The sequence below is a fragment of the Bacillus rossius genome, chromosome 10 (assembly GCF_032445375.1).
Source record: "Bacillus rossius redtenbacheri isolate Brsri chromosome 10, Brsri_v3, whole genome shotgun sequence".
Classification (NCBI taxonomy): Eukaryota; Metazoa; Arthropoda; class Insecta; order Phasmatodea; family Bacillidae; genus Bacillus; species Bacillus rossius.
In genome coordinates, this window is record NC_086337.1 from 24,693,430 (window position 1) to 24,765,518 (window position 72,089).

Consider the following 72,089-nt stretch of genomic DNA (forward strand, 5'->3'; position numbering starts at 1 on the left):
TTCCGAGCTACGCCCCGCAAGCATCGCAGTCCCACGGGAACACTCGCGGGGGTAAAAAAAAAAAATATGTTCCAGGGCACGTCGCAGAGCGCGCGGCACACACACACACACACACACACGTCGCTTCATCTCGGGCGCCCCACTCTGCACACGGCGCGTAACACGTTCCGCAACTTCCCGGGCGCTTAATTAGCGCCGCGCCGTTTCGCCCCAGGGGCCGTCGACGGCAAACCCCCCGGGGAGCTCGTGCGGCTGATGCATGGCGGCTGACTCGTGCGCACCGTGCGCGCAGGTGTGGCGTTCCGTTACGGACTTTCACGACTCACAACTGCTTCGATTCGGTTTCATTATTTAATATAAATTGATTGAATTCAAAACAAATTTTTGACGTGACAACGTCTAACAAATCGATGAACGTCGGCTGCACGCACGAAAAAGTATCCCGTTACGCACATTGTCCCGTTAAGCTGTGTCCCGTCACGCTCATTGTACGCTTGCGTCGCATCTATCTCTCTTCCACTCGATTGGAACAACCATCGTTTTTGACTTTTTCGAGGCACATTAAACTTGAAACACTTCCATTCGTTTCCTACTTTTCCTATCATCGTCCTTTCCTGAACAGAATAACACAGATTGGAAGAAGTTAAATAGCAAACATGTATAAAAGTTATAGTTAAAATAATCTCTTCGTTAAGGTAATAAACATGTTTGAATAAATGAGTGCAAATAAAATTAAATTTATTAATTAAATTGTAGATTTCATTTCACACCTTTGTATCCATACAAAATAGTGATAATTCAATAAAAATTATTCAATTTTATTCATAAAGTATGCAATAATTTCATCAATGTTTTGTTATGACGTTGTCACGTTAAACTATCGTCCGTAAACCGACTTTACAGACAACCAATTTTTTTTATTAACATCATTGCAGTTTTGCACTGTTTGCCATTTAAAAACACCCATCAAGAATGATAAATAAAAATGAAAAATAAATTCACAGAGAAAACGTCTAAATCAGCTGATGGAACGCAACCATGAAACTAAACAGGTATTGTGGAAAACAAAATGACGACAGTACAATCAATCAATAAAATATCAGACATTACTAGAATGACGTGAAAGGAATATAGTCTTTTAAAATTAACAGCACAAGTGAATTATTTCTTATTTTGCATTATTCATTCGTTTTTTTATTATAAACTGTGCAAAACTACAATGGCGTTCGTTATGTTGGGACTGTAATCCGCTATAAGCAATTATGAGGAACCATCCAAAGTTTTACCTAGTAAAATTTCGGGAGCCATTGAAAATCGAGGTCATATTATCCGGATTAAGTTTCAAAATCGTGTCCTATGGAATGAGTACAAGATGTTTTACCACAGCTCCAATATTATCTAAAACTCCTTCAAATTTTTTTTTTGGAATAACTTTTGAAAGTTATGACCACACCGAAATCGTCTGTTCGCAACGATGATTGCTTGGAAAATTGCATTGTCCTAGGTAGGTAACAAAATTATTTTTGTTTAGAACCAATCATAAGCGTTCGTGTTGTCTGACGGGAAATTTAAATTTAAATCGTTCCCATTAGCAGATAAATGAATAAACATGGCAATCGCGGAGATTTCTATCATAAAAAAATTGGTTGTCTGTAAAGTCGGTTTACGGACGATAGTTTAACGTGACAACGTCAAAACAAAACATTGATGAAATGATTGATCCAGAAGAAAAGGAAATATCATATTCGGCCTGAGACTGAGCCGTAATAGGTTTTTGCAACCAAACCATTTAGGCATTAAAAATATTATATTCTTTGAGAAATAATTTTTTTTATTTTTCTATCTTTTGTATGATAAAATCTACCTCTGCATACTTTTATCAATAAAATTGAATCATTTTTATTGAATTATCACTATTTTGTATGGGTACAAAGGAGTGAAATGAAATGTACAATTTAATTAATAAATTTACTTTTATTTGAATTCATTATTCAAATATATTTATTACTTTTGAAATGTTCCGTGCGCCGTATTTATTTTTACAAGTTCAAAAAAAAATTCGCACCTGCCGGAATTCGAACCGACAACCTTACGATTAGAAATAGCGCCGCTGACCGCTCAGCCACCAGGCCATAGGTAATAGTTCATAGTTTCATATGTTTATATACACTTTTATAAAAATTTTGTTCACGGCAGGGGAATAATATTATTTCGTTTTAATAACTCGATTTTATAACAAATACGCATCCCAAATACACCAAACTTATTTATAAGTTGTTACAATATTTTTTAAAACATTGTGCAAAAGATCCCGGTTGTAATTTGAATTATTATGTGTAACTGTAAAACACCATTGTTGGTTCAAAACGTATTTGAATATTCAACATTACTTTTAAATAACCGTACCGATTGTGCTGAAAATCGGTGGACGATCGTTAAATTACATAATATTAATAATTCAAACGACGAAAATATGATTGAAAAGTCAAATCGATGGTCGTTCCAATCGAGTGGAAGAGAGATGCCACGCATGCGTACAATGAGCAAACAGGAACATCCGTAGTGGGACATCCGTAGTGGGACACTTTTTCGTGCGTGCAGTCGGCGTTCATCGATTTATTAGACGTTGTCACGTCAAAAAACATCAAAATTACAAAGGCCAAATAAAAAATTCAAATAATTAAAATGTCATCATAAAGGTGACATACGATTGTAAATGAACTTCGTTTAGAAAAAGTTAATAATTTTACAGGCACGTCTTTGTGAGATTGCCGAATGCTGTAACCCCATGTGGTATCGAGGGCAGCTGAGCTTCCTGCTCGTGACGGCTGTTGAGAAAGGGAAGCCTAAGATGTCCATCAAGTTCTGTCCCTGCCCGATTACACCCGAACAATTCACCTTCGGCCAACCTCGGTTTTATTTAAATATATATATTTATATTTCTCTGTTTATTTTAATGTAGCTATACTAGCCTAACTATACGTCCATAGTGTTTTAAAGCGTTTTTAATGTAGCTAACATAACCGACCACTTTTAATATTTTAATTCATTTTTCCTGCGCAAAAATAAAAAAAAAATCCCGAAGTTGGCCGAAGGTGAATTGTTCGGGTGTGATCGAGGATGGCAGAACTTTGTGTGCATCTCAGGTCTCCCGTTGAGAGAGCCGCTGGTTAAGCAGGCAGACAGTTGCAGTTGCGTTGTTGCAGGCCGCGCCGGGCGACGCACGAGGGGTTGGCCGGCTCGTCGCGCGGGCGGACAGGGGGTCGCGCGGGCCCCTCGCGGGTTCGGCAATCGATACGCGGTCCCCGGGGTGTCGTGGCCGTCGCAGGCCCGGGTCCAGGGACCGGCGAACCTGCCGCGGCGCTGATGAGGAATACTCTCCGCGCGAGCCATCGCGGGCCTGCTCCGGGAGTTGGCCTCGCGGGCTCACGACCAGACTGGTTAAGGGGGGGGGGGGGGAGAGGTACTCGCCGAGCGTGTTCCGAAGTGCGACGGCCTCCGGGGACCCCCGTCGCCTGCCTGTCCACCTCTCTTCACCTCTCTTCACCTCTCTTCACCTCTCTTCGCCTCTTCTCACCTCTTCTTCACCTCTTCTCACCTCTTCTTCACCTCTCTTCACATCGCTTCCCGCAAATAAACTACAGCCACAGTCATGACACGGCGCCTGACAAATGCGGCACTTGAATTAACTTTCATTATTATAACATTTATTAAGTCAAAGTACTGGTCTGATTCATAACTCACAGTCCTAGGCACCATTGTGTTTCAAACTGGAAGGAACGACCCTTTTTCTTAAGAGCCATATATATATATATATATATATATATATATATATCATTCGTCAACATTGTAACCTACGTTTTATTTATCATGTAAATTGGCTTCGCGGAATTTAACATAGTTCCTAGTGACTCTTACAACTATAATTTGTTTATTTGTAGCTGGTCTCTTTACTGTTGTAAGAACTTGTAAATATGCTTGTAGCCTGCCAGGTTCCAAATATAACGGAACACACCAACCTGTCATCATCATTTTTTGCACATCTGTCTTCTGCACCTATAAACTGCATTAAATTTACGGGCTTTATATAACTGAATGTTATAAGAAGTTATAACTGAATCTTCGCAGGAATTACGCTATATTTAAAACTTGCCAGTTCTCGTTCTGGCGACGTCAGCTCTGCAGCAGTCTTCCGCCGAACATAGCCAGCTCTCCTGTGCTGCGCTCGCTGTCAGATCTGACAGTTACAACACGGCCGGATTCCTAACCCTTCTCTAGAACCCAGCGAACACCAAAATTCAGATTACATACGTCCCTGGACATTAGAATGTTTGACGCGTGGGATGAACGTTGCGTTATGTCCTGGTACCAACTTTTATGAAAAAAAAATTGGTTGTCTGTAAAGTCGGTTTACGGACGATAGTTTAACGTGACAACGTCATAACAAAACATTGATGAAATGATTTCATACTTTTATGAATAAAATGCAATAATTTTTATTGAATCATCGCTGTTTTGTATGGATACAAAGTAGGAGTGAAATGAAATCTACAATTTTATTGATAAATTTACTTTTATTTCCACTTAATTCAAATATGTTTATTTCTTTAACGAACAGATTATTTTAACTATAACTTTTATACATGTTTGCTATTTAACTTCTTCCAATCTGTGTTATTCTGTTAAGGATAGGACGATGATAGGAAAAGTAGGAAACGAATGGGAGTTTTTCAAGTTTAATGTGCCTCGAAAAAAGTCAAATCGATGGTTGTTCCAATCGAGTGGAGGAGAGATAGATGCGGCGCAAGCGTACAATGAGCGTAACGGGACACGGCGTAACGGGAAAATGTGCGTAACGGGACACTTTTTTCGTGCGTGCAGCCGGTTTTCATCGATTTATTAGACGTTGTCACGTCAATAGACTGTCTAGACTCTGATGAGTTGGTGGTAGTATTTGCGAACAATTGGCAGAAAACACGCCGCGCCATGTCCGTCTCGCCTGGTCTCGCTCGTGTGAAACACGTCGACTGGGCTGGCGAGCTAGTAGAGCGAGTACCACTTCTCGGGACGACGTTTAACTAGAGTCCCGTCTCGTGCGAAGAATAGTTCCGATCCCTGGGGCTGATGCGGCTCTCCATGCTTCAAGGAAGCGTTCTCGGTTGAAAACATCGACAGCCTGGGCAGCGTGACGTCACGTGTGATGGCGGGCGGCAGTGTCACGTCGTGACGTGGGAAGCCTTCTTTTCACAGACGAGAGAGCCAAACGCCGGATCGTGCATCTTCGGTTTTTTTTTTGTTCATTGTAATCAAGTAAGGTGGTGTTGATAAAAGGATACTAATGGTCAATTAGGTTAGGTTAGCTACATTATAAATACTTTAAAATATTGCGGACTGTTGATTTGGTTAGGATAGCTACATTAAATATACGGAAAAAACCATGAACTACGGGGAACTTCGGGTTTTGGCTACCTCGTCTGTGAAAAGAAGGCTTCCCTCATGACGTAGTCAGGGGGAGGTCCGTGGGACCAGAATCCTCCCTTCCAGCATTTAAAAAAGAAACAAGTGATGACATAATAAGAAAATTACAGCAACGTAGCTAAATAATGTTACAGAGAGAATATTTCAGAAGGATTATTGTAATTCATAGTGAACTACTAACCTGTTTATAGCAGGACATGCGGCTGTAGTTGTTTTTTTAAGTAGCCTGAATTTAATGCCGATTTGCACACTTGTTACTGTGGGAATAACATTCGTACCAACTAGACATGCGTTTAATATGTAACATTTATGTATGTGATTTGTTTTAACGAAATAATCAAGCATCAAATCATTATCATTTAACCAAAATATATGTTCAGTTGTCTTTTCTCGAGCTTAATCATTACTTAAATTTCTATGCGTAAGCGTTGGAGATATTAAATTATACTGTTCCCTAAGATTTTAAGTGTGATGAAAATTTATAACATTCAGTTATAAAGAAAGGGTACTGATTAAACGTGATATCATGGTTAGGGTGGACCCGCTGATTCACACAATCCAGGCTGCAACCCATGCGTAGTCTTGGTTTGGTGGTTGCCGGGCTGCATCTCCTCGAAGGGAGGGTTTGGTCACCCCTCTCCTCAAACTGGCTTCGGAGCCTGGGATGTTATTGACAAACCTCATCACAGGGCGCGGTTACACGGGAGTCTGAACTACTTCAGGTGAACATGTTCAGCTGTTGAGTGCGGTTACACACAGTCTGAACATGTTTCGTTCGAGGCCATTTCCCATTTAACTTAAACAGGTTGGCAAAGTAGTTCAGATCGACATATCTTCTACATTAGCCTCTGATTGGCTGTTTAGAATATAAACAGTCTTTTGCAGAAATTCAAGATGTAAAGTGTTTCTGGCACAAGTTCGAGTAATATTTTACCGAATGCAACAAAAAAATCAACAGATAATTATATATATATATTTTAATTGATCCTGACCTTAATTTTCTTAAAACTTAGATAGGTACTTTCGCTCAAAAAATAATAAAAAATAAGTTTAAAAATTTTACTGTGCATGTTGTTTGCATTCCCGATTTGTAAAAAAATATTGAGCAATATGTAAACACATTCCATTTCTGCTGATAATGCTGTATAAACAAGTGAGAAAATCCCGCGTTTTCTGGATACAATTACAAAATAGAGATCAACAACACAGTCATTCGTTGACAGTAGACAATCGGTTTTAGAGCTAAACACACTTTTCAGCAACTACTGTGTAACCGTACACTTTCGCGTTTGTAAACGTGTTTACTTAAACATGTTCACCTGAAGTAGTTCAGGGTCCCGTGTACCGCGCCCACAAGCTGCACTCTTCCGACCTACACGCGGCGGTCTAAATTCACTGGACTTTCCCTGCAGAAGTGCTGGTCAGAGCTTGGCAGGCGAGTATAACTCTCAGGCGTCGGTGTATTGCGGGCTAGCGTGGCGACAGGGATAAGACAAGAAAAAAGCAGGCACAGGTAACTAACTGAAAAAGAAATTTACGGGTGTGCGGAAACCATCAGTAATTTTTTTTTTCTTATTTAATTTTTGTTGTAGTCAAAGTAGGTATCCGATTTTATAACTCCAGTCTTACAGTCTTTCAAGATTCATTTTACATTGATGAAATCACAACTTTTTATTTTAATTTTATGAGGTAGCCACTTTTAAAAAAAGTAAAGCACGCGCTTTTTTAATTTTAATATAACTTATGCCGTCGTCTTCCTGCTATCAGAATTTTTTTTCAGAGCAGGAAAAAGTTTTTTTTTTTAATTTTAATATTAACGCAATTTATAGAAATCACGATATAAATTTTATTTTTGAAAAAGTCTACCCCTTAGATAAGTTAACTCTTTATTTTTATTTAATTCATTTTAAATTATTTAAAAGGTTATTCTTAGCAGTATTTATAAAAAGTCAAACTGAATAAACTTTTGTGAATTGTTAAGTATGATTTTTTGTGCCTTTTAGAGTTTTGCAATTAAAAATTGATTCACAGCTGATTCTCTGACCAAAAAATAGAACAAAATTGTTAAAAACGCCGCATAAATACATATTGCTTTGAATGTGTTCTTACTATAGAAAAAATAGTATTAAATGTCTAGTTTTACAATAAAATATTGTATAATTTTCTTACGAGCTATTTCAGTAAAATATTTTAAACAGTTTAACATATTGATAATATTTATTTCATGAACTAAAAATCTTTTTCTCTGATTATAACATAAAGTTTAAGAAATATGGATGTATCATATCTTTTACAGTGCCGAAAAACCTAATTTAAAAATCTTACATAGGTTTTATATTAAAAATTAAAAATTGTGCGTCTTGAATTCTGTTGAAAAACGCGCCTTTGAAAGTTATTTATATATGACTATAAATAAAAGTGGTCTGCAATTTAATCTTGTATTAAAGATAAAAATATTAATTCTTCAAGGTATTTTTATAAAATACAAACAAGCATACGCATTTAACTTATTAAATCTTTCAGATACGTTTCAGACAGCTACCGTTTTCCATTTTAATTGTAAACTTTTTCGATTAAAACTGTTACAATATGCATTTCTCTAGGTAGAACAATTATTTTTAGAGTATCCAGCATATAATTATTTACTGAATATAGACGAACGTAAAACGTTTAAATTAATACTCTAAAATATTTAAATAAATTGTGCGGACTGTTTATCCTACATGAATTTCATACAGTATTTATGACAGCGACTGCATAAAGGTATACTTTATCAACTACTCAGTTTTATTTTTAAAAATAAAAATGAAATTTTTTATTAATTTTATTTCTGACTCGGCAAATTTGTCAATAATTATACATTTGAATTTTTATTTACTAACAAAATTATAAATTATTCCGCAGTATATTAAATATACGTTGTTCTGGATGCATAATTATTGTCGGATTGTAGGCAACATTATGTACAAAGAAGATAGTAAGGAATGTAGTAAAAACAAGGCAATTTACACAATTTATCATCCTCTGTTTCATTTCAGCCTTTCGTGAAATAGTTCCTTTGAAATTCATTTCCGCTTTTTACGAGGGGAGTTTCACTACAGCACTCTTCTTCTTTCCTACATTGCAGTGTGTTGTCTGCATTTCTTCTCATTTCCTCGTATTTCCTAGTTTGTGTTCTTTATGATACTACTTTTGTTTTTTCTTCCCTGCAACTTTGCAACGTTTTATGAACTTGATGTAAACTTAAGGTAATTTTATTCTCGTGTGCTGGAAGGAAGAGAGGCAACCATCACGCTTCGTTGCCACGAAATATTTGATTCTTCATGCGAGATGACTGTAGTAAAAAAGACCTAAATATGAGAAAAAACACACATTAAAAATAAAAAAAGTGGAAATTTATTTCATAAAACATCAATGTAATAATATTATCCTTTTAGGCGTTACTTGAACGCAAATAAATAATATATACAGCTGCTCTATTCAGCTTACAAAAAATCTAACAAGCTGTTTGGAAAAACAATGTGTGTGTCTCGTGTGTAAGCCATACATAAAGAAATAAATTAATGGAAGAAAAAAATTTGAAGTAATTTCAGGAAATTCACTTCAAAATAAACCATGTTTCGGAGCAGAAAATATTATACTCTTAAAATCTTGTCTGAGTGTAGCGCGTAGTATTCTATTCCCCACGGCGTAAAGCCCTGAAACTTTGCAAGTGGAACACGATGTGTACTTAACCGTTTCGTAAGGGTCTTCGCGGATATAATACTAGTTATAGCATAAGTACCAAATCAGACAGAACACTAATTTCCCGTTCATAAAATTCATACATGTAGAAATTATTAGTCATACCGAGAAAATATTTGTAATCTTCTAAAAACGACGAATCACGTTTTGTTCACCAAGCTCTTTCTTGAGAATTTTCAACCGAAAACAAAGATCTCGTAACTTTTTCATCCCAAAAAAACACGCCATAGTTTACTTGATATTGGTTCATTTAACTGTGTTTTTTACATATGTTTATCAAAGTCTGTTTTTAATATCAGAACTTATTTTAAGAAACAACTTATAAAGGAAAATATTAATATATATTTATTATTTACAACATGTTCACATTTTTATGGCTTATACTGTAACCAGCCACATAAGTTGGTTTTCCAAAGAGTACTGGATGATTTCGGCTTGTTGGATTTTTTGTAAAAACAACAGAGAATTTGCCCTACTTCTGAAAGCTTGAAACAATATAAATGTGAATCGTGATTTTAATACTGGGTAGGGGAGGACGGGGCAAGTTGACGAGCGGGGCAAGACGACGAATGACTTAGTTCCACGTCATGTTACTAGATAGCACCACCTAACAGACACTACTAGAGATCCACACTGGTGGGCACTAAAGAATCGCACAGTGAAGCCGCTGCCACCATTTAGTTGTTTGTTAGATGATGTTCGTACATTTGGTCTGACGTATTGTAATTTTCAAGAACTTCGAAGTAATATCTCATGGACAAACAGGTAAGATATTTGGTTATTCAATGCCACACATTATTACCTTAGACAATATACTTTTCTTAACCACTATATATTGTTAACCTTTTATATTTTTTCCTAGCGAAAAAATCCAATACTAATAACATTGCTGATCGGGGCAAGTTGACTGGGGCAAGATGACTACTCTCATTAAGATAGGGCCTATAAGAAATGCTACTCCTGTTAAGCCAAAACTGTGCCGAAGTGTTTTCGATTTCAAACCATTGCCTAAAGAAAGGTCATATGTGAGAAAAAGGATAAGTCATAAGCAATGTGCAAGTGTCATCACAAGCTCACCCATGAAAGCGATGCTGGTTCAGAGAAAAGCTCAGAGGATAGAACAAGAACGTTTGAAGCAATAAAGACATGAGTCTCGAGATGCCAAAAAAGTAACTGTTACTAAGAAACTGAAGTTCGATTCTCGAGAAAAATCCAAGAAGCTCCAACTTTCGCCAGGCATGACTTCAGCTCAAATATCCGAAGTGCAGTGTCTTGTGTGTGATGAGATTTATGTCGACCCTCCATCAGAAGATTGGATCGAGTGTTGCAAATGCCACATATGGTGGCATGAGGACTGCTCGAACTTTGAAGGAGGAAAATTTGTTTGCGATTATTGTTTATAAAAACACCAACTCTGAATTAGTTATGTAAGTTAACTATTAATTGTAATTTTCAACAAACCAAGCCTTTAATAATATGCCATATATGTAAAAAAAGCATGTAACAATGTTAAATTAGTTAATTTACATTAGTTTGCATTCTAAAAATAAATATGTTTAAACTTGTGCAGAAATGTCATCTTACCCCGTAGTCAAAGTCATCTTGCCCCGGTAACGGGGCAAGATGGTACATTTGCATTATATTGTTAAAAGGGCAGAATTTTGGAGATAATGTAGAAATATAGATTTTTCCATGTAGTTACACCACGACAAAAGACTATTCTAATCGTGTGTGGAAAGAAGGAAATCGTATTTCCAAAATTAAAATTATAATAAATGGCGAACTCTTAACATCGCCAACTTGCCCCGTCCTCCCCTACAATTTTTACCAAAATATAAAATATTCTTATATATAATATAGTATTTAAGTTCAATTCAATAAATAGTGCACAGATGTTTCTTCTATTTATGTGTTCTATGCAACAGAATTACTAAATTAATATTTTTAAACAAATTGAATTTTTACATTTACCGTAGTTCAAAAGAAGATGTGAAATTCAAAAAATGTTAATATTTAGAGCCAACACCCGCACTCTCTACTCTACTGCTTTTGTTTGGCAAATACATTTTTTTCAAAAGCTTTATGGATGAAATATACCTATATGTACATATTATATTTGATTTAAAATTAAAACTTAAGATTTCACCAAGTACTCAAATTATTTAGATTTGTAATGTAAAAAAAATCCATTATATAAATTTATTTTCAGTAAATGAAAAACACCTCTGAAACCTACTGTCTCCCTCTCACAGACAAAAATGTTACGATCCCTCCCCTAAACCTATTGTTTATATCTTCATTACTGGGATACTTATGTAGCGCTTAGTCTCAACCGTGACCCCTGGAAGGTTCGTCACCGGTGATGCACCACTAAAAAGAACGCTCCTGTTAAAAAAAATTGTCTTCCAGCAAGAAAAAAAAAATTGTCCCAGTAGTAAATGATAGTTGCTGGATCGTGAGAACCGAAGGCCAAATGTCGACCACAATACCGAAGGTTGCAGAATGTTCCACTTGGTGGTTCCGAAGCTGGATTTAGTCCTGAAACTCGGCAGCAGAAGTGGAAGAATGAGTCTGCCAGGCGACGACCGCCGACGAACACCCGAAGAGGAGACCGCCCGTCGCTGCGCAGCAGGACTTTGCCCGACCAGCCGCCGCACTGTCCAGTTCGCCACGCACGTAAATGATGTATGGTGTGTTATATCGTTTTTTGATATAAGCATTGGTGTTAGTATTCATTAGGGGCAGGTATTTTTCGCGAAAAGATCTGAACACTTATTATACTGCAACAAGGTATACCGGCACCTGTGGTTTCTTCCTTGTGATTGTTGGCCGTCTGCGAGAGAAGTCGTTGCCTTATTAGACCAAGCCACTCAGGACGCGTTTGCTTCCGCACTGAATCACTGTGATTGGTGTTGTTACAATCGATATGTACCTGGGAGAAACTCACCCAATTATCAAACACAGACGATGGTAAAGTGTTTTAACTTTTATCTAGTCTCGAAATCTTTTCGCGAAATCTGCATGCCCCTAGTAATCATTTGTAGCACCTTGATTTGGACTTAGAATATTTGGTAAGCTGACGTGAATTTTTCTGCAAGAGGAATGATTTTGGGACGTATCCGATTTATTGAACAGATCGACAGCTGACACAAACTATGCTTAAGAACTGAGCTAGAACTTGGCATGCTAGCGTGAGCGGTGGCAGAGTTCCTGTTGATTAAGATGGTGCGACGTATTGAAACCTGGACTAGTCTTTATTCCTGCCTGAGCTAGGTGTGGATGTAACTAGTAGTTTAAGTGGTTTCGTATGAGACGTAAGGGGCTTACGTACGAAGACGTAAGGAATACTACTAGTAATTTTTCAGTTTCTACGACCCTGAACCATAACATACTTAGGTCTCGTGAAGATTGGACGAAGTTTACGTTTGGGTTTCCAATAATTTGAGTAAGCCAAGTATATCAACTACCGGTTATAATTATCTCGTCACTGCTGGGCAGGAATCAACTTGAACTTGGTTGGTGAACCGTTCCTGTCCTGAGTTTGAACTGCTTGAAGCACTAAGCCAGTTATAGTTGCGAGATATGCAGGAAGTTTACTGGCGGTCTGACCTTTGTGACGAGCTGGCATTCATCAAACAGTTTGCTGCTGTGAAGTGGAGCAACACTGTACGTCACGACTCCCTTTCTCGGAGCGAGTTCTTGTGGACGTCGTCTGGTGTGGCCGAGGGGAACACTGTGTGGACACTTCCACAGATAAGGCGAGGGGAATCGTCGTTGCGTTAAGCACCTGGAATCGAATGCGTTTTTCACCATCGGGGTACTTATTTTCAGAGTTGAATTTTGATGCCTAGTCATCTTCAGATTGTTTATTGATTTCGAAATGTTAACTCGTGCTATATTCTGAATTCCTTGGAGGAGAACTGATTGTAAAATTTGATGTTTTATTTAAAGTTAAAATTTTTAGTCTTTATTTTTTTTGTATAGAGTAATATTTTGTGACACCATTGCTATATAATTTTGAAGTTATATATTCTTATATGGTTCATATTTTTAAGGATAAAATTTCAGCTGCAGCTTTTGTAAATATCTAAAGATTTTCCAGTCAAGTTGTTTAGTAATCCTCATTATTTTATCGGAATTCTTTGTGAATACCAATGTTTAAATGGTACCTAGTTTATACATATTTGTGATTTAGTTGACTTGATGTTACAAATATCTTATGTGTTAGAGCTTACGGGTGACTAACGAGTGGGTCAGATTGGTAGCATGCACTATGAATCATTTTGAGTACCATTATTTGTGGGTTCTATGTTCTCTTATATTTATTATATTTGTTGTAATAATATGAATGTTAGTTAATTCTCCTTCGTTATGTTTTCTCCTAGCCCAGTACAATGCTTCGTAAAATTTTTTATGATAAACCTGTATTTAAAATGTTTCATTTAAATGGTAGCATTCTACAATAAGAAAATGTATATTTTCTATGTCAAAGAATTGGAAGCAAATTTGTTCAAACCCTTACTCTAGCTATTGAAAACCTATATGCCTATTAACATGGGTTCAAAAGCGTATAATAATGATTTAGATAAACCCCAAAGCAAATTCTTAAATCTGTATGGTTTTCAAACTACTGGACGAATGTAATCATCACTTCTAACAGCAGGCAATTCTATTTTTTTGAACCAATATTTCATGATATAATGCTTACCTCATCTGTGATTACTATTAACTGTAAGAAAAACTCGGTTTATAGTACATTAATACATTTATTTTTCCTCTGTCACGCCCAAATATTTTCAATTTCTCGAGAAAGAATTTAATAATTTATTTTTAAAATAGCAAAACATAAAAAAAAAAAGTAGCGTGCTTGTTAATTGAAGATCACAACTAATGGAGCGAGTCTAGCAAAGTCGAAACACATGCTTTGTTAGTATAGTGATGGGGTACCTTCCTTTTCCTTCAAATAACTGTCTGTCAAGTTTAAAAACATTCGAAATAAATCGTTTAAAAATATTGCCGTTCGCAAACTAACATTTATACCTTGTTCCCGTCCAGACAGAGGGAAAAATATGTGTACTTTAACTCAAGAATTGTTTTGTTAGAAAATGCTTGAATATCACTTATAAACTTACAAAATAGCAGTTTAAGTTTTATATTTTAAACTTTATAATTGAGTTTTAAAAAAAAATATTTTCAAAGCATAAAATAAAAATTTATATTTAGTAATGAAATTGTATGATCCGATGAAATATGACAGAGACTTACTAGCTTGTAGTGTGACAAACTTTTTTTTGCAAGTTATTAAAAAAAAAGCATACTTTTTTTTTTGCTGAATGAAGTAATTTATTTCTCTAATACCGTGGAGTTACGTCGACAGCAACGCACTACTGTATTTTTAGTGTCCCGGTCGCTTTGAGCGCTGGGTTGAAGAGCGAATGTGCGGGGAAAGGGATTGGGGGTGGAGGAGAGAGAGAGCAGTAGGATGTTGACCTTCGAACGTTGACTCCGAACACACACCCAGGTCTCTTCTGCTCCCCTGGTATCAGCGACCCCTCCCAGCTGTGATGGCGACGTCTCTCGAGGCCTGTTCCTCTCCCTGAACTCGACATTCTCCCACCCCCCTCTCTGTCTGTCACCTAGAGAGAGTGAGAGAGAGAGAGAGTTTAGTGAAACACCATGCTGCGCTCAAACTCACAATCTAAACAGACGTGCTATCTCTCGTCGCACGCTCGCTTCTCCGCGTGCTCCCATGTGTTATCGTCACTTGTTTAATTCTCTTGTAACGTCTCGTCAACAGCAAAGTTGTTAAGACACAGAACCACAAAACTCAATTCTGGGATAAAAGGGGCAAGGGCTATATGTGTAGCAAGGAACCCAGGTCACCTGTAATGACATTCTACAGTAGTGTCTTATCGCTGCAACACCTTGCTCTATTTGGCAGTTGTATGTATGCCAGTTTGCACATTAAAGAATAAAATATTAATACCTTTTTTTTAAAAAAAATGACAAAAGTATATATGTATAATCAGAAAAAAAACGCGTGTAATATCGTAAAAATTAATCTTCTTCCTTCAAAAATAATTTAGTTTTTCCTACCACCCCCCCCCCCTTGCTTATTTATTTATGGCAGGCCTGATTTAAACTAATACAGAAAAAAATGTAACATTTTTAGCCATTTTTAACAATAATTTTTTTCTTAAAATAAAATTCTATTTTTATTGAATTATATTCATTGAATGGTGCATGACGTTATTTTTCTTAACGTTTAAGGGGGATTAATGCTCGGATTCCGTCAAATGTATTTGTTTTGGATATAATATTAATTTTGCTGTTTATGTTTTTTCGGTATTAGTTTTAAATGGCTTAGAATCTTCTCTGGTTCCATTTGTGTCCCGAAAAATATCTTATTAGAATTGAGACATGATATAAAACAAAATAAAATTTAAAAATACAAAGTTCAATAATATAACATTTTTATTTATTTTATATCATACAACATCAGTTCTGTGGACTCCCACTGTCGGAAAAAATTAACTACAAATAAGAATTTTGTCAAACATACCATAATTTTATTTAATAACACACGAAAAATAAAACATTTCAATAACTTGAAGCATTTGTAAATCGCATTCCAATAAACACTTTTAATTTTCATTGAATCTAATCTTTTAACAGGATTTAAATATGTAAATCGGTTAGTAAATTGCAATAAATATAATTCAGTAATAATTTGATGCTCTAAAAGGGCCTTTACCATAGTAATTTTAATCAATTTAGGCATGTTAACATAAATTTATTTGAATAATTTCCGCTGCTCAGTCACAAGAGCCAGATTTGTTTGTACGTTTCTAAGTTTTCAAGGTAAGTTTTCTATATGCCAAAGGCAAACACTTCATAAACTCTATATATAAAGACACTTAAACTGGAATCTTTGTTGTCTGTTTTGATGTAGGTATTCCATTTGCTACAATTGTGTGTAGAAAATATTTTGACACAATGAAAACGGACAAAATAAATAAATAATATTTTATATTTAGGTCAGTTATTCTGAATTTATAAGATAACTTTTAACTATCTGATTAGAAGATTATTGAATCCATTTGCACGTAATTTTTTTATTCTTATGTTTAAAACGGTTAAACTTGGAGGTTTTTGAGTAACAGAACTTCATAAACATTAAATACAGATATCGTAGGCTTCTTGCATAATGTTCGGGCAAAATTACATTTTTAATGTTTTTGAGCAGTATGGATAAGGAGAAAAATGGAATATGAAACTGGATTGTTTTAATTTTTAAAGTAAATTTTACTGGCCTTTTGAAATTATCGCTCGAGGCACGCGACGCACCGGTATCCCGCCAATTAGTAAAAAAAAAAAAAAAAAAATGGTTGGAATCATGACCCGGTACATTAAAAGAACTTGTTTGTAATCGCGTCAAAGTACGAAAAAAGGAACGAGAATTGAAAACGATTCTGCCCAAGAAACATTTTCGCCCCCCAAAAAAATTATAATGCATATACCAGATTCTAACTAAGGCCATGTGCCACAAGAGAAAAATATACATCCCTACTAATCAAAAGAAACAACAAATCTTCATATAGGCCAAGTGTATCCGCGTAAGAAGGTATTTTTCGTCGATACTCGGCGAATAATTTAAAAATGGTTGTCTGTAAAGTCGGTTTACGTATGATAGTTTAACGTGACGTCATAACAAAACATTGATGAAATCATAGTTTAGTTAAAGTACTAAATTAAAAAGATACTTTTGAAAAGCCCGCCTTAACTTATTTAATATAATAGTAGATTCATAGGCCAATTGAGTGGAAAAGAGATAGATGCGGCGCAAGCGTACAATGAGCGTTACGGGACACAACGTAACGGGAAAATGTGCGTAACGGGACACTTTTTCGTGCGTGCAGCCGGCGTTCATCGATTTATTAGACGTTGTCACGTCAAAAAGTCCATGTTCAATGTCAGGCGTATAGACCAGGCGTCACTGAACCCAGAGGCCAATCATGACCTGACTACAGTCTTGACTACACACATTTAACAAAAATTCAACTTGCTAAAATACAATGTCATTAGAAGGATACGATCTCATCCCAGGGATACGATCTTATTATAAGGATACGAGTTCATAAACTCTGCACTGCCTGGTATCGAACACGGACGCAAATCTATCAAATCATTCATTACATTAAAATATTTTTTTTTTATGATTTTTGGAATTTATTTGTATTTCTAGCTAAAAAAAAATACGGATTATCAATATGACGGCCAATATGGCTGACATGACGCCTATAATTGATGGAATATCTGCCTTCACTTTAGTAGTGGGAGGTCAGTCTGCATCGCCTTTTTAAATTGATAGTAGGACACTGTCTTGTGCGTTTTTTGGTAAACTTTTATTTAATGAATTTTATGATCTGAAATTTGTCCTCAATTTTTTTTGTATGAAAATAACAGATGTATACAAGATTATGGGTGTGTCATAACTATTAAAAATGAACGTAATAATATAATCCAAAATGGCGGAAGTGCTGGTAGCAAATTTTTTATTAAAATTTTATTAAATTATAATTAAGTACTTTTTATCAATAAATACAATTTTTAGGTTCTTTGCGAATCCAAACGGTTATTGTAATCGATTCAGTAGGTAACTAAACATTTGAAGAAAACAATATTTTTATATATTTTAAAAAAAAATTTCAAATATTTTGTTCAAAAATCAAAGTATTTCTAGTTTGTGATCAAGACCATGACCTTGGCGGCTTGATGTGGCTTGTCGTTAAGAAATTTAAGCCGCTTTGAGGAATTTTGGTTTTTTGAAGAATTTTCGTTTTTTGAAGCAAAAATTATTTTGGTACATTTCAATTTTCGAATTATTGAATTTTTAAGGAATCAAACGAAATTTTTCCTAAAAAAGGACAAATTTTTCTTGGAATGGGGAAATTTTAAGGAATTTTGAGTCATTTTTGAGGAACTCTAAGGAAATTTGACACCAAGATTACTGCCGTGACGTCATGGTGGGCTTTTGAGGTGCATGAAATGAGTAAAGTGAGTGATATCAGTGAGTGAATAGAGTGTTGTGGGTGAATTGAGTGACAGTGAGTAAATGTGTGTCTAATTGTGTGACGATGATGGTGAATGTGTGACTGTGTCGATAAGTGTTAGTGTGTGTCGAAATGTGTATCGGTGGTAGTGAATATGTTTCAGTATTGACGGTATGTCTTTACCTAACTCAATCTTGACAACACCAACTCAGTTTTTAAGATTGGATTTGTAATGTATTTTCATGGGCTCGCCTTTTTAAGACGACTTTACCTACCGTGTCAGAGCACTAACAATATTTTCATTTTTTTTTACTTCAACGAGCAGGCTGATCACAATTACAGTTTTAAGGTTGTCTATTGCAAATTCATTTACGTCCAAATTGTAATCGCCCGATGCTGCAAGGATCTGGGCTGTACCGCCTGCTCTTCTCTAGATCCTCTGGCAGTGTGTCATGGAAGTCAGCTTGATAAATACTATACGTTGGCGTCCGTCCATCTGGACAAACACCAGTTCGTCTTTCTGTATGTGGAGTGTAAATCCATAGCCAATGGCTTTGTTTGACACTTCACACAGAGCATGTTGACGCGTTTTGTAGGTGTATGCACATTCATATTAACAGGATGAAATGGCAGTGTTTGTTGTGTAGTTAGATGTATACAGGCAGAGCGTAGCTGAGCCAGTCTGTAACCTCACTGTACTAAAATAACTCATGTATGGCAAATGCACTCCATGTATACGGTCTCTTTGGACTCCAAAGGCAGACTTGATGAGGTACACATCATCAAAGCTTTTAAAAATTTTTGCGAGTAAGGATATATTCCACATTTCTGACGTGTTATTTAAAGGTGCCATTATTTATTCTTATTTTATTTACAAATTGTATACCAGCAAAATTTTGCTGTAATGTGGATTTAATTGGCAAACCGTTATATTGATACGCACGTTATGTTCACGTAAGCGAATTCATACTGGTTAATTCTATCACACGCGGTCGGCTATCTGGACGAATTAGACGTATTCCGTTTTACCCTCAACGCGTCTTAAGAAGTATAACTTCAATAAAGTTAAATCTTATAGTAACGATGGCATACTAAATAATTGTTAACAAGCCGTTATTATTATTAATCTGGCAACAAAGGACGCCATTTAATCTGGATTACAAACTAAGAGTCAGACACAATAAAGGCTAATTTTTTTAAATATTAGCGTTTTGTGCAAAAAAAATAATATTTTTTACATTAATTTCATTTTTCAGCTAAGTGATAATGTGCCGATAAGCATATTATACATTTTTTTTTTCAAGTTCATCTTTTGATTTTTGGAGGAGAGGGTAGGCGCTGGGTTTAAAAGCGTTTTGGGCGTTTCACCGTCGGGATGGATGGCTAAGGGCTTCGAGGGAATTTCTATTTTGACTAATGGAAGGGATTTTCCGCGAGGTCTTGTCGTCATTAGGAGACACTCCTCCTCTTCGAGGGCTATTCTTCATCGCGAGCAGGCGGCGGTAGAGAGAGAGAGAGAGAGAGAGAGAGAGAGAGAGAGAGAGAGAGAGAGAGGGAGAGAGAGAGAGAGACAGTGTGGCTGGGTAAAAGAAAACTAAGTGATCTAGGGATGAAAGAATTCAGTTGCGGGATTTCGATTCTTCCATTTCCCTGAAGTCGTCTGAAGAAGAACGTCTGCCCAAACCGATATTATTTGTTTTATATAAAGTAGACGGTTGGAACCATTTACTCCAAAATCTGCTTCACTTCACAAAAACTAATATGATTTTAATTTCTCCGGCGTAAAATTTAATTTTCGTAAAAATAAATATTATTTTACTAGCACCAAACTATGAATTAAAAATGTTAAAGTATATTTGTACCAAAATGATGTTGAAAGAGACCATATGTTACTTCAGTAATTCTGCACTTTTTGAGAGTACGTTTTTTATAAAATAAATTTTCAAGCTCATGAGCAATTAAACTGAATGACTTACATTTTGGTACAAGTTATAGCCTAGCTGGTACTTACATGGTCACACAACACGTTAAATTACTTGGAAGTAGTTTTCTTAAGGAATATAAGAATGCAATTTATTTTCCAAATGAAAATTCTGATCAATGATTTTTTACGTTAGCAAATTTATTTTATTTAGGTTCAAGGAAATAAGTAAGAAAGTCGGAATATTGGTTTCAACATATGTAATTATGTTTAAGAAATATTTGTTTTAACTTAAATATTTATAGGAAAGAAGTACTTGCAAGGTACATATGAAATGCATATACTGTTCACGCTATTATTACAAATTTATTACTGTTTACTATGTTGTTGAAAGAAAAAAATAGTTTTAATTTTGTTTAGCTAACAACCTTTATTTGCTTGTTTACATAGTTTACAGTTAAACCAGACAAACTTTTATATCTTTAGTTGCTAGGAACAGCAACGTTGTCGAGTATAATTTTAAAATTTTGGTTTCGTATTTTGCCATATATTCACTAGTAAGCGCTGGGAATTCAATAAAAATTCATTGCCCTTCCGAGCTTCTTTAATGCCATTAAAAACCCTTCAGCATTTCGTTTTTGTAGGTCCTACGTCTATAACATTATAGTTTATAAATCATGAATTTCTTTTTTTCTAATTAACAGGTTATTTAAGAAAAAACTAACTGTTGTAAAATCGAAGGCTTTCGTGGCCAATGTCTGAAGTTGCTTTTTTCTGGGTTGTAGCCGCGTCGAAGGCAAATATTTCACCAATGTTTCGGTTGACCTTGCAGCCGCCATCTTCAGGATAGCATTTACCTACTTTCCAATTGATGATGATGACTGCGAGATGGACTGAAACGTCGGTGAAATATTCGTCTTCGGCGCGGCTGGAACACCAGAAGCCAAGAATCTTCAACTTTTATAAAAAACGTACTTTAAAAAACAAAGACAAATTTCGTTTTGAAACTGCAAAGGATTTTTTTTTCGGAAACAGTTCGAGAACTCTTCTGTACTCCATCGTAAATAAAAAAAATTCTGGGAATTTTTGTTTTGAGAACATCAATAAGATCGTACGATCATTTATTTTTGATTTTTTTTCCCCACCGGCTACGCATTTATTTTTTGTAATATCCTGATACGCCCGCCACATGATGTTTTTCGGGGGGGTTGGGGGGGGGGGGGGCAGTAAGGACGAGATTTATGTTCGATGTCTGCAAGCGCCGTATTATCGACACAACAGCGCCAAGGCGCGCCTCGCTGTTGTGGTGCAAAAGTGAATTAACAGCGAAAAATATATTAAAAAAAAAGGAAATAAGAAGCGTCGCTGCATCTATATTGCCATCTCGCGGAATGTGCGTGGTGCAAACATAAAAATGCAACGTTTAGGCCTACACGTTTGGTGAAACGAGTGTCGCTATCTATGCAGTTGCCCTACATTTACCAGCGCCGCACCGGAAGAAAATAATACCAGCTACTTCAGCTGTAATAAGGCGCGAAAGTTTTGCAAGTAACAGGAAAGAGCTGCATAAACACACACACAAACAAACGAAGATCTGTACTTCTACAAAAGATTATTTTGGAGGCCAGTTGCAAAGAAATATTTTGTAATACTACAAGAATTATATTGTAACTTTGTAGAATACTTGTGCATACATGATATACGTTTTTCGAGATAACACTTAGTGTTTAATATGGAAATTTACACATTATTTTACATTTTAATTGATGTTTTATTCAAGCATAATTATTTTTAAACCATGTAAAAGTTAATCGAGTATTAAATGATTGGACTTTAATTAGATTTATTATGTTTGCAAATATCCGCAGTTAGTACTGGAAAGCTGTACATTGAAGGGTTTACAAATAACTTTAACTCAACTATTTAGAGGCTACTGGTAAGAATGCAAACCCAGTATTACTGCGAACACTTTGTTGTAGTGATACAGTTGTTTAGTCTGTAATTTTACATGAACATTTCTGTTTCAATAAGAAACGTTTTGACTGCATACACGCATATTAACTGTTTTTAAACTATGTATTAACGTTGTCCAACGTAAGATAATGAGAGAGAGACTCATACACTAAAAATATAGAATTAAAATAATCTCGGTTAAGAAAAGGCAATGAATAATGATATCAGTACTCAGAGGAACTCGTTACATAAAGCTATGGAATATCAACATTTAAATCGGAATTGGAACACAGTTTTTCTGAGATGCGAGATAGACGTAACACCAACAAAACGCTGCTTGTGTTTACGATAGACTTATTTAAGTTATTGCACTGAAATTTATTCATTAACCTGCAGTAAGCTAGTAAACAACTCTTCATGGAAACAGGCTTATGGCTGTGGATAGAGACTGTCAGTCCGCCAAATTGAATTCTTTTAAATTACCTCAAAAATGACTCACAATTCCTAGAAATTTCCCTTTTTCATATTTCGAGGAAAAAATACCCGCTTTGAAGGAAAATTTTCTATTTTTATCCACAAAAATTAAAAAATGTGGAATTCGAAAAACATCAACAGACAATTGCCTTAGAAGAAATGAAAATTTCTCATTGAAACTTAAATTTCTTATGGGAAAGTCTCCAATAGGCCTCTGGTAGGTAGCCTTGACCTTTACCTTGACCTTGAACGTAAACATGAAATCTTTGAATTACGACCAAAAAATAAAAATTAATAAAAGTTAAAAAAGCCTATTTCAAATGATTAATTCCTAACCGATTTTGTCCTCAGTTTGATTCCCGGCGAGAGTAAACATGTAATTTACTAATAAAAAAATTTAAAAATCTTAATTACAACTTAATTAAAAACAGGAAAAAATTCTTGCTTACATCACAACCGTCTACTTGTATTCTGGAACGTTGAACTTTATGTTATGGTCGCCATTTTGAAAAGCAGTAATTTTTATGCCATAGAATCGGGAAAAATGTAATATTCATTAAGATAATTTAAAAAATCAAAATCTAATAAAAAGATTAAAATGTCCTTGATTTAAGCCCAGAGAGGTGAATCGATCCAAAATGGCGAAGGATCCTTCCTACACGGAAACCACCATAAAACAGACCTCCCACCAATAATGCCAAGGCAGATATTACATCAGCAAGTATGACGTCATGTAGACCTTTTTTTTCGTCTGTGAGAGGCCGCTCCCGACATATTGTTTTCATCTGCTAGAGTGCGCTGCCGCAATATTAGTTTAATTTTTACCTGATAGAATGCAGTAATCATTTAGTCCCGTGGAGTCCGCTATATAGTCATCCATCTCGGCCACCATCTTGAAATTCTATATTTTTAAGGCTATAAATTCAGAATTCAATATGGCGGACTGAATCTCCATCCACAGTCTGAAGCCCGTTTCTGGTTGATGAAACCACTAACACAAAATGTATTAGTATAAGACAGTTCTTTTTTATATGGGCAATAGCTTCTGAATAATTGATTTAATATTTTTCTTCTCTACATACAATTTTTGATGAGTTATATCTTAGCTTTCAATATACGGCATTTGGTAAGAGTAATTTCCTGAATTGAACGGAAGTCGCATGGAACGGAATTGTGTAACCACGGTGCTGCCTTGTGTGGCGGATGGCACGAACCAAAGTTCACAAAACCTTTATTTTTTTAACTGTTTAATGAATTTTAAAATCGGGTACAAAGCCAGGATTTAGTATTTTTTCAAGTCTATTCGCTTTTCTCGGAGCCGTTCATTATATTGTTAAAAATTTCGGTCTGCTGATAAAATGATTCAATAGTCGATGTAGCTGCTCCAGCGAAGAATTCTAGCGGCTGGTGTGAAAACTATGTGTGGTTAGCGTCTAGAAATGTAGTTGAAAACTCAATTAACATAAATATTTATCACGCTCGATAATATTTTAAAGAATTATATGGTAAATGCAGTGTTTGTGTTTCGTGCTATAAGTATTTTTGCACCACAAAACACATGAATCTACTCGTTATTGAAGTAAGATGTTACACATCTCTGGAAAGAACTGAAGGAATCGCTCGGTTGGTTATCATTTTACTGAGACACCATAGAAATACAAGGGAAATAACTTTGAGACAAGTCACATCAGAATGCAAAATCTTTTTCTTTCCACCTTTATTTGCTTGTATATGTACAAATAGTCATGCACTATGATGATATTGCAAGTGTATTCCTATCCCACATTCCTTCTATGGTGCTTGCATGAAGTAGGTCACACGGTATTAACCAAATTTGTAAGCACCGATTAAGTTTCAAGTGATTCGAAATCCTGTATAATAGGGAAGGTCTTGCCCTTTCAAATCTCCTGTGCATAACTTTATTTTACAAAACTCCTACATAGGAATTTTTCTTTGCATAAACAAATGTCAAGGTTGATTCGGGACTCGTAAATTCAAAAACTTAATCCAGCCCCGAAGTGCGATTGTTTAAGACTATATAAAATCTTATGTTTCTGTATGTAAGAACTTATAAGGTTAGGACATCAATTTTGACGGGTTTTTTTTCAGCATTTACGGTTTACCTTATTGCAAGAAATTTTAATTTTTTTGTCAAACTGTATAAAATAATCTGCTCTACAATCCTTTGAATCACAATAATGTACGTTATCAGACTAGGTCAAAACATACGTTATAATTTATTGAGTTTATAATTTTTTTAATGATTTGGAATGTAATGAGAATTTTAAAAAGATTAAATATCCCTTCGTCGCAATCGAAATGTGTGCCTTGTAAGCGAAATATGAACTTTTCAACAAAAAATATTTTTGAGCATACACCATCACTCAGAGGTTTCTGATGTAAGTCGACTGCGATGTAAGTTTTTTTTTTAAATGTTTATTTAAAATATTTTTACGATATTTCAAATTACATTTTTTTAAACATATCTATGTCGAATATATTGTCACGAAGTTAAAAATTACATAAATTTATTTCTAAACTACATAAATTTTAAGTGATTAATGTGCAAATGATTTCGGACGAAGCTTACTGATTTCATTTCGCAGGGATTTTACATAAGAAATTAATTTCAGTTGTGCAAAAGTGGTTTATTTCTATAATGTAGTCACGTATCCAGCCCCAGGTTGGTATTCCTAACGTAATTTTCCTTGCCTCGTATTTTCTATTTCCCACATTCTTTATTTCCGCTTCCCCCACCCCTTCGCGGCAGTTCATTTCCCTTTGTAAATCTCCGCAGCAAAAGTTTAGGAAGATAAGTGGGAGTTCTTCTACCAAGAAAGGAGAAAGAATTATCGCAAAATCGGAATTAATTGCCAATACTTCACCATGTTGTGTTTGCGTTTACCTCAAAGGCAATCAATAAGAGAAAGTTTCTAAATGAAATATGAGCTAGATATTTCGTTGTTAAAGTTTTAAAACTCTACTAAAGTAGCGCTTTCCGACAAAATTTCCAAAAAAAAAAAAAATGAATAGACAAATATATGTTAGTTAAAAACAAAATTTGGTACACACAGCGATATAAAATGTAACATGAGACCATATTTCTTTCACAGGAAATTTTATTAAGTATTTGTTTTACTTCACGTAATATAAGAGCAACATTTTTCATGAAATAAATATTTTTTTTAGATAAATTACGTTAAGCCATGATTAAAAGAATTTTTATGAAATTTATTAAAAAATGAACATACTAGATATCAAACACTATAATTTTATAGTAAGAGTTCATTCACTTAATTTGAGTCCATCAGAAGGACAGTTTTTCATTTCATTTTTTCTCTTATCTTTCTCTGCTTTGAGCAATGGTAAATAGAGCGTCTTGTTTTATTTATATTTCATTAGATTCAATTGATCGTGGGAAAAAATGGAAAAACATGCGTCAATTGCGTGGATTTTAACTGAAATATTTTTTTTTATCAGTTTCAAAAATGTAATTTACCCATCCAACTCTCCCCTGTTAAAAATTACCATTACTTCCTAAAAAAAAATTAAGTATTATTTTGTCGCTTCAATTTCCATGACAAATTAAAAATTTATTTCAATGTTTCATCAAGATAATAATATTGTTTGATAGGGTATTTTTTATTATTTTACCTTTATATATCGCAATTACACATTTGAAGCACATTGTTCATCACTTAAAAGGGCCTTAAAGGTCATATAACCAAATATTACAAATACACGATTAGTCTGACGAGGAATCAGCCAATAAACAAAATACACCAAATTCATGCTGTAGAACTGCAGAGAATCTAGCCTGGCATCTCAAATTAACGCTAACTCTGCTGGTAGCTAATTACAGGGATCAAGGGCGTGTTTACAATAGGCGATGGATAAGCGCGATATTCCAATGAACATGGTCAGCAAGAATCCTCCCTTTGTGATAACTTTATGAAACGAATGCAAACGTGGATTAAATTCACGAATGCAGTGTTGTAATATGGCGTTTGTTGGGGACACTGATCCCTACAGGTGACATTTAGCAACGCCTTTATGGGCGCAAACGGCCAAAAGCTCTCGGTTGGGGGATAATTCAAGGTAGCGGCGCAGTTCGCACGTGGTCTCCGTGCACAGCAAGGAGTAAACTCAGAAATTTAACTTTAAAATTGAATAATTACAGGTCAGTATATAGTATGTATAAAATACCAGCCACATATATTTTTAATTTTTTTTTTGCTCCTGGGTTGAGGCAACATCTGCGGAAATAATGGCATGCCTGGCGCTTCGGCAATCCTTGTTGCAGCAATCTTCAAGAGCGATTTTAAACAGATTTCCCAGTGCTCTGGCGAAGTATTTACATACGGCCATTAACAGCCAAGTTGTGATTGGTTTGTGTGCGCAGGACATGACTGGATGAGAGTTTGGCCAATCAGGATGAGTGGAAAAGTTGCCATTGTTCTTAAGAGTTTCTAAATATTATGAGTATGATAAAAATAATTTTATTTATATCTACGTCTATAGCTAAATACTAAAACCAAGAGAAAAACTATATAGTAAAGCTTTGCATTGTATGTTGAAAAGAAGTTATGCATATGTATCAAATACTCTTTGTAGTGGTAAACTTGAAATCTAGAAGGTATAAATTTTGTCAGTGTAATTTTAAATAGTAAGACAAACCGCTAAGTAATGCTATAAATAAACCATGTGAACGAATATTTCAGTACCTGCTAGAAATGTGTAACATTTAACCATAGTACCCAGCAAACACACGTGTTATGGTGTTGCTAATACATTTATAATATGAAACTCTGACACGAAATATAAACATTTGAAATAATGCCTAAAAAGATAAATGTATACGCATATCGTGTTTTCAACTATATGTTTCAAGGTATAATTGCTATGATTTTGTAATTTTTAGGAATTTTGGTCTCCGTCTACTTCGTGGTGTAATACAATAGATCCACAAAGCTTGTTTTGATTTGCCAATGAAATTATTTTATTAAACCTCCAAAATATTCCAATTGTATGAACGCTTGTTTGAGCCTGCTGATTCAAGATGTGCGCTGTAAATATGTGTTTGATTTTTCACCACCTACTAGTTAAACAAACACTCCTTTTGAACTACAGCACTAACTACAGCAGATTATTAAGGCATTGATCTAAGTATTGTAAGGCTAACTTATTTATCTCTGCATCATCGTTCGCTTAATAAATACATAATAGAGGTTTTAAATAGCACTACCATAACGATATGTTCGACAAGTTCTTTATATAATAGTAATAATATGTAAATAAAATACGTATTTCTTAAAAATCATATTTATTTTTTCTAGTTTAATTTATCGCCTTAAATTTAAATTGGTAAAAATATAATGCAAAATAAAAATGATATAAGTATAATTAAAACTATACAATAATTATTATACAAAAAGGTACATAATTTTAACAATTGTATGTAAGTGTATTTTTTATTAATATCCTAATTTATAGTAAGCATGTTTATAATTTTAAATTAACATATATATTCGTAAAATCGTATCTTAAGTTAAATTGGTTAGAAAATCTTGGATAAAATCACACAACTGGTAATTGTATTAATAATTACACTACAAAAATCTTATAGTTTCTAAACATCTGTATCTGTATTTTAGAAAACTGCTTACGATGTTTTACGAGGTTTCGTAATAATTATTCGAAAAAGTTTTCATTTTATGTGTGAGCTTGTTAAATATTTAAAAATTTTGAGATATTTGTTTTTTTTTTTTTTTAAGATAACCTGTTTTATTGTTTAAACAAAATTGATTGGTATATTATTTATCACGGGATTGGAAATTTCATTACGTGCAAAGACATTGTATATATAAAAAAAAGTTGTTAAGTCTTACTGTGTGACTAAATACTACATTTTTGAAGTTTGATATCCATGAAAGGCAAAATAAAAAGAAGCAATTTGGCTGTTGGCTTCGCAAGGAGATCTCATAGCGACCCGCGGCGTGAATGGTCGGCGATAAATCCCCGCGTGGAGGACTTGGCTCGGGGGAGGTGAGAGGTGGAGGGGAGGATGGGGTTGAGAGGGAAGAGGGGAGGATATGAGGTCGGGAGTTCAGCCCGCGGTCTCGAGCGCCCCGCTCCGCTAATCCCGGGGAACATTCGCCACAAAGCGCGGAAGGCAGCCACTTCATTGTCCTCGCGCACTTGTTAAACACTTAATTCAGACCTCCACCCCTTTACTCCTCCTCCTGAAACACGCGAGAGCGGTCCTTAACGCCGTCTCGCCCCCCTCCCGACCCTGCCTGTGACCCCTCGACGGCATTTCGCACACGACTCGGCGACACACACGTCCTGCCCGGGACTCCCTTTTGTCCCGCCCCCCTCTCTTTGACCCCTCGGCGTAATCTAGAAGGCCCTCTCGCTCCCGTGTGCTTCAACCGCGCGCGGATCATCCCGCCGACGGTAACAAAAGACCACGCGAGCCCGCACTCGTACCAGCACCCCCTTTTGTTCCGCGCCGGTCGAGGAGCGTGTAGACTACTCCTCAGCGCCGCGCGGCGCGGCGGGTTGCCAGCTCGTTCGCTCGCAGGCGGAGTCCGGGCTCTGTAGGGGGTTGTAGGACGCTGCTCCGATGAATTACGCAGTGTCGCGCCATTAACGGCCCTTGTGTTTTACTGGCGGTCCTTGTGTTCTTTAACAGCCTAAGCTCTCGTTATGCGGCGTTTGGTAGGGGTGATTCCGCGAAAATGAAACGTAAGTCGATGAACGCAATATGACGCAACGATGTCGGACCCACGTGTGGCAACATAAACCAGTATATAGTCGCTTTCGTAAACATTAGGGGACGTAAAAGAGTATTGGTCTGCCAAATGAAATTTTATGATGGTGAAACTACCCTGGCATATATTTGGTAGACTAAAATAGCCGTAATAAAAAGTATTATCAAGTTTTGAAATACTTAAGAAAAATGGCATTATAATACATATTATTAGTCTGGATTCCCAAGAGGCTTAGTAGCACAACGGTAAAATGTGCGCTTGGTCACTTCAGTTGGCCTAGTTCTAATCTTTTCACTGGAAATTAATAACATTATTATGTAATAATAATGTTTATTCACGTTAATGAAATTTGTGTTATTTGTAGGAAGTATGTACAGACTGATTTCAGTCTTTTCAGAAAAGTATATTGGAACATATCATAACTCTTATTAATATGTATTTTTAAATATTTCAGTTTAATATTTTAGTAATTCCATATAGCTATAACTTCTAACATAACTTAATAGTATTAACTGTTAAGTGAATTTATTAAGATGGGCAATATTTAAATGAAATTCATTGACAAAATTTAGGTTAAAACCCGTGGTTTATAATTTTTTAATGCCTCTTAGATTTTATCGAAATCATTTCTAGTATTTAATAGTTTTCGTGTGTTTCGTGTTGCTATTTGCGCTTGGTGGTGGCAAGCAATGTTTTCGATTTAGGCAGCGAATTATACTCGCTGGTGCAAAAGTATGAGTGTGATTAGTGGTAGATATGTTGGTACTTGAAAAGAAAATATTTTATTTATTAGTAAATTTATCACACTCTACAATATTTTAAAGAAGTCTACATTAAATTTCGTGTCTGACTTTAGTATCATGCGTTTATTTACAATGGGAGATCACATTAATTTGCTTGTAACCAAGGTTAGATGAACTGAAACTCTCGCTTATGTTTTTTTAATACTTTATTGTTACTGTGTTCTCGTTTAGGAACTTTCTTTTAAAAATCAAGAAAGCATAACATAAAAATATTGGGATGATCTCCCACGGGATTCACACTAAACTTAGGAGGTCGGAACATCGGAAGTTTTCGATTAAAATTTTCAAAAATTCCATTTAATTGAGATGTGTAATTTTTTTTAAAACTTGTAACTCAAACCTGTGTTGGATTAGAAATACAAAACTCACGGCCAGTTGCAACATTCTGATCTTCGATCCATAATCCAACGGTCTTAGGTAAAAGAATGAATTTTTGGACCATTCTTCTAACAAGGGGACCACCAAGTATGGAACAAACGGATTTTAATGGGTCTTATATATGTTGTGGAAGGAGGCCTCCAGAGTACTAAGCTAAAAGGGTTTTGTCCAATGCGCCTTAGTTTTCGCGAAAATGGCGGTTAAAGTTTTATACGAACGTTTTAGACCGGTACATTTTCCGTCGCGTCAGGCGAGCCAGACTAGCCTAGTTGGTAAGGATCTTACCTTTTCGTGCCACTAATTTGGCCCCCTGAGTGACCACTTACTTTTCCCATCTGGAAGCAAGATGTCGACCTGGTTTTTAATATTTCTTCTTTCCGACCCTCTATGTTTCTTTCAGTTATTTCGGGTGGTTATTTGTTTAATTTCTGTTCCCTTTTTGTTTGGTGTACTCTGGGTTTTTTGTACTTTTTCCTAGAAATTTTAGTGGTGATATTTTGTACTGTGTTTTGTTTTTTTATTGTAATTTTAAGCACGAAAGAGCTGAGTAAGCTGGAGCGTGCTCTTTTATTTGCTGTAATGTTCGTTTGTAATGTGTATTTATGTGTTGAATAAAATCAATATAAAATCTAATAATAAAATCTTGCCTAGCAGCTGGCCGGCCAGGGTTCGCTTTCTGCTCATAGAATTTTTTTTTTATTATTTCATAATGTTTTGAAAATTCTTATTTTAACGCTAGCGACGATGTATTAAATTCTTACTAGAAGTGTATTAAAATCACATTGAATATCATTAAATATAACAATGAGTGAATGATGTGTTATAGTTCATTACTTCCTGAACATTTATTTCCCCTTTAAAAGATTAGAATCCCATTAGGACTCGCCTACCGTAACTACAGCATAACAGTGATTATTAAAAGAAAGGTTGGGAACGGCAAAATCAGGTAGCAATCGTTGCTGAAGTATGATTGGAAAATTACATCACGCAAAAATAAAATATTTTTTGACTATTTATTTCAGCTATTTATACCAAATAGGCAAGGCTGGCTCGCCTGGCACGATGGAAAATGTACCGGTCTAAAACGTTCGTATGAAACTTTAACCGCCATTTTCGCGAAAACTAAGGCGCATTGGACAAAAACCTTTTAGCTTAGCACTCTGGAGGCCTCCCTCCACAACATATATAAGACCCATTAAAATCCGTTTGTACCATACTTGGTGGTCCCCTTGTAAGCTTCGCACCATCACGTACTGGGACCAACCGGTCTTCGCTTGCGTGAACTGAAGATCACACATGTATAATCTTCTGCAAGAGGCAGCAGCAGTGTTGAAGAAATGTTTGGTGCGTTTATATTGGTGGGCTGGAATGACATGAAAATGCTACAGTTGGGGAAATGATTGTTGTGTTCGCCACATGCATGCAATCGTTGTATAATCTGTTGATTACTAATAACGACTGAAAACATTTACTGGTGTTAAAAAGTTATTAAAAAACTAAGCATTCTAAAAAATGTATAGGTTTTGATTACAAAAATACCCTATATTTAAAATGGAAAGTAAATATGACGAAACACAAATCATTATTTAAATATTAAACAAAAACAATGAGAATTTTAAAACATTAAAATATGGGTATTTAAAGTGAGAAGTAGTTCTTAAACTACAAAAAACTGCAATTTTAATACTTGTAGCCTATTCAATATGCTCTAAAATATTAAAAATAATGCTCTAGTATTTAAGCCTGCGTAGAGTACGTAAACATTTTGGACACATCTAATCGCGCAGTGTCGATCAGAAGACACTGCTAGAACAGTCGGTTGAACTCAAAGTTCTGTGATCTTCGTTAAACGCTGAAAAACACAATGGTGCAAAGTTAAATGTTGTCACATCATTATCAAACTAGTTTATGAAACGACATCACTTTTAAACACCAATGTTTCAACTGGTCATTATAACTATCACAAAACTTTTTTAATTGTAATTTGTTTTCTTCATTTTAACTAATGGCATAGCAAATTCCTTACATAGAACAACATTTATATTTTCGATTTATGTTTTAAATTCTTATGATACTACTGTTAATAATTCTTTAAGTTCATATTTATAAATTATTCATATACTTGAGTACATAAATGTTATACGCAATATATTATTTATATGGTTCAATTTAATTGTATCAGGAGTGACATTAAAATTTTTTGAAAAAAATATGATTACTAAGTAATTATTTGCCTATCATTTCATGTCTTAAATTAACCTTGTTTGCGACGTGTGACGTCAGTGGGTGAGTCGCTTGTACTTCAGAACAGGTGCGGACGATGCGCGTTGTTAGCTGGAAGAATAATCGAGTAGTTTAATGACAGCGTTCCTTTACTTGCACAAAGGCACAAACTTGCAACCCTGCGAAAATTCTTCCCATCATTTTTTGCGTTTGTTTTCAAAAACGCAAAGGAATGGTCATGGTACAAATTCTTCGTTTTTTATATTAATATTAAAATACTTCACAGATATGTTGTATACGCAATACCTACTCTGTAATGTCATTTAATCATTCTTGGAGTGATTAGATTATTTCCCCGTAATTTTGTAATAAACGTGAGATTACAATATTTTTTTTTATATTTACGAATAACCCTTGTTTCACACTTTAAAGGGATATATTTTCCTATATTTATAAACATATTCGTCAACTTACTGTTATTTCGTTTATATTTTTAATCATAAATAAACTTAATCATTTCCAGCACTAAAAAAAACCTTCAGTAAGCTTTTATAATCAAAGGCAAAACATTTTTCTTCCTTAATTATGCCTAATAACAAAAGAAACGCAGAATAACGAAAGTGTGACAGCATTTTGTCTACTAACATTAAGGTTTTTGGAACTACAGATCACTTTTTTGTTGAAAATCCATTAATTTATATTTAATTTCAAATTGTGTATCACGCTTGTACTTATTTTGTTACACAACTATCTACTAAAGCATTTACTTAAGAATCGCGCTGTTTCCGTTTAACTTTCGCAACTGACATGTGACTATTCACCTGCTAAAACACTTTTTTACTTGTACCATGCTAGACTCTCAAGCTAGTTTGAATTTTTTTGATCATTACCTTCATTCATGGTTTAGCTACTTTACATACATCGGATTGCAGATGGTTGGTTCGAATAATTTTTTTGTTTACTAGAGCGTGTCAAAAATGTACAAAGGTGTATCATTGAGTCTGACTTTTTAAAAAAATAATACAAATTTGGTAGGTCCCAGAATATTCAGTCAGCGCATGATACGATCGTGCCTCATGCCACGTTTGGCCGTGAATGGCCATGGCACTTGAATTGTTGTTCTTAAATTAAGAGCGAAATAGCATGCTCTCCGTACTCAGAGCACAGAGAGTAGACCTCAGTTTCTGGACAGCCGTTGGTTACCAAGGGATTTGAAGACGAAATACGGTTTAAGGAACCATCGAAGCTTTGTTTCCCCACTTCATAACGTCCCAAACTTACAAATTAATTCATTGTTACTATTTTTACCATTACACTATCACAGAAACGCGTGTATTAGAATTTTCACGCAAATTATCTAACATTATAATGGGAGAGAGGGCAGTGAATAATTTTATTACTAACATTGACGTGTTTCATTAAACACGTAAAAAAATTCAAGCTATTATTAACCAATAAAAAATTGATGCTAGATTTGTAAATAGGATATTGTAGATAGAGGAACGTCTTTGATTGCCTGTAAGACAATAAAGATATTTATATTAATAAGTATCATACACGTTAGTGCTGTGTGTACGGATATGTTCCTGTGCAAGGCGTCGTTCTTCCCGAAGTAGGGATAAGTTCCATCGAGTGTCTTTCCCCTTTCCTACCCCTCCTCACAAGGCGGAAGTCAGGAGCGCTGCTTCAGATGTTCGCGTCCTCCTTGCACTCTTACTCTCCCTTCTCCCTCTTCCACTTCCTCTCCCCCGCCCGACGGATCGTATCTACTAACATGTTTTGCAGTTTCCTTTTCATCTTCCGCCTCGCGTCCCATTCTTTTCCGCGCCATTTCGCGTGCCGATTTTTCGTTCGAACTTTCCTTTCCACGCGACGGTTTGCTTCCCTCCCCTCCCCACGGCCGTCCTCCTTAAACATTGTTTTTTTCTTCTCTTACTCTCTTATTATTTTTCCCCTTGTCCTGCTAACCGGTCCAGCTATTCCAAACCCTTGACTTCACAGACGTCCATGATGCTTGACTTTCGTGTGCACATATTTTTAAAACGTTTGAGATGGAATAATTCTTTCCGCTTTGAACTCAGGTACGCGTGAATTCAACTGGAAGAAGAATGGAAAGGAAACTATATTTTTTTTTCAAGCAAAATCTAATTGTATTATTTTGTTTGCATTTCTGATATTTGTAACAGTATAGATGGTTCACAATTAAATGAGATTTTTTTAGGGAGTTCTTCTTAAGAGACTTTTTTAAGAATTCCTCTCTACATGCCTTAAAATCATTTTTACGAGCCTAGTGATATTTAGGCTCGCTTAGAGAAATACTCAACTGTTTCTGTGTTCGAAACGTAACAATTATCTTCCAGGAATTAAATTCTATGATTCTAAATTAAGGGAAGTATACTATTTTTAGCAGCAGCCAGTTTCAAACGTGGAACATTTTATAAGATGTTGAGGAAATTGAATAATTTTTTTTTATGTCCCCAACTTAACTAGGCAAATATCGAAGTGAGCACATGAGTTTCAAGTCCCCATTTTCAAAGGAAATAATATTCTTACGTTTATTTCAAATGTGTTTAGGCCTTTTACTGTTCGGAAAAAATAAAACTTTTATTTTTATTACAGTGTAAGCAAATGACCAGTTGCTGCTAGTCATTTGCGATTGTGCAAAACAATGAAACGTTTGGGTTAGACTTTGTTCCAAATTTTGCACGAATATTATAAATCATTAAATACCAATGTCATTTATCTTTTAGTTAAGTTGTAAACTCATTAAAATAGCATTTAATTAAATACATAACTTTTTTTTTGCAATGTTAGAGTAAAGGGATTTTTTTATGTAATTATGAATAATTAATTAAAAAAATAACGGCTTTGCGATAGTATAAACACGTGTCCCATTGACTATTGAAGAAATATAGAAAGTATTTTAATGAACGTTGATGGTAATAATAACGCAGTAATGTCTATTATAATTTGTAATAGCTACCTATAATTGGGTATAATTAATCAACATTTCCGGAATTTCCACACCTGAAATTTTAAATTAAGTAAGGCTGAAATTATAAAGTGAAAAATCAATGATAATTAAGAGCACTAACGTACCTTGAACAATACTATTATTTTAATTCTAAACAGAGAAACGACCGAGAACGACAAATTATTTAATCTTTTAATGGATGTGTAGTGTTCGTTAAGTATTTTTAGTACAACTTTTTTTTTTCCTGGAAAACTAATTATATTACGGTTCGTAACCAACCTGACATGTTTTCCACCCACTTGGGTTGTAAAAAATAAAACTTAATTAATACCATATTGTTTGCCGATTTCAATGTCTCACATTACCACAGCAATTAAACATGACTGTGTTTTTACGGGAAAAACCGTGGCAAGAAGGTGTGGATTCAACCATGCAGTAAACCTTATTTTTGGTTATGAATGTGGGGGGAAATCATAATACAATCTCCCGAATTTCGGGAAATAGAATACTGCAATTTATATTCAAACGAGACGTATGAAAATAAAAAATTTTCTGTTGTTATCATTACCGACGATTTGATTTTTATTTCCTGGCTCTTTGTTGTTATTTTAACTTGGCCTTTTATTTTCACTTTTCGACCTGTAATGAAGCAGTAATTAAATACTGCACGACAACACGCAGTTTTCGTTAATTAATGCTTTGTTTCTCTGCACCACCATTGCGATGGCAAGCCTTTCTGTCATATAAATAGTCACTCGCACGTACCCTTTTGTTTTCAAACACATTCCCATTTTCCGGTTTCGTCCAATAAAACCAAAATTTTAATTATAATTGTCTAAATGATTTTTTTTGTGGTTTAGGGGCTGATATCTACAGTATCATATTACGGTTTTTTGTATAAAATTCTCCCATTTTTTTAAAATCTGAACAGAATGTATTCCTGATTTTGTATGCACTAAAAAGTATAATATTTACTTTAAAAAAATATGTTTTACAATTAAACACATTGATTCGTTTGTATGCATGTTTATATATGTGTTTCGGTGGGTTATAATATTAAAAAAAGTTTTAAAATTTTTAAATAAATTTTTGTCATTTTTTCACTTCATTTATCTAAAAAGTGTAAATAATCTGGAAAAATGTTAAAACTAAACATTTATATAAAGCAATGCAGCTGTTTTTTTCACAAGATTATAGTAGTGGCAAAATAAAAACTAATTAAGTCTTCTAAACTTACGTGAAAAAATGTGAATATGTAACTAATTAATTATTAAAAATAAAAAACTTCATATTTATATAAAGCAATGCAGCTGTTTTTTTACAAGATTATAGTAGTGGCAAAATAAAAAATTAATTAAGTCTTCTAAACTTACGTGAAAAAATGTGAATATGTAACTAATTAATTATTAAAAATAAAAAAAACTTCATTGTTTTTCTTGTTAAATAAGGCGAAACTATTCTGTATTAAAAAATATCCACGTAGCTTAGTTAACCGGAGTGATGTCTTCCCGTTTGGAAAGAACAGTTTAGTAATTAAACCAAATATGAGCACTAAATATTCATTTTATATACTTATTAGCAGGGGCGTAAAAAAACTAACCCTTAAAATACTTACCACAATTATTTATACATCATTTATTAACTAATATTATCGTCAAAGTCTTCATAAAAATAGCTACAAATATAATATAATTAATTATTTACTTGTTTCAAAATCAATATAACGTTTTTCTGCAGATGATTATTTAGAGTTTTGTATTCTTTTTTTACATTTAAAATCAAACAAGCAATAATTTTTGCTGTTACTGTGGTAATTTTGTAAAAGAACCTTTTTACTAAAAATTACATTTCTGAGTGCACAACATATTTACGGGCCAGTACGAATTAATTTTTAAATCTAGGTAAATCAGGGGAAGGTTTTAGCTAGAATAAGTTCGTTTGTGAATGCCTCTCCCCTAGGCGCCCCCCCCCCCCCCTCCATCCTTGAAATGTTACCCAGCATAAGGCGGACATCTACACTCAGCCGTAAAAGAAATACAAATACATTTCTGACTGTAGAAATAGTGTTATGAATCTGGCCAAGAGCTATATAAAAATAACTCTTTACACTATTCCTTTCTCCCATGTATTTGTGAATGTCTGTTTATTCATAGTATAATGCATTTCAGTGTTGTTTTTTTTTTGGGCAATATTTTTACAGTAATATTCACAATAACTTGAAGTCGATTAAATTTCATTGCACAGATATTTAAAACTCCTCTTACAAAATCTGGAAATTCCTACCGATTAGGTTACAAAACTAAAAGTACCACAAAGTTAAAAATGTAGAAGGACTCTTATTTTAGAATAATATATTTATGTGTAAGAACTTACTTTTTGGTATCGTTTTAAAGTCAATAATTTTGCTTTTGATTTTTGATTTCTCAAAGAGAATAAACAGTACTAATATTTGTTTGTTGTGTAGCGGAAAACGATACGTTTCCCAATACGGGTTTTAAAAATATATTATTCTCTACTCAGACCCACTCACAAGCACTCAGATTGTGTAACTGAAACTGAGACATGTCCTGTATGTGTGAGTTACGTTTCGTGGACACTGGGGCAAGCAGAGACGAATTAGTCGTGGAACCATTGAATATATATTCAATGGGTGGAACTATGTCATTGCAATGGTGAATGAAACACGAGTGTGTCATTCCAAAAGAAACCTTTCAGCTCGCAGCAAAGCATTGTCACGTTTCCTAGTTGCGAAAAAAGAAATCCTCATTTTCTAACATTTTTATTGAATCTAAGTAAATTTGAATGCTATTCAAGATAAGTGATATTTATTCAGTTAAAAAAATATATTATTTGCATTGACGATTGGCAACACGTAGAGCTACGATTACTTTACGGATTCGTTCATTAGCAAAGTAAAATACCGAAGCACGTGCATATACACTCTACGTAGAAGACTGTACTACAGTGCTCTTGACGTCCGTGTTGACAAGGAGAAGTAATGGTTGACAAAACACGCGTAACTCAAGCAAAGTATTTGCCCGTGTTATCAACCCGTTATCCTATTTTGACGTGATAACGTCTAAAAATAGATGAACGCTGGCTGCACGCACGAAAAAGGATGACTCATTGTCCCGTTGCGCACATTTTCCCGTTACGCCCATTGTTCGATTGCGCCGCATCTATCTCTCTTTTTGACTCGGTTGGAACAAACATCGATTTGACTTTTTCGAGGCACATTAAACTTGAAACACTCCCATTCGTTTCCTACTTTTCCTATCATCGTCCTATCCTTAACAGAATAACACAGATTGGAAGAAGTTAAATAGCGAACATGTATAAACGTTATAGTTCAAATAATCTCTTCGTTAAAGTAATAAACATATTTGAATTAATGAGTGCAAATAAAAGTAAATTTATCAATTAAATTGTAGATTTAATTTCACTCCTTCTTTGGATCCATGCAAAATAGTGATAATTAAATAAAAATGATTCAATTTTATTCATAAAAGTATGCAATAATTTCATCAATGTTTTGTTATGATGTCACGTTAAACTATCGTCCGTAAACCGACTTTACAGACAACCAATTTTTTTTCAAAAGGCTTATTTATGTGTAAGCAAGTTGAGTTCTAGCCTGGAGTGAAATAAATGCGCAGTAAACCAAACGTTTCCGCATCGCCAACTCAACAACATGATGCGGTCAGATGTCGGAAGGCGCTGCAGTTGGCACGCCTGCCCGAGCTCATCCGTCTGTTCGGGGCTTCCCGGGACAAGCCGGCGCCTCGCTTACACTGTGTGTGCGCGGCGGGGTTACACTGGCCGAGGTATCCTAGGCGCGAGCAGGGTCTGGCGCGGAAACGTCAGAAACGAATAACCTTAGCCCGCGAGCGGACGTACACACGTGTGTGGATACAACTATGTATGTGTTGAGTATATATGAACATATATACTCATGTATTTGTATATGTAAATACATACGACTATATGAATACACGTATAAATGCATACAAACGAACTACGTAGCTTCTCTGAGTCAAAAGTTATACTAAATGGTAATCTCGAAACGCAGCAAAAATGACCTCAAAATGGAGCGCTTTCCCCCTCCACCTTGCGCGATGCGTCAGAGTCCTCACTTAGCGTTACGAATTCTTTGATCCTTTAGCTATCCAGTGGTGTAATTAAATTTTGGATGGAGATGATAGATATGTAGCTGCAACAAAAAAAGTTTACACATTTTAAAACTATCTTACTCTTTTAAATTTTGAAGGAACTCTCGGAGAAACACGGATTCTGGCGAGGCATAAGGACACACAAGTACCTCGCCGTGGAACTGAGAGCGGAAGCCCTCGCCGGCCGCCGCCGATCCATCATATTGCCATCCGGGGCTGTTAGTGTGTGCGAGACCAGAAACCGAAGTTTCTATAACTCGCTTAGTGCATTGTAAATCAGGTGCACCCCACACTTTTGTAGAATCACTTGTATCAACGGGCGGGGCGCGTGTCTTGTGGGATAAGTTTGGCACACGGGCCTGTGTGTGCGCTTGTAGGTTGTGTAATCCCTCGCCGGGAAAGCTGGCTTGCGGCACAGTGCGCCACAGACACAGGCCCCGAATCGAGCGTGAGGACCGGAACAGGCGCCCGAGAACGCTCTATCCGTGGCCTGTCGTCTGACTCGTCCGTGACGTCAGAGCCTCCAAAGTGTGCCGCCGCCGATTCCTCATATTGCCATCCGGGGCAGTAAGCGTGGGAGAGGCCAGAAACCGAAGTTTCTATAACTCGCTAAGTGCATAGTAATTCAGGTGCACCCCACACTGTTGAAGAATCATTTGAATCGACGGCGGGGGTTAATGTATTGTGGGATAGGTTTGGCACACGGGCCTATGTGTACGCTGGTAGGTTGTGTAATGCTATAAAAGTTACGTGTACCTAATTCGGCAAAGTGTGTCTCTGATGAAACTTGCGTTATCTTCTTTTTTTTCCCGTGTCACCCCCCCAAAAAAATGGCCTGAAGATATCTGAGATCTGTTTCAGCTCTAGTTTGTTTAGACTTTATGCCACCATGCTCTTGAAATCATTTCTCTGCCCTTGTGTAACTTAAAATGATGATATTTTGTTTAAACAGATCCGGGCCTTATAATGCGGGGTTTTAAACTATGCAGGGAGATTATCATGTATCGTGTGCTTTAATTTGGAACTGGCCTGGAATAGAAGCTAACTCCCCTATCTTAACTCTTAACTTTTTGTAAATGGAACAAAAGATTTATGAAAAATTAAGATATTTTTAAAAAATTTGTACAATTAAATTAAAACAAAACGAATCACTACAAAATAGTGTTCGCAGTAATGATGGGTTTGGATTCTTACCCAGGCATTTATGTTTTGTGTTGCCCCAGTAACTCCAATAGTTGAAGTTAGTTGTTGTAAACCGTTCCCTGAATAGCTTTCCAATATTACTGCGCACATTCATAAGCATTTTAGAACAAAACAAATTGATTAAGAACTATCATTAAATGTCTGGGGTGACACTGTTTGGTTGGGCTTTATAAGTTCAATAATTAAGCTGTACGAAGAAATAAATGTACATATGTGTCTCTGCCGCTTGCTTTCTTAAGGGTTTATTATTTTTTAAAAAAAAAAATTGTTTCAACCGTAAAGTAGTAATAATGTAACATAATAATACACGGAAATTAAGCCAATATCAACTGACTGATGTCAAACGTAATATGATTCCACAGAATAAATATCGTCAAAAAAAAAGACAGAATGTATGAATACGAGGATGACAACAATTAGACATTTGCAACAAGAACAGTAAACACAGAAAACCAACAACTCCGGAAAACACACCAACACCCAAAAAAAAACCGCAGTAATGACGAAAATTTCTCACCTTTTTGGGAACTGGCATCTGATACGTTTAAGTGGGATTAGGCCCTGGAAACTCGGATTTATCCAACTCTTTGCGATAATTGTAATGGTGACCTATTCATCCAAGTTTTAGTCATGTCAAGGCATAAATCGTATCTCCCAGACTTTCTATACCTTTATGCAACGACATATTTACTAACAGGCTCCAGTATGTGAGCTTCGCGAAGAAATAACTGATTATTTCACTCTTACTTCAACAATTAGCCGAATCTAAGTTTTGTTCCATTTCAAACCAAATGATTGCGCTAGGAAGTGTTATTGCAAGCGGTGTATCAAAATATTTCAAATTGCAAGTTGGCAAGGTTTAATCCCTTTTAAACAACCATTACACTTTAACAACCCATTCAAAGAAACCATGAGCTGATACTGATTCTGGACGGGTATAGAGGCTGAATGTAGCAATTTGGATGGGAAACCTATCAGCATCGGCCAAAAAGGAGTATTGGTAGGGACCGGAAAAATTCGCGGATTCAATGACCTCTAGGATAGCCTCCATTATCCTCTGCATTTCTCAAGTAAACACGCGTATTCACTGGGTACTAAATTGTCAGGCGTCTCCACTGGGTAGCTTGTGATTCGACGCTTTTTTGGTCGATAGTCTCTCATTGGCCCAGAGAGCTCCAGTTAAACTGTGAGCCAATAGCGAACCAGCAGAATTGTACACATGTTTGAATTTCAGTCTATCACGAAATGAATCCACGAATTTTTCCGGTCTCTAAGTATTGGTAACAGTGACATCCAAAGTTCAACCATGGACAAACGAAGCCTCTGATTTCCGTTTCCGGCCGCCTGCGCATGGTCCTATCATAGACTTACAACCTAGCAATAGATTTCATCTTCGAAGTGAGATGCAACAGGTGACGTTTTGTACTGTTTAGCCGTTCCGTCATCTTACACGAAATGGAAAAGTTATCCCATCTGGCATATAATTTTTTTAACTGAACGTGAAGTCAACAGACTCCTGCTGCCGAACACATCACTGAGGTTATTCTAGGATACGTCAGTATGGTTGTGAAATAAAAAGCACAATCTGTAGAGAAAAAAATCGCAATCGTAGAACAGTATCACAGAAACATTAACATATTTCAGCCACTCATTCGGGTGTTAAAATTTCAAGAGATTTGGAGAGAGATTTACAATAATTACAATATTTTTGTAACTTTTTAAATTTTTTAGTTAAATTTCTTTAAGTGTCTACTTTTTTACAATTTTGGTAATGGGATGACCAATTTATATATTTTCTATTTGGTTTTTCGTTTCCTACGAAATATTTCTGTTTGCTAAGCGAATACCTGGCTGATTTGTAAATTCTTTCTGTTTTCTGCTATTAAAATGAAAGTGATTTATTATCAAAAGCCTTGTTCCTCACAAAAAAAATCTATTGTTTCAGCTTTTAAATTTAGTTTCATTAATTTTTTTTATATAATTGTGACTGCTTGAATCTTTATTGATTCCGATCCCTTTGCTAAGTGTTTTGTTTAGTTGGTTATTGTAACCTTCCGTTTTTTTGTAAAGTTGGTTTAGGCAATGAAATACATATAATTATGCGTAATATTTTAAAGTACAGGTTTCAAAATCAGCTGATATTTTCATTTAAACATAAATTTCAATGACAAAATGCTTTTACTTTCTAATTTGTTTAGCAAAAAGTATAATCTATCTCACGGGCATTGACAACATGTGGTTTTCAATGTGACAATTTTTTTATCTCAAAATTCTGTAATAAAAAACGTTCCTAGAGTTATATGAAAACATTTAATGATGGTTGTAACAAAAATGTACATGCCAAACAGAGATGCGTGACGAAGAGAAGGCCTTCGGTCGGATAATCTCACGTCATGCAATGTCCATCGTGAACTGCACCTTAACGTAGTTATCGACCAGTCACCCTAATTACCGCATGAGGTGGGGTAGGGAGGGGGGGATGTCTGGATCGGTGCTCATCAACACATGGGGCAGCTGAGGCTTTCGGTATCGAGCCAACACAACGGCCAGTGGCTTACTGCCACCCGCGAAGCCCCAAAACTTCAACACACCGTTACTACACTTAACTCAAAATTAAATGATTTGATACTCATCATTCATAAGTATTTCCAAGGTTTCTTTTTTTTAAGTGGGTAAACTTTTGAACCATTTTGATCATAAATCAATTAGGAAAGCCGCCATATTCGGGTATTATTTTTTAATTTAATTTGATATGTTTAATAAAATAAAGTTGTCATTACTTTCTCATACACAGCTAATTAACGTATTACTTTGACAATAAAAGTTTCGAAAACAATTTTTGAAATGAATTAAACTAATTTAAGGAATTTCTTATACTTCATAACAAGAAAATTGAAGAAACAGAACCAGATAGCATAGTTGTAACACCTGAGCTCTAATTCGATCCGGCTATTCTGGATTGGGTTCTTCGTGGATTCTCAAAATAACCTTTTGCTAAAGGCCACGCCAGATTATTTTACCATCGTGGATCATTTTTGACCTTGAGCCGTCTCTTTTGACGAGACTTTTATCAACCAACGGTTGAAATGATTGGCAGCAAGATTTTCCCCGATAAACATATGTTGACTTTGATCAAGTTAAGTGTGGCATTCAGTGAGATTAAAGGTGCTTGGCTATATGGTCATAAGCAAACTGAAAGCACACACACACACACGTATATATTTATATATAATATATAATTGTTGCCCTCATATCCCACTTCCTGATCAAGTGCAAACTCGTTAATTTAGTTATATTGTTCTTAAGAACCCATCATTCAAACATTTAAATTATTTATGACATTTTTGCAGTCTTTCTCGCTGAAGTGCTACATACGCTTTTTGGAGACATCACAAAATTCAGGAGGATGCGAAAAATAACACAATTTTTAAAAACTGATATATCCTATAGCTGCTTATCAAACTACTGGAGGAACTTTTTTTTAAAGAAGGAAATTTAGAATTTAAGTTTTTCAGTAAAATATATATTTTTTACTTTATAAGACTTTTACAATTTAAAGTTAATGTAGGGAATTTTCAAATACAAAATGCTCTAAAAATAAACTAAGACTTTTTACAACTATCAGATTGCTTTGAAAAAAATGGGAAACATACACCTGGAATGAAGGATATAGTTTTTAATGTGAACCTAACAATTTTTTTTAGGTGTCATTAATGTTCAGAGATTATTTCGTTGAGTTTGTTTTAATTTAAAACATTTAAATACTATTTTATTTATGAATATATACATAATGTTCCTTATATCCTTCAACAATTAATTACCTGAATCCTTCGTATATCTGGAATGGAAATTTTTGAAGGAGTAAAGTTTTTTTTTTCAATGTTTAAAATTTGATTTTTACTAAAAACGTCTTAAGGTTAGCGTTTTTATTGATCAAGGAAATTAAGTTTACAGCGAATTTTATATTATCTACTGAAAATTAAAAAAAAAAAAAAACATTCTATCAACTAAATGACTGCATTTTTAACGTCTCGCGTGAGGTTTTCGCATTGCCAGGCTGTGCCATTGCAGCATTCAGCTGGGCGTACACTCGTTTTTGCTTAACTATTTGTGTGTTGTTTTTTTTTGTTTTGGCAAACTGAACGCTGGTTTATTTTTTTTTAAGAATTTCTGTTATGGGGGTAATTTATTTGTAATTTTGTCTTTAAGTGAAGGTATGTTTTGTTCTAACTATTTGTATTGTATTTTATTATCACATAATTATTATCCAATTTAAGTGCATCAAGAATCAAAGAAAAGAACTCTGAACAAATTTAATTATTTTAAAGTTTAATTAATTATATTTTCGTCAAGGCAGTGTGCTATTCAGTTTTCGGAACTATTCTTTAAATTGTGCATTTGTAACTATGTTTGGCTAACTGTGTTATGCCATCTATGGTCACTTCCTTCTTCTTGGTGACCATCATGTGAAAAACTGTATTAATTTCTGCTCTTTATTTATCCACCGCATCCATGCGGTAGTTTCAAGTTTGGGTAGCCGCCTATTGGGTGAGTTTTCGCAGATTTCTCTGGAAATCATGCTGGACATTTATTTTTAAATATTTCACCATGTAATTAGTCTTTTGAAATGTTTTTATAGCGGCCCACGAGTCATGGATCTGGAGTGCTTCCCTATGCCGGCCATGCTATGAACTACTTGTAACCCTTTGTTTGGAGTAGAGGATGTTCTCCTCTCTTTTCTGACGGCTACGGGATTCACTCACTCATGAATTCAGGAAAGTGATTCTTCGTTTTCATACTTCGCATGAAGCATGTGTTCGGCAGTAAATGTGGACAACCTACCTAAATTCATTTTATAAATTTTTCATCGTTTGTTTTTATTTTGTTTTGCTAACATAAATTTATGAATTAAAGTAACGTTAATAATTTATTTATTGTCTTGGGGCCCCATAGTTTTTTTAATTTAAGTAACAAATGTAACAAGTAACAAATGTAACAAGTAACAAATGATATTCTATTTATTGTTTATGAAGATTTATAAATAACTAAGTAATACTGTAATACTCATAAAGTTTTTTTAATATATCAAATATAACTGATGGTCTGAAAATGAGTTAGTTTCTATTTTAAAATATTACCCCCAAGTTAACAAGAAAATATTTCTTATTATTTTGTGAGCTGGTTGTTCAGTCGGCCTACCTTTGTGCTTAACTTCTTTTTCAACCTTGAGGTGGGACACCATTGAGCCTAAGGTTCAGGGCAACTTCCACTGCTAGCCTTTCTCAAAATGGTCAAACCTAACCAGGCTGGGAAAGGTTGGTAGAAGGCCGATGCCAAATTTTAGGACAATTGCAGAAGTAGCTCTTATGTGAAATGGTTTTCATGAATTTTTAACTCTTCATGGAATAATAACCTTTTTTTTTTCTGGTACTTGCCCATTCGCGCCTCGTGGCCAACGCAAGCTTAAATTCATCTTGTGTTCTGGTCTGAGGCCACTTTGGTGTGGAATGATGGCAAGACCGACGTTTCAGCAAGTCTGGTCACAGCCATCTTCAAGGACGATGGACGTAAGGTACTCCATCGTGCCAAATCAAAGGACTTGTACCGGTTATCAGAAGGCAGGAAGTATGGCCAGATGTTTTGGACACGAAAGCTTACGATCCGGACTAGTGATGAAAAACTTCACTCTTTTCGACGGACAGAGTTAATTTATTGACGTCACAACGTCTAATAAATCGATAAACGCCGGCTGCACGCACGAAAAAGTGTCCCGAAACGCACATTGTCCCGTTACGCTGTGTCCCTTACGCTCATTGTACGCTTGCGCCGCATCTATCTCTCTTCCACTCGATTGGAACAACCATGGATTTGACTTTTTCGAGGCACATTAAACTTGAAACACTCCCATTCGTTTCCTACTTTTCCTATTATCGTTCTATCCTTAACAGAATAACATAGATTGGAAGAAGTTAAATAGCAAACATTTATAAAAGTTACAGTTAAAATAATCTGTTCGTTAAAGTAATAAACATATTTGAATTAATGAGTGCAAATAAAAGTAAATGTATCAATTAAATTGTAGATTTAATTTCACTCCTTCTTTGGATCCATGCAAAATAGTGATAATTCAATAAAAATGATTCAATTTTATTCATAAAAGTATGCAATCATTTCATCAATGTTTTGCTATGACGTTGTCACGTTAAACTATCGTCCGTAAACCGACTTTACAACCAATTTTTTTTTTTAACTATTCCGAGGGCCAGACATGAAAAAATTATAACTATCTAAACTTATTATTACATTAATTTTTGTTATTATGTCTCAAAACCAACAAATACAAATTGTGGCATGAGACATGAGATTCGAAAAATAATTCTCTTTAAAATATGTCTTTACAAAAAAAAAATGTGAGCTTGTCTTTCAGCACTCGCCTGTGACGTGTCAACATCTGACCTCGGTAACGAGTAGATTACTGTGTTCTCATGTTGCGAATAAACTTATAATAACAAAACTTGGACACGAAATTCATCACAGATTTCTTTAAAAATAATGCCAAGCCTCATAAATATAGGAAAACTGTGTTTTCAACTTAATTTTTTTTTTTTACTCTAAATCATACGTTGTTTCTGAACCCACCGTCAGAATTTTCTGCCCGAGGAACTACATCGACTATCGAATCATTCGATTTTCAGAGCTAAATGTTAAACTACGCAATGAAACGGCTCCGGTAAAAGTGAAAACGGCTTGAAAAATATATATATATATAATCTACGGCTTTGGAGCTGATATTCGAGCACGGAGTTTTATTAAAGTACTGAACATCTTGTTAAAATTAATTAAAAAATCGTTTCCCTTTTACTCTACAGATGTCACCACCGGGGTTACGCATATCCAAGATCTATGATGTTTAACATCAAAAACCTTAAATTTTAAGAATAATCATCACGAAACAATGTATATAGATTAGAAAAAATATATATGTATTAATGCTGTTAAAATATTTCCGGGCAGTGCCTGATGACACTGTATTCTGCATACGTGCAAACTAAGACTGCTTATCCTATAGGGGCAGGCATTTTTCGCGAAAAGATCTGAACGCTTATTAGACTACAACAAGGTATACCCCCACCTGTGGTTTCTTCCTTGTGGTTAGCATCCTTCTGCGAGAGAAGTCGTTGCCTTATTTGACCGAGCCATTCAGGACTCGTTTGTTTCCGCACTGAATTACTGTGATTGGTGGTGTTACAATCGACATGTATCTGAAATAAACTCCACCCAATCACGAAAACACAGACGATGCTACAGCGTGTTAACTTTCAGCTAGTCTCGAAATCTTTTCGCGAAATCTGCATGCCCCTACAGTTATCCATGATGATTAGAGTCCCGGAAATTTCGCGGATTCCTCTGGCCTCAGGATAGAATTCAAAGTTATAGGTGTGCTCGACCTATGTTTACTTTCCCATTGGTTGATTTCTTAGCGAGAACATTTTTATCCTTGTTATTCGGCACTACCAGATTCGCTTACTTCTCTCCTAGCTGGACATCGTTGGCTCACGGTCGTAGAGGGGCGTGTCCAGATAACTACCGTCCAATCATTCTAGCTTGCGACTAAATGAATGCGCGAAAAATTCCGTGGCTCTAATGATGATAAACGAATTATTATTTGTTTGTTGAAGGATTTTGTGGATTCGCCGCATAAAACGAGGCCGTTGGCCTAGTTTCGACAGGAGCTTCGTCGCGGGAGAGGCCCGTCAAGACGCGAGAATCTTCCACCCCCGGGCAGCCTCCAACGATATACACCGTTCGTTATTGGCCGCCAGCTGGCTTAGCGTGGAGGAGGGAGGGGGAGTAACGTGATAGCTTCTAGGGGTGTTGGCGGGGGAGCGGGGAGGTATAAAAGTAGACGGGGACGAGTATTCTACGTGCAGCGAGCCTCATTACCGAGACACGCCTCTCGGAACCTCCCCTCCCTCGGTCAGCAGCCCTGTATTAGGGGCGTAACACCAGTCCCCCCCTCCCCCTCCCGCTCGAAAACTCCCTCCTGCCGGCGCAGGAAGTCGATATACTACTATCTTGTTAGCATTCAGGCGTCTCTCCTCCGTGTGACGTCCTCTGAATACGACGCCACAGCCGCCCTACACCCGCCAAGCTCGAGATGAAACAAGAGTGAAAATGTATATACATATATACATATATACATATATATACGCACACACACACACACACACACACACACACACATATATATATATATATATATATATATATATTCATCATGTTGCTTCTCATAACCATGACGTGAGAAAAATAGTTTTTACTTAACGACCAAAAGATAATATTTTAGTATTGACTCAAAAAAATATGTATATTACATACACACCTAAAAATACATTTTTAATCATAAACAAAATAATGTGTTTTTTTTTTTAATTAAACAAAATTTAAAAGCATGTATTATAATTTTAAATGAAGGAAACAACCACTTATATACTGTGCGTGTTAGCAATTTATTTTATGTATTGATATTCTCAGTGTGAGTGCCTTTTTCGGAAACACGCATAACATATGTATTTTGAACATATAATATGTGTTAAGAGGTTAAGATTCAAGAGTTTTTCCAGACCAATTTTAGCAAGTTTTCACATGCAATAATAATTAATATATTTGTTTTAGAATTACAAAACATTGGCCTTTATTCTTTTATTTTTATTTTAATCGCATGCAAAAACGTACGTGTACATAAATGTTTCTTCAAGAATGCCCGATTTAGGGTTTAAGAAGCCCGCCAGGTCAGGGGTGATATGTTTTAGTGAGGCGGGATGATAGGTGCGACATTTGCTAGTGCTTTTAGCGGGGTATCGCCTTTAAGCGCAAAGATGTAGACTGGCGCGCAATCTTTTCGTCATGCTAAAGGCCACTATGATATTTGAGCATTCACCATAACATTATATGATGAATAAATAGACAAGAAATGTAAGACAAATCTCTGAGAAAATTCATTATTGTACCGGGTGTTCCTTGCTTAACAATTTTTCTGAAAACGCGCAACTTAATCCTTTTCACTCTCCCAAGATAGACATTGAAACGAAATACCGAAACTTAATCTCATCTTTTTTTCAGCGTATTCTTTAATGCTTTTCGTAAACAGACACCATAAGGATATCATAAACAGTTTTCAAATCACTTGGTTATTTCTGAAGCTCTGCACACAGTTTGTGTGCCTAGATAGGCGAGGTTTTAAAAAAAATGAAAAGCTTTTTTTACTAAGTCAATATTCTAAAAAAATCCTGCTAAATAACAAATTAATCTTGTGTGTTATCTTGTCAAACTTAAAAAAAATACTTTTCAATGTATTTTTTAATAACAGTATCTGAGCTTTATTCAGGAAGATCGAATTAAAATAATTCTTTAGTCATGAATATAATTAATTGCTGTCTTTATAAACCATTTTCTGTAACAAGATTAAATAAATTAAACAAATAGTGAACTCAATTAATTTAAGATAATATCAAAATGAACCGTCACTGAAAGTGGTTATTTTCATGCTAGAATAATATTTACGTGTGTGCATTTCTTATTTCATTACTCCGAAATGCGTGAATGGTTATAATGATATAAATATAGCAAATGTGAAATATTCCCACAATGAAACAGTTCTAGCATAGTAACATTTAAATAATGAAAGAAGCATCCGCAAAAGATTTCATTTGGCGATGTCACTTTCAGTTCTTAATACTGAAGTTTATTTATGAGAGAAAATTTAGATGTTCGTGCGTAAATGTGAAATTTACTACGCATATAGTTCTGCATGTGTATTTGTATATAAAGCAACTGAAAACTTATTCCGTTTTCAAAACAGTATTAATTTTCTTTACAAAAATAAGATAGGATAAAGCAGCTTAAAATTAAAGTGGGATTATATATTTATAATGCATTAATATGAATACTACGGAAAATGTGTTATATTTGCATAACTGTGTTTCTTTCGTTACACACATACATTATGTACTTTAAACTCTTTTCATTATACCCACACTTCAAGGATATTAATATATATATAAACTAATATATATATATACATATATATTAGTTTCTTCATTTATCGATAATATACACATATCTTTATTGAACAATTATTCTACTGTGTGTTTACGTATTTTAATATTCAAATTGTATCTAAAACAATTTTTTGTTCTCTAACAGTGAAGGTTTTTCGATTTATCATCCCACAAACTAACATTGTTTAATTGCTAAAGTTTTTTTAGTATGCCAATACATTTGTATGTGTATAATTTTTTATATTATATAAATATTAATATCTGTTCAAATAAATTTTTCAGCTTAGCATTATATTTTACTTATTTGTGGTTATTTTAATAACCTTTTTTTAAAAAGGTTTCTGTGTATACTAGGCCTAAAAATTTGTGGCAATAATTTCAAAGCATTCACAGTTATTTGTGTCTTAAATATCTGATACGTGTTTCACAATGACAATTTAAATTTTATAAATGTTGTAGTGAAGGCCTTGTTACATGTGCTATGCTTGGTCGATTATAGCAGGGTTAACCGAGCAGATTTATTTTATGATGTTTTACGAGGAATCCGTCCGAACAGAATTGATTTGAATATGTCCTGGTCTACTTTGCGAGGCATTACATGAATGTATGTCACATGTGCCCCGTGTAAGGCACTGTACCATGAAAAGCTTCCTATTATGTATTAAAAAAATTCCTAGAAATCATTTGAACGTATGAACAATTTTTTTCTGTTTTTTTTTAATATCCCCCCCCCCCTTAAAATCCGTGTTCATCTCTCGTGTACTAAAAGTTAGGGTAAAAAATCAAAAATAACACTTCTAATGGATATCCCATTTATCCTGGCAGACGTGAGCTACAGGAACCGTGGTACGGAATTAGCTAAATCCTAGAGTGCAGCTAGAAGCACAACTACGAAAAAAAAAAGAACAAAAAAAAGTGAATGACCTCTCCGCTTTCCAGAATAAAATGGAAGGATGGCTATTATTTTATTTTATATTTAGTGTGTTTGTGTGTGTGTTTTTTTTTATGTCCATCTTTCCGCGGAAACAGATTTTCAGAGTAAGCCGCAGCGCTGCATGCATGATGGAAGGATTTCGGCGGAACCGCCTCTCCCTTCGAAACAAAACCGCATCGCACGTCAGACTAGGGGGGGAAAAAACATTTTTTTTAGGGATTTTTTTTTTAAGCTTTGGGCTTGAGAGTAAAAACCGCGTTCCGCCCCGGCAGATGGACGAGTCGGGAAAACATTCTGTGGTTCGCGAAACAGGGATTCAACCGTCAACTGGACGTCTGCAGCAGAACCCAAGGCCGCAGGAGTCGCACACAGACGCACCGGTGTACGAGTTCCCTGCCAGCTACATCGTCACAGTTTTTTTTACCGGATGAATGTCGTGCTTCTGACCGCATAGGCACGTTGAAATGTTAGCGTATCCACAAACACCATTCCTTTTTTTTTATATATCAGAGGTTAAATTTTAACGTTTTAATTTGAACTACGCTGCGTTGTCTAGGCTTGTTGTCTTGTGTCTGCATTTACTGTTCTTACTGAAACTTGTCTCTCTCCTTCAGCCCAATGTGTTCGCCTGTGCTTTCAATTTTTTCACAACTAAATTCCTTCCGCTGGATTCTTGAACCTTCTGGCATTACAAGTCTGTCGTCGTTGTGTTGCTCACAATACCTGTTTAGTTTCATTTTTATATCCATCTATTCAACATTACCTTATTAATGCTTATTCCTTGTGGGTTTATTTTTATTTCTTATTATGCACTCTTAAAATATTTCTATGAAAACAGTGAAAAATTTCAACGGTGTATGTCCAAAGAATTGTATTAAATTAAAATACACAATATCTTACAGTGTTTCATCATGGTGGCAACACACAGATAAATAATAACGAATAAAATGGTTGTATGTATTAATAAACATAGTACTATGACTACCACAGCTAACAAGAAATAATAAGTAATATTGTTTGCACCGGTTACACGTTCAGGTTCGAATCATGATTTTTATGTCTCAATATAGACAGCTCTTAAAATAAGTACCAGCGATTTCCATTTCCCATAAGCTCCTGCAAGTTATGACAGTTCTAAGTTACGACGTTTCTAACTTGTGTGGTTCGGCTTTCTGTGTTTCTGAGTGACGTGTTTCTAAGTTAAGACATTTCTAAGTTGTGTGGCTCGATGTTGTGTTTCTAATTGACGTGTTTCTAAGTTATGACAGTTCTAAGTTGTGTGGTTCGATGTTGTGTTTCTAAGTATGGAAGTTCTACGTGACATGTTTATAAGTTATGACAGTTATAAGTTGTGTTTATAAGTGACATGTTTCTAAGTATGGAAGTTCTAAGTGACGTGTTACTAAGTTATGACAGTTATAAGTTGTGTGATTCGATGTTGTGTTTCTATGTTACGTGTTTCTATGTATGGAAGTTCTAAGTGATGTGTTTATAAGTAATGGAAGTTCTAAGTTGTGTTTCTAAGTGACGTGTTTCTAAGTTATGTGTTTCTAATTTATGACAGTTCTAAGTTGTGTGGTTTGATGATGTGTTTCCAAGTGACGTGTATCTGTGTTATGACAGTTCTAAGTTGTGTGGTTCGATGATGTGTTTCCAAGTGACGTGTTTCTGTGTTATGACAGTTATAAGTAGTGTGGTTCGATGATGTGTTTCCAAGTGACGTGTATCTGTGTTATGACAGTTCTAAGTTGTGTGGTTCGATGATGTGTTTCCAAGTGACGTGTATCTGTGTTATGACAGTTCTAAGTTGTGTGGTTCGAAGATGTGTTTCCAAGTGACGTGTTTCTGTGTTATGACAGTTATAAGTAGTGTGGTTCGATGATGTGTTTCCAAGTGACGTGTATCTGTGTTATGACAGTTCTAAGTTGTGTGGTTCGATGATGTGTTGCCAAGTGACGTGTATCTGTGTTATGACAATTCTAAGTTGTGTGGTTCGATGATGTGCTTCCAAGTGACATGTTTCTGTGTTATGACAGTTCTAAGTTGTGTGGTTCGAAGATGTGTTTCCAAGTGACGTGTTTCTGTGTTATGACAGTTCTAAGTTGTGTGGTGCGATGATGTGCTTCCAAGTGACGTGTTTCTGTGTTATGACAGTTCTAAGTTGTGTGGTTCGATGATGTGTTTCCAAGTGACGTGTATCTGTGTTATGACATTTCTAAGTTGTGTGGTTCGATGATGTGTTTCCAAGTGACGTGTATCTGTGTTATGACAGTTCTAAGTTGTGTGGTTCGATGATGTGCTTCCAAGTGACGTGTTTCTGTGTTATGACAGTTCTAAGTTGTGTGGCTCGATGTTGTGTTTCTAATTGACGTGTTTCTACGTTATGACAGTTCTAAGTTGTGTGGTTCGATGATGTGTTTCCAAGTGACGTGTATCTGTGTTATGACAGTTCTAAGTTGTGTGGTTCGATGATGTGCTTCCAAGTGACGTGTATGTGTGTTATGACAGTTCTAAGTTGTGTGGTTCGATGTTGTGCTTCCAAGTGACGTGTTTCTGTGTTATGACAGTTCTAAGTGGTGTGTTTCTGAGTTGCGTGTGGCGGGGCAGCGGCGCAGCCAGGCCGCCGGGACGAGGCGAAGCACGTGCCAGGGACGTGACTGGTTCCCTCAAGAGCGGGTAGCGGCTCCGTCCTCGCCAGACGCCCTGTCGCTGACTGCACGGCAGGAGAACTCCCCCTTGGAACACCGAGGAACAACTGCGGCGGACCGTCGTCCAACCGCGATTACTGGGTTATTTCGCCGATTCACTGATCGTCAAAGTAGACTTACTGGCACACGCACATCGGCTTCAAGATCACTGTTGGACCACAGTGCTCTTGACACGCTCTTGACGACTTTGAACCTGTTATCAACGAGGAGATGAAGTTGTTACCAGATATACGTACAACCCGCCCTAGGCCGTGATAGTATAGTTTTCGAATATAATGCATTCTAAAAAATATTGATTATATCAGGTGAGAGGATTCTAGCCTAAGGTGAAATTACCCAAGGAATAATCGAGGCTTTATTAATTAGTAGGAACATTCCAAAATCGCGTGTTTTTTTTAACACATTAGACTGCAGTATGTTATAAAATTTTTTGACACAACATGCAGGAAACCTATAGCCCAATCACGATAGAGATGGTACAAGGGTACACAGAAAATATTTTTTTTACGTACATTCACGAAAGATTTTTTTTGGAAACCATTGCTAAGAAATAGTTTGTAATACTACAAGAAAGATATTATAATTGTGTTCAACACACGGCTACGGTTATTTTTGCACACTTGAAATAATAACGTTCTTGATAATATTGAAAATTTGTTACGAAAATTTGCGAATGATTTTTATATTTTGATTGATGTTTCATTCAAGTATATTATTTTTTAATCACGTAAAAGATAATTTAATAATCAATAATTGGTCTATATTTTGTTTTTATGCTTATTAAGGTGCGCAGTTAATACTAGAAAGCTAGTCAGGGAACGGTTTACAAATAACTAACTTTTTGGAGGTACTGGAAGAACACAAATAATAAATGCCCGGGTAAGAATCTGAACGCAGTATTATAGCGGACATTTTTTGTAGTGATAAAGCTGTTTTCATGTAGACGTAAAAATTTACAAATAATTGTAATTTTACATGGATTATTTCTGTTCCATTTATAAAAATGAACTGACCGTCTACAGTTGTGGTAGAAGCCAATACATAAAGTACTATTTGTCAAGGATTTGGATGTGCCACAGATGGGATGGAAATATTTTTGAACAGCTTGACTAGAGGGACTAGGGACTTGAAGCCAATGGTGATGATGCTTATTGTTTGTAACTCGTATCAGAGCATGGTGAGAGACTGATTCTGCCGGGGATTACCATCGTCTTCGATAGCAGGGAGATGGAGGGACCACACAAAACCCTGGAACCGGAAATCGAACCCGAGACTTTCGGCTCGAAATACAGGAGCTCTTTACACTGAGTCGACAAGTTGGAAAGAAGCCAAAAACAAATTTATTGAGGGTAAAAAAATGAGTGAGTCTTTCAGTACTCGCCAGAGATGTGGAACATTTAATCTCGATAACGAACAAGTTCATGTGTTTTCATGTTACAAATGAACAAACAATACGAAACTCGAACATATAATTTTACTTGCAATTATTTTAAATATTGTAAAGCGTGATAAATATACGCAAATTTTGTTTTCACATACATTTCTTGACATGAATCACACGTCGTATTTTCACCCGCTGCTAGAATTCACTGCCGGAACAGCTACGTCGAGAGATGATATTATAAACTGTACATTGAAACGGCTCCGATTTGAGCGAAAAAGACTTTTAAAAAAATACGAAACCTGGCTTTGGACCTGATTCCCAAAAAGGTTATTTTATAAAATTTACTTAACAGTTAATACAATAAAGTTTCCCTTTGGTTTTGTGAACTCTAGTTCACGCCATCCGTCACAGATGGCAGCATCGTGGTTGTTACACATTTCCGTTCCTTCACGACAGACATATTCACGAAAATACTCCCACAAAATGCCGTACACCGAGTGCTCAGATGTCACACATCAGGAGGAAATAAAAACCGAATGTAACTGGATAGCGGCCAATTTTGAGACGATACGTCGACTTCGTAGTGCACACGTTTGTCGAGTCTAGCTGACACTAGAAAATAACGAGAAGTATGTTAGGTCTCTAGCGATTTTCATGGAACCGATAAAGTTCTCGGTTTCATTTACCTCCGAGATAGATCGCAAAGTCCTCTGCACTCTGGGTCTTCGGTGATCGCGTTCCTTCCACGAGTCCCGCACGTGTGACGAGAGGTTGAGGGTTCGATACCGAACAACCCTGGAACGAATCACACTGACGTTCGGAGTTTGTTCCCGAACGTTTCCGAGTCCACAGAAATACACACTGTTAGAAATTACAGTAAACTTACGGACCTTTAAAATCTAAGAAATTACCTGAAATAAACCAAGAGTTATTCGTTGTTTCAGATAACTGGATCTTCCTAAAACCTACGCCACATTAAAAACTTCCTAGTTCCGAGCTCCGCTGTTAACAGGGTGATGATTATGGAAGAAGGGTGATTTTGCTTTTGAATTTACAAGTTTTTGAATATTTGTGTTGGCATACCAAGATTATACTTCTTGTGGATTGGGGATCAATGCAAGTGAAATCATGAAGTTTGTAATCAGCGTTGTTCGCAAAATTAGGGTGAACATTTTTAACAGTATAGGAATTTCAGTTTGCCTTAACCCATTTTTTTAATGGCCGTGTAACACTGAATGACATAAAATAATACGTATTATAAAATAACCAGGTTTTAAGGTAATTTTGCCGTTAAAACAACAATATTTAGTTATGTTCCTTCATTCTGTAAAAAAAAAGGCTCAAATTAACCAACATATGTGAATACGAACCTAGTTGAGTTAATGATTTGCTAATAAAAAACCGTACACTACATTTTGCCATTATTAAAATTATAAGTTTTTTTTATCATTTCAAATTGGTCACCACTTAGTTTTTGTTGCTTACCAATAAACAGGGTTTTGAAGAACAAGTAGCAACGAAAATGAAGTGATTACTTGGTAACAGTTACGTAGCAGAATGTGTGATTGTAATTGATGTGCTAAATTATATTCATTCCGTTCAGGCTTCGTTAATATTTTTCATCATTCCTTCGAAATTAAAGATTATATAAATGAATCAAACAACTATTCATGAATAAAAATAAATGTTAATGTGATTATTTCTATCCCCAGTTATATTTTTAATTCGAAATTTATATTTGTTTATCCAAATACACATAACATTTACATTGAAGTTTTTAAATTACCATTAAAGGTATGTTTTTCCGAACTTCTTTTCAAATAAAATAACTAGCTACTGTCGATATTTAACTAATATTAGAAAATTTTATTCGTATTTTAATGTGATAACAATTGCTTGTAAATAAAGACTATTATTATGGAATTTTCAATTTATTTTAATGTGAAAATTTGTGTATATATAACGGAATATTATTCAGAAATATTTAACTCCCTTACATGAAAATCTGAGGAATTTAAATTTTTATATTAGGTACATTAAAACCTACATCTGGTAATAAAAAATTCATTCTCTCATTCCCAATTAAAAGTACTTTTTTTTTGTATAAACACAAAATAATGTCCAATTATTTAAGAACTATTTTCTATAAAAAATTCTGTTTTTAAATTGATATTATGTATTTTATTTATTTATGGTACATTTGTATTACGCTGTTGGAGTTGCAAAGTAATAAAATTAGTTATAGCTATAGTCATATAAATAAAATATAATCACGGTTTCATAAAGTAATATTTGTGGCCATGCCTCTGGCTACAATACGGTTTTGTCTTTGAAACCTGTTTTTAATATATGAGGGAAAAAAATTTATCTTTGTTTATTTTTTTTTAATATCTTAATGTTTTAATATTTAAATTTTGATTTAGTTTAGTTTTTTAATTAAAAGTTATTTATTCTAGCCTATTTAGTTATTTCTTGTTGCTGGGGAGTTGCGTGCGGGAGTGCGGAATCAGTTTCCTCGTGTAGAGAGTTTACGTGACAGTTGGCAATAGGAAGTGTCAGTTGGCTGCCCTGTAACAAAGACGTTGGCCGGTCTGTGTTGCGAGTCGAGGCGAGACATTCGTAGTCTGCCGCGAGTCGAGGCGAGACCTCGTTGTAGCGTCTGTGCGCGCGGGGAGTCAAATGGGCCGGCGACTATTGTGAGTGTTCAGGCCATGCCCGGGCGCGGTGCTGAACTTTTCACGAGACTTTGAATTTCACACGATGAGCCTCGAGCACGTCTGTTCGGCTTTCGGGGACAGGGCCAAAAATATTAATTAAAGGCACGAAGAAATTTAAACGCCTTGTTTGAGATTAGCTACGAGTGTTTCTGCTGCAGCGACGAGAGAAATCGTGAGTAAAGCTGATCTGATTATAGATGGTGTTGGTTTGTATAAACAAGAGTGTTTTGCTACGTGACTTTGCGGTGGGCCAGAATCTCCATTACAGTATTGCGTGTACCTCAGTGGCCGAACTTAAATTTGGTTTGCAAGATATATGTTGTTTTTTTTTTCAAGTTTATATTTCAAGAAGGTAGACTATAGATTTAAACACGAAATATTTGCGCATTGCCCCATCGTTTTGTAAACGACTTTGGTAGATGAACATTTTAAGTAAATGTAAATTGGTTTAACTTTCTTAGTAATAATTTTGTTAAAAATATATTTCAATAAAAATGCAGCCATATATTTTTATATATTTTAGAAACTATCGGAAGTTGAGGAATAATCATTTTATATGACGTTTATACAAATATTGTTATGTAATTTAATATGTTTTATAAAATTAAATTTTTCGGTAAACATTTTTTTAAATATATTAGTGTTATAACTTTTTGCGCTTTTAATAGTAACCAACGTTGGCGTGTTACATTGAAAGATTTTAGACTCCTTTTTTTATTCATGTTTGTATGAAAACCAAGCCTTTTGTAAAATATTGCGTCAGATAAAACAGAGTTATTATGATTAATACAATTGTTTTTGAACCCATAAAATGCCCACTTCGATAACGTAATGTATTTGCTCTGCCTTTTAAGGATGTACCTTTTACATTATTTTTCTTAACACACGGGCTGGGTTCAAGCCGGTATTTTTAGTATTTTGTTGGAGTTTGTTTTAATTTCTATTGCAATAAAACCAGTCGGGTGTTCAGTTTGTGTTACCTGCCAGGTGCAGAGAGTAGGTACCACATATTAAGATAGGTTTTTTAAAATTTACTGAGTAAAAATATGTGTAGCATAATTAAATTTTTCGTATTATTTGAAATATTTTGATATTAGTTATGCAGTTCTGAGGTATGAGAAAAAAACTTGATGGATAAATTAAGCTCATGGATGTATTGGTGGATTACGTCCGTTAAAGTAGATTGTTTAAAATTAAAAAAAGTTAATAAAACAGTTGAAATCATTCAATGGGTTACCTCTAAATTATATATTGTAAAACACAATAAAACTTAAGATAGAATCGTAAAACACAATTTAATAATGATAAATGTAGCCATGTTGTAAGTGTCCTGGTAAACATATAATACTTCAATTATTTTTACATTACAGAATATAGCCTACATAATGTTTATAGAAGTTTCTACAGTAAAACTTTATTTTTTTTATATAAGTTGCTAGCACAGCTTTTGCTATTATGTATTATCCTGTAAAATCCCGTTATATTTTGGCAAATACTTCGAATAAATTTAATTTGTAGTTTTGTCATTGAAGTACAAGTTATTTTTAGGGAGTGGAAAATTTCGGGAAATTAAATGACCTTTAGGTTAAACTACACAGCCCAATGTACATTCGGGCAAATAACGCCAGTTGGTTGGTTGTTGACTTGTGAGCAGTCTCAACTGGGTTGTCTATGATTGGATACTTCTTTGGTTAGGGTTTCTCATTGGCCAAGTTAACAGAGAACTAATTGCAGAAGCAGCCCAAAGGTGTGTGTATTTGAATTTTAGCCTATCGTGAAATGAATTTGCGAATTTTTCAGGTATCTAGTATTTCACATGCCCTGAAGTATGAGACACCAATGACCAACATCAAATTTCATATTTCCGAATCATCTGCGACCAGGAAAGAAACACTGCAACAAGCAGCCAATGAATAAGTGCTACTGTCTTGTTTATGAACATGTTTCATGATCCTAAAACGCGAATTTGCATGTTTCTACAAAACCAAATTAAATTATTAGTATTTAAAATCGTACATCGCGCCTGGCAATATTGCGAAATAAAAGAGTAGAGGTGGTTCTTATTCACTCTTTGGAAATAATTCCCTTTCCTAACCAGCACAATTTTCCTCAAACTTTCCGGTGGATCCCTGCCTTTTAAACCGGGGGAAACTGTGTTATCTTGCCGGCGCCGCGCGCATGAACTCGTAATTACTGCAAATTCGTTAACGCCGCGCGCACGCCATATCAATTTAATTTAGCGCTCGGATGTGCGGGGGGTTTGCGGGGCGGGGGGGATGGGCCAAAAGTCCTTCATGCGATTCCGAAAGGCTGGGTCGTCGGTCACCAAGGGATGGCGGTGTGAAAAAAGAAAAAAAAAAGGGGGAACTTTGCGCTTGATGACGGAGGGTGGAAAAAAAACCGGTTTGGGGGGGGGGGGGGGTTGTTGGAAATAGTGGGGGTAAAAAAAGCGCGCGTCGTGGGGACTGAAAACGTGGAAGAGGATTGTCGGGAGAAAGGGCCGAGGTCGGCAGAAGGCAAAATGTGTCCCCGGGCGCAGTCGTGAGATTCTGGCACGGCGGTGGCTCACCACTTTCCCTTCACGCTCTTTCCTCATGGCAGGAGCTGCTCGGATTAAAGCAATTTTCACTTTCCTACTTCTCCCCCCCCCCCACTCTTCCCTCCCTCGCCCGTGCGTCACTATTAAACAAGCTGCTCAATATTAATGTCGGGTGGTGGTGCGGTCGCGGGGTAAGGTTAGGAGGCGGAGCAGAAGGGCGAGTGTCCATTTTCCCGGTCCTCTTTTCCAGGGATCATCCAACCGCGCTTGCCCTTTTGTTCCTTAAACCACCCCACCCCCTCCTTTCCCCCTCCCCTTTCGTTAACCAACTCCTCGGTCACCTCCGCCGCGCTGGAGATAACACCCGCCTGTGTCGCGCCTGCTCGGAATCACTTTAGTCTGTTTCTCGTCTCGAATGGAACACTTCTCAATAGTAGAAGTGATGGTCTACCCGTCCTCATCCCAATGTTGCGTTCTCAACTCCTGTGCTCGCAAACAACTTTTTGCGGTTGTCAGTGGCTCGTGAACACAAAATAATATGATGATTTGCAAGTTAGAGTTGGGAAATATAAACACCTCGATTGTTACTTTCGAAAACTGGCCATATGACCTGTTCATGGAATGTTAGGTGGGTAACCTTTTTTTTTCTTCACAAAATGCAAAAACCAGAAAATGAGATCAGTGCGAGAGGTCTAGGCACGCAGAGCATTTATTGACTGGCTTGAAGATCCGGAATGATTACAATGATGTATATCAACCAATCTAAAGACATTTGCTCCATGAGCCAGCAATCAGTGGTGTCCCAAGCGGCATAATAGCCCATCAAGTGACTACGGAGACACTTTCACATATGAGCGTCTGGGAAGAAATAATTATGAACCAAACTTTTTTTACTGAAGTTTTACTTTTGAACGGTTGTTAATTGGATTCGCTTAGTTGGACTTAACTACCCTGATTTTGGCAACAACGGCAGTCCACAGAAACTTTGGACTTCAAACTTGGCACAGCTTAAACCCACGAGGACTTCATTTCATGCAATAGCAGCGAAATCCCGAATTTTTATTAATATACAATAATATTAACTATAATTAAAAGGAAAAAAATATATATAGGAAATCTTCCAAAATTATTTTATCTAACCTGAAACTATTCCAGTTTATATGACTTCAAAAGCAAGTATTTAGCCTTGAATAGCGTTTTTAGTTTTCCACTAATTTTTCTGAGAACATTTTAACGTCCAGCTACCGATTATTGTTAGTCCACTGAGTTAACAGCCCCCTAAACCAAAATACCTGGGGGGCCTATAGTTGTTCCATAGTCAGATCACTAGTTTCCTCTTAATTCTTAATTCTTAATTCTTAATTCGGAGCCCCTCAAACTTTACCATTACCACCTTCATTGAAACCACGCGTCGACATGGATTCAAGTCTTTATTCGTTTGTTCTATCTTAATTACTGAACTCTTAATGACAAGCCTTTCACCAGCTAGAATCAATTTGTTACATTAAGTGTGAAGTTCTCGCTGTATAGCTACGCTTGAAAGCATGCTAGATATAGCAGCAAATATTTAGATACTTGATCTGTATTTTATTTTTACGGGTAACATAACGTTTTGTCAGGGGAAAAAAACAATAGCAAAACCGCAAAATGACGACATCGAAGCCCAGCGGTACGATTAATGTTAGTTTATCATTTGTTCATGCTCATACGCAATTAAAAAGTATCTGAAACAATGGCACTTTACATTCATTAATGAGGCCATTGCGTTAAAAATGTTTTGTGATAAATCATCAATTGAAAAGTTATTCTTGTATGGAAAGCTCGGGGTATATTTCGTGTTAAACGTCAGCTATTTAGAGCTGGCACTATTTGTTAAAATTAAAGATTTGTGTACAATTCTGATTACAATTTTAAAAAAATTGTCTTTAATGTGGTGGATACAATGTTGTAGAGATATTGTACTGGGAGAGTGTAGATGGTATTATTCTTATTGAAAACACGCAGCGATATAAAATGTGCTAGGAATCTCTTTCTACGAGAGTGGATGAACGTCGACCGCTGGATTGGTCGTAATGGTCGAGACAACGGAGCTCTTTTTCCCTGGCCTCCACGTTCACCTGAAATAACGCCATAGCGAATTTTTTTTTCCTTTGAGGCTTCATAAAAGATCGTGTCTACGTTTCGCCGCTACCAAATTATTTGCCCCTGTTGACACACGTATTGACCAATGTGTGGGAAGAACTTAACTTTTGGTTGGATGTGTGCCATATGACTAAATGTGCACATATTGAACATCTGTAAGAAAATACTTGAAGAGTTTGCCTACAATTATATTATGACTAGCTGCCCGAACCGGCTTCGCACGGCTATACTAATGGAAAAAAATTAAGCCACATCTCCCATTTACAGTATTGGTAAATAAAAAAAATTCAGTGAAAATTTATTACAATGCTGTATAATGTACCGGAGGGAAAATGAATAGCACCGATGGTTTCCCGACTCGTGCACGCAACGTACAACTGATGTACCCGTACTACGCTAAGGCAGTCTACAGGCAGAGCACTCTTGCGCCGCTCATTATACATGCCCCTCCTTGTGGGTACACCACTGCCGCGCGATGCCCGTTGCCATGGAGACGCAGAAGGCATGAACAATGCAATATCCTGTTCTCATGCAGACAAAGTACCCACTGTTGCCTGGTTTGAACCACCCATGGGATCTAATTTTCGGAAAATGTCATCCTGCGTAACATAAGGAACATTACTGTGAAGTTTCAAGTCTGTAATATGTATATACCTGAAAAAAGGGCAATAAAAAAAACAAATTAAACACAGAGAGAGGAAAAAAACGATAGTATAGGTTTGCGATTTAAAGTGATAAAAAGTATTTAAATACTAATTGAACTCTTATGAGGGTACTGATTGCTTCGTTGTTAATATCACACGGGTGTTTTTTACTTGTATGGGAAAATTAAGAATGATAAGGCATCTAGTGCGTGGCAACAATGTTAATAGGCAATAGGAAATAAACTTCTAGCGCCTGCAGCACTGTCAACACACACTTCGTACGTGTACTGCATGTTGTATATAACCCCCGTCCAACGCATTTGATTCTAAATTGGACTTTTAGTAAGGATTCCTAATGTAATTGATAATATAAAATAGCCTATAGCCTTCCTTGATAAATGTACTATTCAACACTGAAAGAATTTTTCAAATCGGACCAGTGGTTCCTGAGATTAGGGCGTTCAAACAAACAAACAAACTCTTCAGCTTTATAATCTTTATCTTTATATATATATTTCTTGTATATCTTTATATATATATTTCTTGTGTGCGTGTGTATGTCACTTAACTCCTCCTAGACGGCTGGACCGATTTTGATGAAATTTTGTGTGTGAGTTCATGGGGATTCGAGGATGGTTTAGATTCACAATTGGATATTTTATCTCGATTCTGAGTTAAGAAAAACTAAAAAAAACACGCTTTAAAAGCAAAAATTGCAAAGCATTATTAGAGGCCATTAAGTTTAGCTATTGTAAGGAACTAAGTAGAGAGTAAGAAAAAAATAAAGATCCTGACAGTTTATAGCGTCGCCATATTTGTTTCAATTTTCAATACCCTTTTTGTATATTACAATTTAAATTGCAGAAAAAAAATCATGTTTCATAGCCACACAAATAGTGAGGATGGTTTAGATTCACAATTGGATATTTTATCTCGATTCTGAGTTAATAAAAACTAAAAAAAACGCTTTAAAAGCAAAAATTGCAATGCATTATTAGAAGCCATTAAGTTTTGCTATTGTAAGGAACTAAGTAGAGAGTAAGAAAAAAATAATGATCCTGACAGGTTATAGTGTCGACATATTTGTTTCAATTTTCAATACCCTTTTTGTATATTACAATTTAAATTGCAGAAAAAAATCATGTTTCATAGCCACACAAATAGTGAGTGTGTGTCATTTCTCTATGTCCACGAGGTCTCGCCGCCTCAATTTTCTCCTTGGAGCGAACCCGTCCGCTTAATTAAATAAACAGCTTTTATCGTTGAATGATTTCATGATTTATTTAATGAAAATATGCTCTCATAAAAAAATTAGTTAGATAGACATTCAATAGGTGTCTTTCTCTCACTCTCTCTCTCTGAAATGTATGTAGCTTGCTCGCGGGTCAGTAATGCAGACAATCTTTACATTCTAGTTCGAGACGGAAAAAAACAGTAAATGTGGTTTAAAAAGACATTTTATGAAGTGTCTTCCCGTCATTACATTTGAAAGTAGAAACATATTTACTCAAAATTTAGGTAGTAACATATTTTTATTGCAAAGACTGAAATAGAGGTGAGAAAAATTATCATTTGTGAACATAAGAAAACTACTACAACTGTATCAACTGTTATGTTATAATGTTTAAATTTCTAAATGGTGCAAGATAATACAAAATTCCATACGGAAAAAGTCGTGGGCAGCAGATACGTATAGTTATAGGTGTGGGGCTATGCATGCTGATTTTTCATATACTGCATGGATGCGAACATGTAAGAATAATCTATCTATCTTACTATAATAAAACAGTACTTTTTCTGTCTGTCTGTTTGTACGCGATTTTGATGAAATTTTGTGTGTGAGTTCACGGGGATTCGAGGATGGTTTAGATTCACAATTGGATATTTTATCTCGATTCTGAGTTAAGAAAAACTAAAAATACACGCTTTAAAAGCAAAAAACTAAGCATTGTTGGTAATTATCCTCCATGGCAACGGGCTTTTGCATTGTTGTTGCCTTCTGCGTAACCATGGGAAAGGTTTTTGGTAACAGCAGTGGCGTGCCCAAGAGGAGGGGTATGTATAATGAGAAGATACAAAATGTCCAGCGTAGAAATACTTACCGCCATATCCATATCTCACAAAAAGTACATTTGGGCAGGACAATGTCTGTCGGGTCCGCTAGAAAGATATATAGAGAGATAGAGAGAGTTATAGAGATATACATAGAGAGATAGAGAATTAGAGAGATAAAGAGAGATGCTTAGTATACGTTTAAAAAATTACAAAAAAAATTGATTGAGGCATTGCAAAGCATGCCGGGCATTATCTAGTATTAAGTATAGATTTGTTGTAAACTGTCTAAATGAAACTGTTATTATATACCATTTAAACTGGGACATTCTTTTTATGGATATCCTGTACAACACAACACAGTTCAGCAAATGACTAATCAATGTTAAAATTTATTGTCATTAATTTTACACGTGCTGAAAATTAATTTGGCAAAGTTAATCGATAAAAAATGGGAACTTAGATAAACTATGAACTTGCCGTATAACCTCTCCCAATTTTCTCTTTCTCGCTAACTTTAAACTGAATCCAGCTAATCATATGGATGGAGATTTTAATTGCTAAATGTCTAGTTACTTTGAGGTTTTAAAATAAATGAAGCATTAAACTTTTCCTCCTTTTACTTCCCTCAGTGGGATCTGAATTACATATAATTTTAAAGGTTTTTCCATCTACTTGTAATTTCCTCTTGCAAGCTCTAACTTAAAATATAAAGCAATTTTTTTTACATTCATCATATTTTATTTTATTTAAACGCGGTGCGTGCTAGCAGGTTATTTTTTTATTAAATTTTAACCGTTGTTTAACATGTAAAAATTAAATTTACTTAAATAAAAATAAAAAATAAAATAAATTATTCATTCTTGATAAGCATTCCAAACCTTAAATTCACAAACAAAAATAAAGAAAATTTATAATAAATATTTAATTTAATATTCAATGCCACTGCTTACTTCATTAATCAAAACATTTCTCTTAATTACATCAATTAAACATGTGTATGGTGTGATAACTATTAATGTGTGTTAAATATTCAAACCACTGACAAATTAATATAAAAAATTGTATAGATTGCGAGATTTTTGTACGTTTATTACTTACTTTTCGAAATCTTTAAACAAATATATAAAATAGTTTAAGTTTTATTCCAGAATCTAGATTTATCTAAATATCTGTAGTAAATATGTTCATCTTATACAAAAATGTTAAAAATACATTCTAATATTTTCTGATATCGAATGTTTTATATGTAAACTGGTATGGGTTATATCTTTCAAAAAACAATAATATTCACTGAAGGTTAAAATTATGTATAGTTCAAAATGGTGTTTTTTTAGCTCTCTAAGTTACTTTTGTTTTGCCTGTAGGTGACTCAACGAAACACAGAATTTACATCAAAGCCTGTATGTTGAATATAATTATTTTTTCCCCAATGAATTTTTCATAATGTTTATAATGTATATAAAATGGAATATTATATATAAAGTATATGAAAAAGTACACGTGAAACATAAATTTGTCATGTCTAATAAACAAAACAATTAAATAACAACAGCAAAACAGATTTTTAGAAAAGTGCAAATAAAATATATATACTGGATAAATCAGCCAAAATAAAAAAATATATATACTATTTTATTCCAGCTTGACATGAGACCTTCCTTTCAATCAGTTGAAAATTCATAATAACTGCTTCACGTGTTTTACAGCCCTTTTAATGGTGTTTTAAAATTAATTAAGAAAAGTATATATATGTTTATCCGGCTAATTGATTCTGGGTATGGAGCAGCAGCCTAGTGTCTGACATGATCAACTGCCATCTTGGATGATCTTGACCACAGTTTGACAAAAAATTTCCAAAATTGTTTCAAAATTGGCACAAATGACCAAAAATTAGTTAAAAGGACCAAAAACTACCTGTTTTTAGGAAACATGTTATACCAAAATATCTAAAAAAAATTTTAAACTTAAAAAAAACAACCTGATTTTAGAGAAAAATTCCCGTTTCGAAGGAAATCTTCTGTATTCTCTTCTTAAAAAGACTTCATTTTCCTCAGAGAGGCTTAAATTTCTCAATGTAGCCAAATGTCAAGTCTCTGGGTCATGACCGCGACCTTTCAACTTAACCTTAACCTTAACCTTGGAACATACATTTTTAATTACATTTTTTAATTACCTACATTTTTAATTATGACGTTATGTGCGCCATACTATATTCTACAACTTTGCGCCATTTTGTAATCCACCATTTTAGCAAACGCCATTTAAAATTATTATGTAATGTTAGCCACATTAAAAAAACTGCAATATTATCAAAAAGAGATAAAAAATGAAATTTACACTGAAATTATTTTATATTTTTATAAAATTTATGTTTCAAACATTGTCATGGAACATGGGAGTCATCGTTTCGAACCCGATGATTGCTAAATTTAATAATCCTTCCATGGTGGCTGTTGGTAGACTGACCTCCCACAATTAATGCTTTGGAATATATACTATGTTAACCAGTATGACTTCATGGCAGCCATAGTGGTTTATTTTTTATCCGCTCAAGTCTAATAGTGCCAATCACTAGACTGTCGTAATATTCAACATCTTATCGGACATCTTGACCGCCTTGTCGAAAATCTGTTATTACTAACCTAAAAATTCGTAAAAATTTCAAAAATTATTAAAAACAATATCTACTAATATAATGATTGGTAGGATCGACTCCACTCCTTGTTTTTTATCCTAATAGATGCAAAGAAGTTCATTTAATAAAATATTTATGTAAAAATACGTCCTTGAATTATTTAAATTTAATACTTTACTATAAAAGTCTAGCTTCAAGGCACAAGTAGAAAAACAATACATCTTACAATTATTTAATTAAAAAATTATATTCTACTACAAGTACAAACATAGGACTAATTAATAAATTTTATTCCTTCAGTGAACAGTGTCTGTATGTTCTGGGTTGCAATCGATCCACATGGCTAAGTATTCATCCACTACCTTTTCCCTCGCATGTTTCTTCTTCGAGAGAGATATTTTTCAAAACCATATTTCACAGATTTTTTTTTTGTCATGTGATAGGTAAAGAGCAGTATTCTTGGTCTTCAAAGATCTTTTGCATGTCTGGTCTTGAAATGGCTCAGGTATATTAAAAATACATTCAAGTCGCAAATAAGAAATCACAGAGTTCTAATTTTCAAATATAACTTTGAGTTTAATAGAGGATTTCTCCCCCTTTTTGGTTTGTTAACCCAGCCCTCTTAGCATAAGCCCTACCGGCCTGGGGGCCCCACGGGCGTGTATACGGAATACGCCGTATACGCGTAACAGGAGAGGTGTTAGGGATCCAGCTATGTCCAGAGGGTGACCCATCTCACATTTCACTTTCAACCTGTGAATTTTCCTGATTTCATTGCATCTCTGGTGCATACTAAAACTGTCTGTATATTCGGCGTTATTTTAAAGAGTCATACATTCTATTTTCGTGCCCGAATTTCGTATGATAAGCCTAATTTTCAACATGAGAAAAACATGAATTCTTTTATTACCGAGGTTAGATGTTTACACATCACTGTCCAGTACCTTTTTTTCCCCCGTAATCTACATGTGGCAGAATTTTGTCGTTTAAATTAAATTTCGTCGCATGTACAGCTCTTAACTTGTTAAGAATTTTTTTTCCATAGATTTAGGCACTTTGCCAACCGGAAGAAGTTTAGAATACTTCGGTTCAGAGTTTCTGGAACGGACCGCAAGTCATTCAGGAAAACACGGTAAGGCCGGCTTCCCTTAACGCCGGTGCAACAATGCACGCATGCGGGCTAATGAGGCAGGATTCTCAATTGTCTGCGGTCTCCCGGCCTGAATGGGGTGCGTGGGACGTCGCCGTACAACAAACAACATACGCACTCCATCATAACACAACAAAGGCGTAGTTACCTGCTGAATGCCTGATAACAGTCTTCTTGACTGGCTAAACGTGATATTGTGCTCTGAGTGGTGATTAAACCTTTCACTACAACGCTAATCGGTATAATCTTCTTTTTTTTTTAAATGCACAACGAAAATTAATTTTTGATTAATAAATCCGCTGTTAATTAGAGGCAATACTTGTACATAAAATAAATTAATGTTTAACAGATTGTTAATAAGAATTAATATTTAAGTTCTAATTTAACTGACTTCGATATTTGGACAATCTCAACCATTTCAACGGCATCAATAACTAACTACCCAAAAAAAAAAAAAAAAAGACCTAAACAAATTGAATCATTTGCCGGAACAATTTTGCATCCAGCCAAATATAAATTTCACATGAGAATAAAAAATCTGTTTTCTGCCTAACTTCTATTATTTCTGAACTTAATTCGATACGTAAAGTAACACCATCATTAAACAATAATTTCTAAATGTGACAACACATTATGGTTAATTTACACGTGATAAGTTGTACAAAAATGTTTTTCTTAAATACACATATAATATTATATAATTTTATCTTTAGCAAATAGAACGGATTTAATTTTAAATTAAATAAATGCTTAAACTAAATATAATACCTATAGGTACCGTTATATCGAAAATTCTGTAGAAATCTAGTATCTGATTTACATTGGTAAATATTTTTACGTTTCAGTAGAACTTTCAATAGTAAATAATTATTTTTATTCAATACCAGGCAACTGAGTTTCCAAATATATTAATATTTTAAAGTATAAAATTTAATTATTTTTTATTTAAATTTATTGTATTTAAAGTGCATCCGAAATGAACTAAATAGTGTAAGTAGGCAATCTCACTACCTCTCGGGAATCGACAGTCTCTAAGCTAAGGCAACACATAGTAACCTCATGACACTAAGAAACTACAATAGTTCTACGAAACCAATAATTATCATACAACGAAATTAATTGGACTCTATCGGTATAAACCATCTTGTATGTGTGCCCTAAAAATATATATATACAAGGTATATCTTTGTAATAATAAAGTATAAAATAAATTTTACAATTTAAAATTTTAATATAATATGAAAATGTCCAAAAAATAATATTACGTACCGTAAAAAACTAGTGTTTCATTTGAAAAAAAGCACTATTAAAGTCTCTTTATTTACGAAAAACATATAATAACAGGTTAGACTTTAAATATCTTAAAGCAGTGTAGTAACATTAAATTTTTTCAAACAATTTGTGTAATAGGCTAATAATTGTATTGATATTATAATTTTATTGCATAAACATTTGCTTGATTTCACAAACTGAACAAAAGTTGGCTTAAATATTTTTACGTTTCAGTAGAACTTTCAATAGTAAATAATTATTTTTATTCAATACCAGGCAACTGAGTTTCCAAATATATTAATATTTTAAAGTATAAAATTTAATTATTTTTTATTTAAATTTATTGTATTTAAAGTGCATCCGAAATGAACTAAATAGTGTAAGTAGGCAATCTCACTACCTCTCGGGAATCGACAGTCTCTAAGCTAAGGCAACACATAGTAACCTCATGACACTAAGAAACTACAATAGTTCTACGAAACCAATAATTATCATACAACGAAATTAATTGGACTCTATCGGTATAAACCATCTTGTATGTGTGCCCTAAAAATATATATATACAAGGTATATCTTTGTAATAATAAAGTATAAAATAAATTTTACAATTTAAAATTTTAATATAATATGAAAATGTCCAAAAAATAATATTACGTACCGTAAAAAACTAGTGTTTCATTTGAAAAAAAGCACTATTAAAGT